Consider the following 72089-nt stretch of genomic DNA (forward strand, 5'->3'; position numbering starts at 1 on the left):
AACACAAAGCAAAAAAGTCAAATTAACTAACAAAATCCAATCTGAAGAAAGTAAACACAAAGTTTTTAATGTAATTTTAAGTGGCATAAGCCAAAAAGCTACAACCAAAAACTAACAAGCAAATACATGCACATGCATGCACTTCGTACACAAAACAAAAACAAAAACCAAAATAAAAAGGAAAAGCATTCATACGTAAATAAGTAAAATTTTAACAACAGACGTAACATACTTAGAAAAATGTAAAGCAAACTGCAGAAAACATTAATTTTGAAAAAATACATTTTGAAAAACAACAACATTGGCAGCGACTAACAGCAACTACTCTACTACTGTTACTACTCAGCGTAGGGCAGAATATATGCATTAACATTAATAAAACATAATATGACAAAAACATACATAAAAACACGAGCAAAATCCAATTGCGTTTGCAACAACAACAACTACGCTAACAACAACAACAACTACACTAATAAGAATAACAATAAGCAACAAACAATATGAACACGATAGCTTTCATATAAACTTGCCGAGATATGCTAACACAAATAATGTATGGCAGGCAAAAAACTAGTGTGGAATTTTGTGCAATAACGTGCAAAAGCAACTAAAAAAGCAGTATTAACTAAACAACAAAAGCAAAAGACTAAAAGCAACAAATAAAATGTTAAAACCGCAGCAACTTAAATTCAAACAATTGTACTTGTTTTGTGTAAGTGAAAAAAATACTAAGTGCAATATAACAACAAAAACAAAATATTAATTTGAAAAAAACTTATAAAGCAAAAACTAAAAAGGTAACACAAAAACAACAACAACAACCACAACCAAAATGAGAAAGAAATGCAAAAACAAAATAAGTGCAAAAAGTAAATGTAAAAACAGCAATGCAAAAAAAAAGAGACAAAGAAAAAAGTTAAAATAGTTAAAAATGAGCAACAGCTTGTTGCGCTAACGCAGCAGTAAGCAACAAAAAGGCACACCAACCAGCAGCCAGTGAAGAAAATAATACGTACAATAATATTTAATACTAGTACAGACAACATAGAACAACAACAATACAAACAACAAAAGCAGTGAAAAGTTTTTTTGTTTTTATGAGTAACAGACTACGTAGTACAACAAACAAATGTATAGTTGTTATTGTTGTATTGTTGTTGCCTCAATTCATGTAAAGCTTATGCTATACAAATGAGGGTGGTGGGTGCTATGAAGTTGGAATTGGTATAAAAATTGCAATAAAAGCGCGCATAAAGTTATAGTGAGCAGCAAACATTGTAGAATGTTGATGACGATGATGATGATAATAACGGCAAAGGCGATGATAACGATGACTATGACGAAGAAAAAGAATGGCAACGATAATGATGATTATGTCGCCTCGTGTCAAGTTGTTGCTTTTTAGCCAGTACTGCGCTGTTGACTAAGTGTATAAATAGTATTTTTGTTGCTGTTAAACTTAAGTACGAATTGCATGAGTTTTGGAGCAGTTGCAATTATTTTGTTTTATTTTTTTCTGTTTCTTTTTACAAAAAAATACCATTGGATGCTCTGTTGATGTGCATGTAATTAACAGAGAGAAACTGTAATGCATAACATGTAACATATTTAATGTTAAATAAAAATACATTCATTATGGTAACAAAAGTTTGTGTGTGTGTACGTGTGTGATGGAAGAGCATTTAAATTTTAATTAATTATTAAATATAGTTATTAATAATTAAATGATTTTAACTAGAACCGTTTAATAAAGCTAAGTAATTTAGAGAAGAGGGATTAAAGTATGATTAAATGAATGTTGCAGTAAATTATATGGATCTACAGCGAGTTAATACTTAAGGCAACCTTATAGTGAATTAATAATATCTAAAGCTATCAAATTGCAGGTGATTTAGGGCTAAAACTAATTGCAAGTAAGACTGAGGCATTATGGTTTATATACACCCAAAGAAACCCACTGAAATGTGATAATAATTTCAGTTATTTTAATTTTTTTTATTTAATGAAAAAATGTTAAGTTTGCTTCTACATTATTTTAAATATTATAAAGTAATAAAAATAAAAAATTTTTTGTTTTATTTTTATTTATTACAAAAATATAAATAAGTTTGCTGTTACAAATATTAAATTTTTAATTAAGTCTTAACTTTATAGGTAGAATTTGAAAAATTAATTGAAATTAAATTCATTGGTGAATTTTTTTCAAGTTTATGAAAAAATTATTTTAATGAAATTCTTTAAAAAAATATTTAACAAAATTATGTTAACAATTTTTGTAACATTTTTTTTAACTTTTTGTTAAATTCTTTTTTGTTAAAATTTTTGCCATAAACTATTTTTAAAATTTTTTCCATAAACTATTTTTCAAAATTTTTTAAAATATTACTAAACGAAATTGTTAAAAATATTTGTAAAAATTCTTTTCAATAGCTAAGTTTATGCAGAAATTATTTTTCAAAATTATATTAACAATTTTTGCAAATTCTTATTTTTCAATAAACAAATTTATTTAACATTTTTCTAATTATCATTTATTTAGATTAAACATTTAAATGGCACTCTTATAGTTTAAGCCAAAATTTATATAAATATCAATTCAAATTTTATTTTCTAAAATATTATAACACGTAAATTTTAGTTCAAATTCATTGGCAACTTCCGCAACACCACAAACTGCATTCATAAATGCAAAATGATGACTGCACTGGGTTTGCTTGTTGCAAACCCAGTTTGTATGTAACTTCTTTACATTTTCATTTTTATGAGCTCACTAGCTCACTGCTTACTCGCTAATCCCAACTCCCTTACAAAAAACAATAACAACAAATCCCAAACAGTAGTGTAAGTAGAGTAGTTAGCCTGTTGAGTGCTGGAGCTGTGCCATGTAAAAAAATCTAAAGCAAAAGTTTGTATGTGCGTTTGGCTACAATTGCATATTGCTGCATGCAAACCCAAGCTGCTGTTATACTCACGCACACAAATACTAAATGTAAAATAATTTCGCTCTTGCACATTTACTATACTATACGTGTGTAAAAGAGAATTTACATTAATAAATGACCGGCCGGTTTGTAAATTTTTGTTTTTGCCTTACATGCCTTCCATGCCTAACATGAAATGAAATTTTTGTTTTGTATAAAATGTTTTACATGGTTTGGTGTTTTGTTGTTGGTGTTGTTGTTGTTGTGACTTTGTGTAGTTGAACTGCCGCACATTGAGAAGTAACAATAAAGCAAACAACAAACAAATTGACACACTGACATACACTCTTGCATGTGTGCAATTGCATTTTATTTTACATTTCCCCTCATTTTATTTTTCTTAACTCATTTTATACTTGTATGCAGCAAGTATGAAAGATTTTGTGGCAAGTTGTGGCAGAATTATGCATGTTTGCATTGATATGGTTATGTTGTACGCTTGCTTGTGCTGTGTTTATTAGTTTGACAATAATGATGTTATATGTCCAGCTGAGCATAATGCATGCACGTATGAGTGGAGTGTATTTTTTGGAGAGCATGAGAGCAAAATCACATGTATGCTATATGTACGTATACGTACGTGACAGTGGCTGCTGTAATATTAAGTATCACACACAATCCTACACACGTACACACAAACACACAACGTATGTATGAAAATATAAAAAAGAGTTTTTCTTTATGCCAGTTAAATGTGTGTTTTGTTTTTGTTGCTGTTGGTTTCATAGCTGTCGTGTTGTCGTAGTCATCGTCGTCGTCGTCGTACAATTCTTGTTGTATATGCGTCGTCGTGGTTGTTGTTGTTGTTGCTGCTGTTATTTTGTGAGTCGTTCACTGTTGCTGTTACGAGTGTGTATGTGTGCGGTGTGCTTGCTTGCTTGCATTGCAAGAACAGTAAAAAATATTTCTATGCGAGTCAATGGAGTCGCAACTAGCAAACTTTATAATCAGTTCGAGTTGAAACGTTAAGCGGTAAACATGTTTTAGAAAAATAGCTCTTGCGTTAAACGTTCAGATACAAGTTAAGTCAAGTCAAGACAAGTAATGTTAATGTTAAAGTAAAAATTTGTGACTTGTATTAAAAAAAAAAAATCTGTTCTAAGACTTATTTGCCGCGTATGAGAATTTAACTTAAAATAAAACAAAAAAAATTATTTAATAAATTAAATAATAAAAATAAGAAATCGCTTAGTCTTGCAACGTAAACGCTTACCAAAAACAAGGATTACGGGTTTTCGGTCTACAACGGCAACAAGCGATTTCCATCATTAACAGTGACTTTTTGTCCAAAGTGTGAAAATGATAACAAGAAAATATTAAGAAATTTTAAAAATCCCAAAAAATAAATATTAAATATCTTAAAATGTGCATTGTAGCATTTGAAAATTGTATAAAATTGTGAAATTAAGAAAAACAAAAAAATTAGAAGCACCTCACAAAACACTTTCAACAGGACGTCTCAGTCCACACACCAAAAATTTTACTAAACACCAATAGTGCAAAAAAAAAATCTTCAAGAATTCTAATCAAAATGCGTGCTTCAACGGTGCAACTTGTGTTAATCGTTTTGTGCTGCTGGCTCAGTAGCGCTTGCGCCCAGTGCTCCTGGGAGTTCTTGCGCACCACCATGGACATAAGGTGTAATTTGCGTGCCATCGAGTCTACCGCGCCGCTCGACTTGCAAGTAGCCGAAACCGCAAATCGCTTAGAGATACAATGCATGAGCGATTTGCTCTACGCGAGTGAGTTGCCCGCGAACTCCTTCGCGCGTCTACAGAAACTCTCTCAACTGCATTTGGACTCGTGCAAAATGCAACGTGTGTCCGCAAACGCTTTCGAGGGTCTAATGTCATTGAAAAGCTTGTCGCTGCAAACGCACAACTCGGTCTGGGGTCCAGGAAAGACGCTAGAAATTTTGCCCACCTCGTTTTACGGTTTGCGTGAGTTGAACGAATTGAACTTGGCCGACAATAATATCCGTCAGTTACCAGAAGGTGTTTGGTGCTCTATGCAGAATTTGCAAGTCTTGAATTTAACATCGAATCGTATACGTGCAGCTGAAAATCTGGGTTTCTCAGAGAAAATGTGTTCACTGAATGGCGCCAGTGGTGGTGCTGAGTTGCAAGTGTTGGATGTATCGTTCAATGAATTGCGTGCGTTGCCCGATGTTTGGGGTGCATCACGTTTACGTCGTCTTCAGCAGCTCAGTTTACAACATAATAATATCAGCACTTTTGCGGCTAATGCGCTGGCCGGTTTGAGCTCATTGCGCGTACTCAACTTGTCATATAATCACCTAGAAACTCTACCTGCAGAAGCATTTGCTGGCAATAAAGAACTACGTGAGATACACTTGCAAGGCAATGAGTTGTACGATCTACCAAAAGGTTTGTTTCATCGTCTAGAACAACTATTAGTGCTGGATTTAAGTGGTAATCAATTAACAAGTCATCATGTGGATAATAATACATTTGCTGGGCTAATACGACTGATTGTGTTGAATTTGGCTAACAATGCTTTGACACGTATTGGTGCCAAAACCTTTAAAGAGTTGTATTTTCTACAAATACTCGATATGCGCAATAATTCTATTGGTCATATTGAAGACGGAGCGTTCCTGCCATTGTACAATTTACACACTCTTAATTTAGCTGAAAATCGTTTACACACATTGGACAACAAAATCTTCAATGGTCTTTTCGTTCTAACCAAACTGACACTAAATAACAATTTAATTAGCAATGTCGAGACGCAAGCGTTCCGTAACTGCTCCGATTTAAAAGAGCTTGATTTGAGCTCGAATCAATTAGCTGATGTACCTGAAGCTGTGCAAGATTTAAGTATGCTGAAAACGCTCGATTTAGGTGAGAATCAAATTTCCGAGTTCAAAAATGGCACATTCAAGAATCTTAGTCAATTAACTGGTCTACGCCTCATTGACAATCGTATTGGCAATATAACAATTGGCATGTTCAGTGATTTACCACGCCTGAGCGTACTCAATTTGGCCAAAAATCGTATACAAGCCATTGAACGTGGCGCCTTCGACAAAAATTCCGAAATAGAAGCCATACGTTTAGATAAAAATTTTCTCACTGACATTAATGGCATTTTTGCTACATTAGCTTCGTTACTCTGGTTAAATCTGTCCGAAAATCATCTCGTTTGGTTCGATTATGCCTTCATACCTTCAAATCTAAAATGGTTAGATATACACGGCAACTATATTGAAGCTTTGGGTAATTACTATAAACTACAGGAGGAGATACGTGTCACCACACTCGACGCCAGTCATAATCGCATTACAGAAGTCGGTGCCATGTCAGTGCCAAACTCCATTGAACTGCTCTTCATCAATAACAATATTATTAACCAAATACAAGCCAACACCTTCGTCGACAAAACGCGTCTGGCGCGCGTCGACTTGTATGCTAATGTACTATCGAAAATTTCCTTGAATTCGCTTCGCGTAGCGCCCGTTGCTGCTGATAAGCAAGTACCTGAGTTTTATCTTGGCGGCAATCCATTCGAATGCGACTGCTCAATGGAATGGTTGCAACGCATTAACAATATGACCACCCGCCAGCATCCAAAAATCATCGACTTAGGCAATATCGAGTGTCTAATGCCGCACAGTCGCAATGCGCCCATACGTCAATTGTCTTCGCTTAGCAGCAGCGACTTTGTCTGCAAATATGAATCGCACTGCCCCGCTACTTGCCACTGCTGTGATTTCGAACAATGCGACTGCGAAATGGTTTGTCCTGACAATTGTACCTGTTTTCACGATGCTACCTGGTCGACAAACATCGTCGACTGTGGGAAACAAAATCGTATTAGTCTGCCAGCACGCATTCCCAACGATGTTACTGATTTGTATTTGGATGGCAATAATCTTCCTGTGCTCGACGCTCATGTCTTGGCTGGGAAACGCAATTTGCGTGCACTCTACCTGAATGCGTCTAATGTTATGTCTCTGCAGAATGGCACCTTCGGAGATCTGAGCATGCTGCGCACCTTACACATGGAAAACAATAAATTGCAATCCTTGGCAGGCATAGAGTTCGCACAATTGACATTATTGAAAGAATTGTACTTGCACAATAATCTACTGAGTCACATATCGAATGCCACATTTACACCTCTGGTCTCGTTGAAAGTCTTGCGACTCGACAATAATCGACTGAGTGCCATGCCCATTGCGCAACTAGCAAATTTGCAGTATCGTAACAATCTACAGGGTTTGACTATTGGACGCAATGCTTGGTCCTGTCGTTGTCAGTTCTTGCAAGAGTTGGCACAATTCGTTTCCGATAATGCTATGGTTGTGCGTGATGCACATGACATCTACTGTGTGGATGCAGGCGTGAAGCGCGAACTAGATTTGACTACTACGAACAGCGTGGACTGCAGCGAATTGTTGGAGGCAGCAAGTAATATGGCATCACAAGATTTGGCAGGTGGTTATGTACCACTCCTGGCAGCTGTGTTGGTGTTGATCTTCCTAATTGTTGTGCTAATCATTGTGTTTGTCTTCCGTGAGTCTGTGCGCATGTGGCTCTTTGCACATTATGGCGTACGCGTCTGTGAACCACGTTTTGAAGATGCAGGCAAACTTTACGATGCTATTATTTTACACTCAGCCAAAGACTATGAATTCGTGTGCCGTAATATAGCAGCTGAACTAGAGCATGGCCGTCCACCTTTCCGTCTATGCATACAGCAACGTGATCTGCCACCAGAAGCTAGTCATTTGCAAATTGTGGAAGCTGCACGCGCTTCACGTAAAATCATACTTGTGCTTACCCGCAATCTGCTAACCACAGAATGGCAACGTACTGAATTCCGCAATGCATTCCATGAATCTCTACGAGGTCTAGCACAAAAGCTCGTCATCATCGAAGAAACAAATGTCTCTAGCGAAGCTGAAGATGTAGCCGAACTAGCGCCATATCTAAAATCTGTGCCATCAAATCGTCTATTGACTTGTGATCGTTACTTCTGGGAAAAACTGCGCTATGCCATACCAATTGAGTTGTCACCACGCGGTAACAACTATACATTGGATCATCATGAACGCTTCAAGCAACCAGTTTCACCAGGTGTCATCTTTCGTCAAGCACCACCGCCACCCGCCTACTATCAAGAAGATATGGAAGCTAACTATTCTTCAGCCACTACCGCCACACCATCGCCACGCCCTAATCGTCATGGTGCACGCGTTGATGCCATACCTATGCGCCCACCCTCCGAACATATCTATCATAGCATCGAATCGGAATATAGCGCCTATGAACAACAGGAGGCGCTTTCGATGATACCAAACGGTGGTAGTGCTGCCAATTTCATGCAACATCCAGCGGCACATCATTCTCATCATCATTTACAACAGCAACAACAACTGTTAGCACCAGTCATGGGCAGTTACCGCAACCACGCACAAAACAACCCTCGTGGTGCGGGGCACCACTCCGCAGCGTTACTGCAACATCAGCAACAACAACAACAGCAGCAGCAGCAACAGCATTGGCGACCAGCGATGTGTGTCACACAACAAACGAATGCGAATTCCTTGCTAAACACCAATCAGCAACAAGCTGGTGCGCCAATACATTTGCGCACGGGCAGCAACCTGAGCCAGGCTAGCACAAGCACACAATCTACTTCAGCGGCAGCCCAAACACCACAACCACAAGCTTCAACATCCGCAGCAGCAGCAGCGGCCGCCGCTGCCGCTATTACAGCAGCTGCCAACAATTCAGGTGCGAACACAAATGAGGGTATAATAGCAACTGGAATCGCAACAACAACACCAACGAACGCATCGAACACAACAACAGCAACAAACAAGAACAATGGCCAAGCATTCTTAGTCTAAATGCTAAGTGCTAAGCTTTAAGTTTGTGTTTGGTGTTGTTGTAGTTGTAGTTGTTGTTATTGTTATTATTGTAATTGTTCCTGGTTCCCCCTTGCTGGCTGGCATGCTTTCGCAGTGCTGTTGTTATTGTCAAGTCTTTGTTATGTTATTGCCGTAAGTACGTAGCAGCCATTTACGACGCCATCTTAACTCTTCAAACAAAATAATATAAAACAAAAGCACAAAAGCATAAGCATAAAAGCAACAACACAACGCAAGAACATAAAAGCAGCAAAAGCAGCAGAAGCAGAAGAAGTAGCAGAAGTTTTATGTGTTAAGCATAACACGCAAGAGTACACACATGCAGCAAGTAATGCCACACTGTTGTTGCTGTCTTTTGTTGTTGTTGTTTTATATTCCATTAATTTGACATTAATATTAAAAATTAAAAATTTAAACAAAATTAACTAAGTATGAAATGCAAAAAAAGACTTTCCATAGGATAGCGACTTCTTCATATATATATGATTTGTATATGTGTGTTTAGATGTCTCTGTGTGCGTGTTACGTGTGTAGTTTCCTACGTATAAACACTTTTCAAATTCAATGTGATATTAAATAATTTTTAATTGTATGTATGTAAACTTTTTGTTGTCACTGTAAATTATATATAAATATATACGAAAACAAAAAAATAAGATAAAACTAATTAATATTAAAAAATTAACGTTAGACTAGTAAATTTATGACTATTTAAAAATATTAAATATTTATAGGTGTTAATTAAAAATAAAACAAAAACAAAAAAAAACAAATGTAATAAAAGCACATATTTCATTGTAAATAAACAAATTAGCGGATTTATGTATTAACTTGTATGAATGTATGTAAATTAGTAAAACGACTAAGCAAAGCAGAATGGCTAATTTATTAACTATTTCTGGCAGAACTACTAAAAATAAAATATATTAACTAAAAAGTAAAAACAAAAACAAAAAAAGCGACAAAAAATTACTTAAATTAAATTTTAAGTGGACTGATAGTTTCTTATAGCGAAATCCTACTGAAGTATATAATTAAATATTCTAGAATTTGCAAATTGTTAATTATTTTCCATTTAAAATTTTAGCGAAAATGTTTACTAATTCAAAAAAAAAAAAAAAGCAGAAAAATATAAACACAAATGATTTTAATAATTATTATATAAAATTATATGAAATTTTTATATTTTTGTAGCGTCTTTACAAAATCTACTAAACTTTTGACTACACTGGAAAAAAACACAATTTAAACTAAAAGTTTTGAGCTCAAAATTGTACATAAAAAAAACCTACTTTTGTGAAGTTTTTTTTTTTATCTGTATAAACTGATTATTTAAAGAATTATGTGTATGTAAATTTCTGTTTTATATTTATACTTTAGCTAATTTAATTAAATTTAAAAAAAACAACAAAAAAAAAAGAACCATTTTTTTTCGAAATTTTAAAAGTTAAAAAAATTGAATTAAAATTTAAAACAAAATTCAAAAATTGTAAAATAGCAAAAAATTTATTCCTAAGCAGATGTAATTAATTAATTAATTAATTATCTATTAATTATATATGTATAGTTAATAAGTGATAATAAATATAGATATATATATATATGAATATAGTATATAAAAAAATTCTTATAATGAATTCGCATAGTTATTAAAAAATTAAATAAATTTATTTAATGCAAATTACTTAGCAAAAGCGATACCAATAAAAAATAAATAAAAAATCTAAAAAAAAATAATAAAAAATTCGAAAATAAAAATAATTTTCATATTAAAAAAAAAAATTACATGTGTTTTTTGTTTTTGTATTAAAATTGTTTTTGCTTCAAAGCCCATTGACAACGGGAAGTTCCCTCTACTCTTTCCAAATTTGCACAACAAAAATTATGGTTGTTGTATTAATTTGCACATTGACATTTGTTGTTGTTGTTGTGGTTAACTGTTCTCTTGTCTAAATTTGGTTGTCTAAACGTTTGATTAAAAAATAAACACAAAAAAACAAACAAAAAAAACGAACGATCTTAAGGCGACTAAACGACAACAAAGACTTTCTACTTAAAAATCATTTCATTCAGGGCATTTATAAGGGAAATTAATTGATTTGGAATTAATGGGGCTAATTTTAGAGTTACCAACTTTTAAATGATTGGAGCACTGGGAACGAAGAGAGTGAAAATGTATTTATTGCGGATTGTGTTAAATGTGTAGCCAATCAACAACGGAAGTTTAAGAAATTTGTTGAAAGCTTAATATAAAATATATAGAAAAAAAAAATATTTTAATTAAATTAATTAAAAATCATTAATAATATAAACAGTTGTCTATATGTTATTAATGTAATTAATAAAAAAATAAACTTTGATTTATTTGAACACTTTGAAAGTAACTATAGAAGAAGTCCAAAAAAGTTCACTTGTCAATGACACGAGGTCTCATTTTCAATGATATAATTAAAATTGAAAATTAATATAAGTTTCGAAATTAAATTAATTAAAAATACATATACATATGTTATCTTCATATTATTAAACATATTTAGATCATTTTAATGACTTTAGTTGCCAAAGAATTTAATTATAAGCAAGTTCAAAGGAGGTTCTGTTGTTGACGAAATGATTGAAACAGAAAATGAATATATCTTTCTTAATGTTAATAGAAAAGCTATGTAATATATTCATAATTATAATTATAATATATATAAATATATATGTTTTCTTGTTTAGACGCTGACCGGCCATGGATACTTTTGCAAGTAACTTTATCATATAAGAAAGGCGGAACTACCTTCCCGTATGTATGGCAATGAAAACTATGGCGATGCCGTGCGGAATGACCCAACAACTCCCAAAAATATAGTTGAAAAGATGAGAGCGAACCCAGAGAAGTAGCTAATGATAGAGTCATATGTGATTAAAGTCCTAAAATCGAAGAAATTAGACCTAGAACGAAGAAGCAAAGGGCTTATAAATAGGGCAGATAAAATATGTGGCAAAAAAGTTGAGATCTTGACGCAGATCGTCGATCAAAGAGCATTGTTTAAAATGCTAATTTAAAATTGACTCCCCGAAACTGCATGCGGGCTCCTGGTTCTTCTACTGAAAATGTGAAAGATCTTTATCGCTTTTCAACTAGCGTTTACCGAATCAATTACTTTCATAGCTGGAGTATAATTGCCCATATTTATGACGTGATTGAACCAGAGAGGTCGCTTAATATTCAGTTCGTCAAGTTTTCCCTTCTGGTTATGTAGATGCTTATTTACTAACTGTTGTCCTTCTCTCCTAGTGAAGCATAGGGCCTCAAGCGCTGCAACTACACTCTTTCATTTTACTATGTGCGCGCCAAATTAAACACTTAAGCTAGATCTATGTGCATGGATCTAAATATGGAGGATCAGCAAAAAAATAGGGAAATAGCGTAGAGTCTTAGTTAGTGTATTGAATGCATGATGTTCTATAATGTGAATATCTTTTCTCTGCGTCTCACAGCATTAAATGGTTATTCGTAGATGTTTCGTAGATTATTTATTATTAATATTAGAGTAGATTATTATTATGTTGAGGCTAGTTGAATCAGTGCACATGAGCACTTTTATTTTCTATTAACAGAGATTTCTTCATAACGCCTCTCTACGCCTTGACTGGTTTATTGTTTATCACTTCATTAGACTAAGCAACAATTGATTTCAGATCTTCATACCTCCCCGAGGAGCCTGTAACCATTCTGAGATTTTCAGTAGATGCTATTATAGTACGATCGAAAATATATGTTCGGCTGAATATATAAATTTTTAAATTCTGAAATTTGGTATTTGGAATATAAAGTTTTTTTCTTTATATTCCTCTAACATACTTATGTATTAATATAAGTTTAAAGCGTATATATTAATGTACTTTATTTTTCAAAAATTCATATCAATTTTTGATGTTATTTAATTACGGGAATATATTTCCTATTTTTTTTTTTTTAAATTCCAATCCAAATGTTCAAACTTTTTAATGAATTACAACATTTCATTGCTGTTCGAAAATTATAAATATCTATTAAAATTATGTTTGTATTTAATAAATCCAACAAAATTCAATAATTAAGACTAATGTCTATATTAGATTTTTGCTAATGAATGCAATATTTCATTTAATCAAAATTATGTCTCAACAAATGGAGCAAAACCGACTTGAAATGTAATTTTAATTAAAACAAATTGAACTGAAATGTGAATTCTCTCTAAAATTTGATAATTCAAGATTTGTTAATTATTGAAAATCTAAAATAAATTACACTGATTTATAAATTACTGAATAATTTTGTTAATACGAGGAGACGAGACCTACTATCAGCAGAGCGAATGTGGATCAGAGTTCAATCTCAAGTCCAATGCAATCAAAATTATCACTTCAATAGAACCAGCTGAGTATTGTGAAATAAGTGGAATTGCACAAAATTAAATTAGGAAAAAAATTAAAATTGTTTTAATTTTATATAATTAAGCTAAGTTACTAATGCATTTACATATATGGTATATGGTATGCAATTTATACGCTTTAAGTAATTATTTTTGAAATGTATTTCGAATGTGGACATACGAGTAAAAAGCGCAAACCGACACCACAATTATTTCAACTAAGTTTTAATCATTATTTATTAGATAAATCTATTCTAGTTGTGTACGATATGTGAATGTATGTATGTATGTAATTAAATTTAGTTTCCAAAGTAGCTCAAGTGCAGTTTCGGTTTGTTTTGGAAACATGAAAGCTTCTAAGTTCACATGAAATACCATCGATTTTCTATTATTTAACTTCGTTTTGCATGTAAATTCGCTGTTGCCGAGCTGACACAGTAAAATACAATGGAATTCTTAAATAATTATTATTTATTATAGTTGATATATGTACTCGTATATTTTTTATTTAAAGTCAACTATATTAAAATACCTACCCATAACAGCAGCAACGAAACTAATTAACCCAAAATGCGACCAAAAGCAATTCAGTGCCATTTCGCTAAGAATTCTGTGGCTCCTGTGGTCTCAGAGGAAATTGCATCAAATAAAAAATTTATAATTTTTCACTTATGAATAGTTGAAGAGACTCACTTGTGGAATTCCAGTTACCAGTAACCAACCAACCAACCAGTTACTGCCAGCCCAAGAATAATAAGCTCTTGATTATTTTTGCATTTCTGCATTACACATTTCAGGACTTAAAATTTTTCTGTAGTTAAGATTTAAAGTCCTTTGTATTATTTTTAGTTGAGTAATGAAATTTCAAAGGCAATGTCATATTCTCTGTTTAATTTCAACCACACTCATTAGCAATTAAAAATAAATTTAGAACTAAGAATGTTAGTTTCGAATAATAAAATTTTACAAGGAGCATTTCATATGAGTAATAATATTTGTAGAGACTTCTAATGACAGCATTATGTGGTATAAATGCAGAAATCTTGAAAGGAATGATTACTAAAAGGATCTATAAAAGGAGCATTTTATATCAGAAATACGATTTTGTAGTTACTCTTATGACAGCATAGGCTCACTGCATAATAAGTATGACTGCTATGAGACTGGGTTTACCACGTAATGACTTTTGTCGTGCTTGTGGCTCTGTGGATGAAGAGGAAATTGTGCTCCATCTCCATTCAATATGTAGCCAGAAAGAGATCAAAAATTTTTGGGTACTTTTTCTTACCGATCTGATTGAGTTACCATCCTGCAAAATTTAGAACTTATCCAACTTTATAGAATTGTTAGGTTGGTTCAGTTTTACCTACGGGTGCAGTCATTGCCTTTCGTCGTTGGGCGTGTGCTGACCTGTATTCTATGTAATATCAAAAGCCAATCCTGTGGTACCACAATGGGCTATTATTTCAGTTCAAGTAGACTTTTTTGTGTACAAACCCGTCACTTCAAACCTTACCTAACCTGTGAATAATAATATGTAAATGTAAACATTTTGTAAGGAAAGATCGCTAAAATTCCTCATAAAAGCAGTATTTTATATGAGAAATACGATTTGTACATACTTCTAATGACAGCATTATGTGGTATAAATGTAGAAATTTTGAAAGGAAAGTTTACTAAAAGTACCTATAAAATATAAGTTTTAGCAGTGAACAATATGCCAGCAATAAACTGAAGGTATGGGCTTAAGCTCACAGAAAAGGTTATGGTCTGATGATGGTTACAGAGTTCTAGTTTGTTGAGTTCAATTAGTGATTGGAGGTCTGGACATAAAATTAAGATTAATAAAATGTAATAGTCCGTAATAGATGCAAATAATTAGGAACGATATTTTGTTAAATCACAAAGCAATTTTTTTTTTCAGTATGTGTGAGAGTTTCATCTACTAAAATCATCTCTTGAGAATGATTTGTTGAAAGATAAACGAAGCTCAGATCGTGAAGATTTACTGTAATTGTTCCGATATAATTCGATGAATCTTATTTGATGTATTATAAAAAACTTTCAGGAAATCTTATTCCGTAAGTCGAAAGCATTAAAATTCACAATGTGAGACTTTAGCCAACTAAGATCTCTCTCTGGGAGTGATATATAGAAAAAGGTACAACACGTAGACCGTGAAGGTGTATTGTACTGTGAGAATCAATCTAATATATTACAAAACGTACTGGTTGAAAAAACGGAGAAGAGGAAAGGGTAGCGGTAAGAAATGTTTTTTAAGCTACTTATAACGTGAGATTTGAATCTTGAAACAGCAGAGTAAAGTAATTGTTTAGATGATTTAGCAATTTGTTTGCTAATTTATTTTTTAAAAAATATTAGTCAGCTAAAAGAGCTTCTAATCTCTTGGAATAAACGCCAACATTTATCCAAATATATGTGATCGATATAGTGTTTACTTAAATCTTATAAAGAAATTTTAAAATCAAAAAGAAAAAAGGACAAAAAAACAATCACGAGGATAGAAACTCACGCAGCCATTAGGCATTCAAATCCATTAAAACCAGTGATGGGGATAGAGAGAATGAGGCGTGTGCAAAAAAACTATGTAGCCTAGCTTAATATTACTATGAGTGATAAAATATATATGGTATTAGGAGAATTTTAACTTATTACCCTTTATATAGCCACTAATAATTATTGTGATCTGTATATTTTATTAAAATATAATCAAGATCAACAATATGCTTTCAAATTCTTACCATCTCTAATACTAAAAATGGTGTCTATCATATTTGGAAAGTTCTTTGAATCATAAAATCTATTAATAACAAAAAAATAATTATATATAGTATAAAATATTTCACACCGACACCATATGTGTTAAGCCAATAAAATATTTTCCCAACAATGACAAATATTATATCTTGCCAAAGAGTAGAATTGTATATACTATCTTCGTTTGTATCCGCAATTATATCTTCAAGATGTGCTTGTTTGTATCTTTTTGTTCATTTTCAGCTTTTTGAGTAATGCATATCAATTTGTTTATGAAGGCTTGGTTAAATTTAAAAATAAAATTTCTTTTCATCTTTGTGCTAATTAATCTGCTTTGAATTATTTTTTTTTTGCAACCGAAAATGATCAGAACATCAAAGAAAATTTCGACAGAAAAGGAATATACATTTTTCGGTGGCGCTTAAATTGCTCAGTTGAGATACTTTTTTCTCTTTAACTCAGATATTTTTATTCTTCATTACAGTTTGTATATTGTTAACAAAAATATGTTTACGTTATTTTAAAAGTATTATATTTGGAGATATATATTTAGCAAAAGTCATTACCATATTTTGAAATGGTGGGTGTTTAAAAATTTAAAATATGGATTTTGTGATTTCGGAGTCTATATGCCTATATTTATTAATAATACGTATTACTTAAGATCTATGTACGTCTCCTGTTTAACAATATATTGGCTTTCATTCTTAGCGTCCTTTAAGCAGGTATAGTGACTGGTATTAATTCTTCTAGCTAGTTCACTTAAGGTATCTACTGATAACTATATAAATTTATTCAAAATAGCTGATGATTTTAAATAGTCTCTTTGTTAAAGGGATAATATGAGTTCCCAATCAACTTTACCCAATAACTTATCAATTCTTTTGATCCTTATGGGATGTATACGGTTTTTGGATTGCTCTTTATTAAATAATTCATAAGCTAATTGCACACTACCAATACTTTTGTATATTTTTAAAATTTTTTAGTAATTTCTATATCGTCCATTAGTACTCTGAGACACATTGAATTAAAACTGTTAAGTTTCATAGTACATCTTAATCTTCTAAGCACTTAATGGAGATTTTCTGTAAAGTTCTACTGTACTGATTAGAAGAGTGGACTCTAACTATTGCATTGATGAATTAACTTGGATCCTGCGAATTATGGTATTACCTACATATGTTAAAGATCAGTTAGAGGAAACTAACTGATCGCAAATTGGGTAGTATATATTTCTTCGTTTATAAGCTGCTTTAAACTTTTGATTTATATGTCTGGAAGTTTAGGTTTAATTATTTAAAGATTGGAATAATTGTTTCCTTTATTTTTCTCTTAACGTTCTGAATTATGTATAGGTTCTATCTAAACTATATATTATATATATTTTTTTAGACTAAATTCTTATGAATTCCATACAATTGTAATTTTTGGATAACGGATGAAGAGAAAAGATTGTGTCCGTAATACTATGTTACTTCTTTCTTTATTCCACGCTATATCGAAGACATGTACGACATGTAAGACATGTAAAACTGTCAAACATATATGTATTTCTGCTTAAGGAATTTGTTGAGGTCAACTGCAATTTTATGGACTTTATACATTACTGAGAAATAAAAATAAAAAAAAGAATTCTTCTGTGCAAATATATATGATAAGTATTTGTTAATGGTTTATAAATTAATTATTAGAAAAGCTTGGAAAGTAGTTTTGAGTAGTTGAATGTATAATATAAGAAATACTTATGGGAACTGCAATAAAGATATTGTCCAAATCTTTTTATGAGCAATACGAATCATTAAGTTTAGGTAGTGAAAGCTGCCCATATATTCTTTATGTATTGTTTAAATATTTGCTTATCCGCCCTTAAGATAATAAAACTGAATCTGTGTCAGTGGTAAGGTAAATAGGAAGATCTGCCAAGACAATGAGTGTGGCGAATCTCAAAGAAAACTTTAGAGTTTGAGATAAAATAATTCAGGCTTTCCGCACATTTGAAAATCTAAGCAATGAATTTCGCAGTAAATAAAAATAAAGAAAAATAAAATAAAAATAAAAATTAATATGCAAAGAGTGAAATTGAAAATAAAATTCAACTAAAAAGTTAAAATAAAAAGTCAAGTCAAGAAGAAAAAAAAAAAATTAAAATAGATGCAAATGTGAAATTAAAGTTTGCAGAGGCAGACATTGAAATGCAAATGTGCTTAAAAATTAAAAGCTGAAGAACGAAAAACAACAAAAAACGTATTTAAGTGTGCAGCACATGCGCGCAAAGATGCAAGTGCAACTGCAACTGCAACTGCAATAACTGCAATGACAGCAGCAAATGCTGCAGCAATGGCTGCACTGACAGTAAATTGAATGCTGAGTGCAGTTTTTCATATTTTGCCATTGAATGCTGGTCGAGCGTTGCTGTGAAAATTGCGTTGAAGCCGTGGGAAATGTTGCAATGTAGAACGACTGCCAGCGATTGCGTATTCAAAGCGTTATGATGAATATGAATAAATAATTATGAGAGATTTGCCGGGATACATGCATTTGCATTGTGAATGTGAAACAAAAAAAAAATGTGATATACGCAGATACTTGACATGCCACCGCACAGATACTCGAACCCGACTCGAACTGCATTTAATTTTTAATATTATCATTTCTTTGTTTTTGTAATTTTGCATTTAATTTTTTTTAATTCTTAATATTTATTCTTATATTAATTTCTTAATCGGCATTAATACTATTGTTGTAGCTGAAAGAGAAAACTAAAGAAAATTCTATACAAAAATTCTAGTTCTATATATGAACTAAAATGTAGTTTTAATATAACAGCAACAACAACAACACCAACAAAATAGTAACAATAACAACTTCTAAAATAAAATATCATTTAAATATTTGCATAGAATTGCTGAGTTGCCACCGTTCAAGCATTTTATGTGCTGAACTAAAAATGCAAATAAGTTTCATTATATTTTGCGCGAACACTTTTAAGTGATATTGCACAGAGGCGTAGGATGAAAGGGGATATTGGAACTATAAAGAAATAAACCATTGATATTCAATGTAATGGTTATTGTTATCGAAGGGAGTGTGTAGCAATTTAGGAACATTGTATGACTCCTACAAGTGCAGTCAAATATAACTCCAATCAAGTTATAAACTTAAATAAATTTTTAATAATAAAATAATTATTATTATCGAAGAGTCACCCCCCTTATACACACTTATAAAATTATTTTATACAACTTTTCATTTAAATTGAATAGAATTATTCAGTCTTGGATTGTCTATCCAACTTCATTATCTAACTAAATTCGTGAACTAAACATTAAGCAGTGGAGTAACCATTAAGCACCTTAGGACAATGTTAAATATCCATATACAGTGGTCTACTCTTATTATAGTTTTAAAGTTTAAATACTTCTAGTAAGTTCTTTTCCTAAGAGAGATTCAATAAATAGATTTGTTTCGCTCAAAAAATCAAAAAGAATCATTGAAAGAATTTTTTTATTAATTTTCCATACATAGTAAGATTTTTGATGTCCACGTAAAGCACATAAGGAAGGAAAAATCATTAAAACCATTCTATAGGAAGGATTTGTAAAAGGTTGTATTAGTAAGGAAATAGAGTCTAGACGTATATAACGAGATTAACACCACCATACTCAAAGCTCACGTATCCATATTATGTGCCAATAATGAATTCTAGTTATCTTTTATGACAAGCATGTCTTATTTTGGGAATATACTAACTAATATTCCGTAGGAGGATAGCTAGGAAATAATCTGTAGTAAATTTAGCATGGTCTGACCTCCCTGAAACGTGCTCAAGAATATGCTTATCATCAGTATCTAAAAGTAGTAAAACATATTCTAACCTATAATGGGTATATCTCTATTTATGTTTCCAACGGGGATAGCTACGAAACAATTAAAAGCATCTTCAGCAGAGGAGCAATACTGATCTCACTAAAAAGTACTTAAAAACTTATTTATCATCAGTTACTAAATTATAACACAAATGGAATACTACAATGATATGTGAAAAATCCAATTAACATCGCCAAGCTAAAATTATTTGAGAACAAATACTATACTGGGCAAAGCCAAGGGAGAAGTGGTAGAACTCTCCTGATGACCAGATTGTTAATAATAAAACGACACCAATGCGTTACGTAGACTGAAAGTTCTGTTGCAACTTAAATCAATTAAAATTAGCCTTTATAAAGGAATTGTACAGCAATCAGATCGTAAGGGACTTTTGTGATGTGAATTCTATTTTATGAAATAGAATTTCATATAGAATTATAAATATATAGTAATATATATATTTATTCACTAAGTTCCTTCATCTTGAAGTTTTGTTATGTGTGATTACTGAATAATGGGGCACGTATATTTTCAGGAAACAATATATAAAAATTGTTATTATTTAAAGGATAATATAATAAAGAAGGATAAATAGGGTGGAAAATATTTGTAAAGTGAAATTAACGATCAAAAACTTACCGATTTAATGGCCATTGCAGAGAACACCAACACTTACTGAAATAAAACAGAAAAAAAGTTGTTTTAAAAATTTCAGTCCTGTTATCAATCTCCAATGTTCAATCAAGTATTAAGTGATATTTATTAATCATTAACAACTATTAATTGATATTAACCAATCATTAACAATTCTTACAAATACAATTACCACAACATTTTGTTATCAATTATTATAATACTCATCAATTATTATTTTTATTATAATCTATTCTATTATAAAATAATCTATTTTTATTATTAAAAATCGAATACACAATAATTTAATCTTCAAACAAAAACAAAATGGAATCAGACTACGACTGCACTTGAACTAATCACAGTTAAATCAAATATGTACTCTGAAACGTTTCAGGTAATAAAAAAAAAAAAAAAAAAAAAAAAAAAATTTTTAAGGTACTATACCTCTAATGGACTGTAGAAATTTCAAATCTTCAGATATGTTTCTGAAAAACATTATTATATTAGGAATTCTCCTGATGAAGGCAAAAGCGAAATTTACCCTAAATACGTTTTCTTCTTATTTGGCACTACAATCTAGTATGAACCTTGGCCTCCCTAGGGTTGCATAGCGGTAAAATTTTTTCGATGTAGGGTTGTTGGCATTGCGATCAACCCCCAACTTGGAGGGCCAGATCTCCTTATGTGCTAACCCGGAGATAGGATTGATGTTAAGTAGTTAGAGAATTTGCGCTGAACCATATTTTCACGTTATACCGCCTGTACTTGGTCGTCAGAGCCTTGTATGCAGAAGATGCGCCACGGATAGGTGAGGTTGACATTTGAGAAGACTAGACTATATATTCGCATCACTTCTCCATTAGGGCACACGCTTTTGCCACTTACATCCCAACCGAAATACGTATAGATCGAAATAAAAGCAACAATTTCTTAAAAAACAAAACCGACTTTAAATTATTATATGTATTGTAGGAAACCAAACAGATGTTTGAAATGTAGATGTGTGGTTTGAATTAGAATTCTATATCTTATATGTTTTTCTTATAGTCATAGAATAAATAATACAAAGCAATCTTTCGGATAACAATTAATAATTGCCTTATCATTTGTCCGATTACCTAAACTTGATAGAAACAATCGCTGCTGATTAACGAGAAGACATTATGTAGAAACGGTAGATAAAGATCTTATCATCTCTAAAAATTGTAGTAGTTTCTTCAGTGTCGAAGGAAGATCACAGTTATATACGACTTGTACTTTGTTCTCCGCAGGACACCTATTTCCCTCAGTCATAACATACCAAAAAAAAAATCTCTTTACTATATATTATTATTTCTATTAAACTATTATATATTCCTCTATTTTATTACATATCTAAGTACTTATCGCAGGGTTAATACCCAAATCCTCCACTTTCTTTCTGCCCGACGCCACTCATCCCACCTTTTTTTCATCATTTTTTATTTATTTAAATTTTTAAACAACTAAACTAGTTTAAGTTCTTCTTTATTATATTCGGCATGGGAGTTTTTTAGTGGAAATTGCATGCGATTTGCATTTATTGCTCCACCGAGCGGACACAAAAGCGGTTGATAGTTTCGTTTAAATTTTTCTATAATTTCATTTTTTTTTTTTGAAATGATTCAATTTTATTAAAAAAATATGTTGCATGTGCTTGTCAAACGAAACTAAAAAAATATTGCATATATCATAAATATTTGCAGTGGAGTGCAGCATTTATGCAGTTTCAGTTGCATTTGTGTCGAAGCCCGAAAAAAAAAGTAAAGACGCCTAAAAGTGTGCTTTATTTGTTAATAACACAACATACCAGACCAGTATTTTGATATGATTTGAATTCTGTAGCTAGGAGTATTTTGGTAATATACATGCCCTATAGGCACTTACACTGGGAGTATAGGTACATATATTGTAAGCTCAAACATCGCTTTCCATTTTAATCAAATCTCTTTCAGCCAGAAAATACGAGTACGTTTCGGTCCATACGAATGCGATTGCATCCAACGTGAATGTGAATGTGATGCTGCAGTACTTTTAATTCAATCACTTTGTTTATTATGGAATATAATTATTTTTGTTTACAATTTCACTTTGTATTATTTCAGTTTATTCAAATATTAACTAAAATGTGTATTTAACGTAGATAACTGCATTCAACCGTGCACACAACGGACAGGACAGACATAATTTTGCGACTGTGTTTACATTAAAATTTAAATTTTCATAAATGTAAATATGCTCTACACCACTGGTCAGATGTAATTAAAAATATTTATTAAATGTTAAATAATTAAACAATTTCATATATGTTTAATATGAAATATTTATAAAAATTATGCATAAAGTAAAGTAAACAGAACTAAAGTACAATTCTAAACCGAAGTTGGAAATTATTATTTTACCCTTAGGTGGTTTTAAAATTTATTATTATATTAGTTATAAATATTAGTAAAGTTTACATATGGCTTATTATAGTATTTATAAACAAATTTTGTTCTGTTATCAATATGTCATTTTAATACCTAAATATAATGGAGTTATTAAAATAACAAAAAATTATAAAAATATCTATATCTGATATTGAATTTAATGATGGACATTCGGCGATTGAATATAATAATAATAGCTGTTCTGGATATGAAGAGAGTGACAAGTTGTTGTTGGAGCCTGGGAGCTCTAAAAAGCAGACAACAAGAAGAAATTATATGACGAGTGCATGGGTTGGGATGTGGATGGGTAATGGTTGAAGAGAGGTGGAAGTTTTGAATGTTGGGTTGGATTGGTTATAAGTGGGACTTGAATTGAAATCAACAAAAATCAAAATAAAGAAATCTGGGACATTCAAAGTGATGGGTCTAAAGATCGATTGAATTTTGATTTGTGTATGCGTTGGGCGGGAGAATAGATGGGCGACGTCATGGAGGTAGGACCTCGGTAACTCTTTAGCACATTTCTATATCTTGATCTCAATTGTTTTAGGACTGGAAACTCGCAATCTTCTGCAATTGGCACGGATGAGTCCGTGTCAGAAAACATATTTCAGAAGGCGAGATCACATACTGTTTCTTGAATACAGTCCCTAGTCATAGTCTTTTTTGTACTTTCTATAGTATGTGTAAGTCCGATTTTGCGATCATTTAAGTAACATCCACTTACTGATCCTTGGGTACAGACCTTAATCATAGTTTTTTTTGCAGTTGCTTCAGTGTATGCAAGTCCACCTTTCTGATATTTGAAAAGCACGCTACCAGAAGATGTTGAAGGCTGCATTGATATCAAGTAAAATAGTAAATTTTTGCCGATTTCCGAGAACTATAAAACAAGTAATTTGAGCATTGAAGAGGATCGTTAGTTTAATAAAGAGTAAAATAATTTTAGTCAGTTGCTAATCTGAAAATTTAGTACATACATTTCTAACTCAATTTAAAACTATTTTTGTTTATATTGTATGTGATTCGGTGAAGAAAAGCTTTCAGCATTTAAACTGACTTCGGGAACACGTTCTGATGAATTGATTGAACTCAAGTTCTATTACATCCTTTATCATTAATTGTACATAATGATATAGTACTCTTCGTCTAAATCGGGAATGTTGAGTATTTCTCTGATGTGATCGTTTGGTATTAGGTTCCATCCAGCAATTCTAACTAAAGTGCTCAGAATAAGTATTTTGAGATAAGAAGCAGTTAGTCTTTCTATTGTTCATTCCTTTTCATTGTCACTAAATACCAAGAAATTACTTACTGCTCATATTTGGATTATTATACAAACAGAAACTCGGTGATCTATGGTGTATGTGCTTGTATTATTTTTATTGTCACTGATGTTGAAGAATTTACTTATTATTCACGATGGAATGATTAGGCAAACATGAAATCTTATATCTATGATGTCTATATGTATTAGTTTCAGTTAGTAGGGCTCTTCTGCAAATTGTAAAGGAAGTTGATTTACATTCTTAAATATAACCAATTTATACCTTAACAGTGGTAGAATCTACACAACTCTGAGTAACTCTGAGTAAATTACTTCTACAATAAATTTATTTTTATTCAATGATATCACTTCTTCCACTTAATTTTGCTTCAGTCATTGACTTGCTTCTGTTAAGTGCTTCAATATCATTAAATATTGTATATAAAAATTTAAAATAAAATAATTTTGTTTATATATATTTGCATAACAATATATCAATATTCGTCAGTGTCTCCATTATAATAAATCCATTAGCAGAATTATGGTGAAGACGTTTCAATTCGGTATCAGAAACGTGTCAAGCGATTACTTAATATGTCTGATACCTGACCATAAAAAGGTAAATTAAGAGTGTAGCGCCTACGCTAGGGCGGACCACTGCTAAAGTCATTTACAATGACAAGATATAACAATAGAAAAATCTAATGTCTGAACAGACAAAAAAGCGATAATCAAACATAACTAATTATGTATGCGACACATGAAATTTTAATGAAATATAGAATAAAAAAAAAAATAAAAAAAATATAAAAAAAAAATAAAAATGAAAAATAAAAAAATATAAATAATTAATAATTTTATTGACAGCATCAAAATCTAAACATGTCCAAAAAATAAAAGAAGAAATTTAATAATTATAAACGCACAAATGAGTAAGTGAATTTATGATAATTAAGAGAAAAAAAATAAAATAAAAGATATTTGTATATATATATAAAAACAATTCTTCCAATAAAAAGTCAATAAATGCTAAAAGAATAGATTAAAAATTATTTTTCGACAAAGAGTAATTTTTTTTTAATAAATTTCAGTTCCACTACTGGCCATTCTTTCACACAACGAATTTTTACTTGCCCCTCTACAGATTCGAGGGATTCAATGCTAATTTTCTGTTTTCAAAGTTGGAACTGATTAAGTCGATGTTGACGCCGATGTCGATGTCGATGTGGATGTCATCGTCAAAGTTATGAGAATTTAATGTCAAATTACGAGTATTTGTGATTTTTTCCAACTTTCATGTATTGAAGTTGTGCTCAAGTAGGCTTTCGCATATATTTCATTTATTATTTTTTGTCATAATCATCAACTTAATTATTAATATTTAAATTTTTCCCGCTACTCTTTCCGTGGTTGATCAGATCTCATTTGTATTGCAGAATGTATGGATGAGATAATGTTTATGGTGTGTTTACTTGGCTGACAGTAGCAATAGATGCTGGAGTGTTTCTCGAGTGCCCTTATGGCTTATTTGCATATAGTGGGCACTTCGGTAATTGAATTTGGTTAGTTGAACATGGAAAAGGGACACATTTGGTTGAGTGAGAAAGAAATGTATGTTGAAGCTCTATTTTAGGGTGCCAAACTGATATTTTACTTACAGTGGGACTTGTTCTACTTTTGTGTAGATAAAAAACTTTAATAAAATATTTGGAAGTGTTGGTTTTAATTTTAATATAAATCTATAATATATATTAATATTTAATTTATGTTATATGTATATTAATATTTAATATTTATTATATATACATTAATATTTAGTGTATTTTATAAACACATTAATACATTAATGTTTAGTATATATTATAAATATATTAATATTTAATATATATCATATATGTATAAATATATAATAAATGTTATTTTTATATTAACGTCATTGTTGGTTTCTAATATTGATTTCTAATAAAAATAAAAAAAAAGTCTGTAAAATATTGTTTATGTTTGTTATTTATTGCAAAAATTACTTTCCAAAAATTGAATTTAAACAGAATAAAAAAAATATATACCAAATTAACATAGAGACATTGTAACTCGTAACATTCCATAGGGTCTTTTAGTATAGTTGTGTTGTTTCAGATTAAACACAATATGTCCTCGCTTAAACTTCGATTATAACAGAGACCCACAAGAATAGATTGTGAAGCAAAGTAGATTTATAAGGTAGCAATTTACATGGATGATTCCAAAATCAATGGTAACATAAAAACGGGATTCCACTTCATTGATCTACATGCACAGAAATCGTATCATATCTGAATATATACAGCAATTATTCAAGTGCAAAAACATGGTTATTTAAAATTAATGCCATGCCATGAATCATTGGATGCACAAATACAATAATCTCAGCGTACGTATTTTAGTATTTCAAAAGAAAATGTTCACTTTTCAATGGAATGAAAGTCTACAGTGTCATACACAATCTAGCCTCTAGTCTAACTTCTGTTTCAGAAATCTGAATAGATCCATATCCTCTAAGTTGATAAAGCAGCTTAAGTGAAATAATAGGAGATAATTATTTTTTTGGTTCTTGTTCATACAGATAAATTGCGAAGCAATCATATTGATGTGTTGACTAGATTCGTGACCTCCTTCATAGAACCTCTCTCTTTTAGTGTTCCTGTTTGATCGTTGAATCTCAATACCTTTTTGTTTTATTGATGACAGCTTCGTCATCACTTCCTGCTGCGATTAGTTATAGACAAGGGTTGATGTACGCTGACTTCTTACGAAACCTTATATGAATTCATTAAGTTTTACCATATTGACCAGGTTAGGAATCAAAAGGGACAACAAACTCCAAATCTAAAACAACAAATTTAATATAAAAAAACAAACTAATAGTGTTTAAAATAATATCAGATCTCACCGGACAATGAACTTTAAAGGAACAAGAAGCTAAACAGGAACTTCGTCATCGGATATTTTGTTTTTTATGTCTCAACAATTTGTACTTCAAGGCCAAAGTCTATTCCAAATATTTTCGGATACAGAAATCATATCATCTCTGCATAGATATTTTAGTGTTCTAAGCGAAAATATTTTCTTTTCTTAATAAGGAGAAGAAGCTTACAAGTAGTTAGGCTCCAATTGAAATTTTTTCCATCGTGTACGTTTCGCCCAAGTTAAGACAGGGCAGTATGCTGTCTATATAATTCATTTTAAAGCAATAAAAGTGACTATCTTTTGGTTTTTGGTTCTGTAGGTAAAGGGGACTCACACAGGTATAGGCCTTGAATATAATCTCGCTTATGAGTTCCTGTTTTATTGATAGAACCTTCTTTAGCAGTTTTTGTTGTATTGACAGAGCCTCTCTCATCAGTTGTTCAAATTTAATAAAACGGAAGAAAGTGAAAGTTTCCAAAATAATTTTAGATCTCACTAGATACCGTGCTTTAAGACGATATGGTGCTTGTCCGGATAATTCTTGTGAAAAGACAATAGAACACAAGCGATACCACTGCTCCGACTCTTAAAACTTCTCATTTCACTCTATAATATCTTCAGTCTAGAAATTTACCAAGTCTTCATGGTTCTTCATTAAATCTGAAATTTCCAATTCTTAACCCTTTTGATGTCAAAAAGGGTTTCAAATAAAATCAAGAGGGTGGGCTTTTCTTTCATCTATCGGTACAGTTTTAGGAAAAGTCTTGGTACAGAAAATGCTTGGATGAATCAAGGTCTCTGCACGGGAAAGTGCTGCCAAATTATTTTGTTTAAAGGAAAATTTGATCATCGATTATGGAGATTTGATTTGCAAAGGTTTAATGGGATAGGTTGTTAAAACCATGGGTTATAAAAAGAAGTAATGTTTTTTGCTAGGCAGATTAGCATGTTCGGAAGTAATTACGTCATTATAGCGACGTGTTAATTTAATCTGTTATTGGAACCTGTTAATTGTTGTCTTAATGCGAATAAGTTATCTATCTGGTTGAAGGTTGATTACGATTGAAGCTTCAACGAAAAGGTTTAAAGCTGATGGATATGGTTTGCAGCTGTGGTGTTGATGTTTCTTGAAATGTTGCTGTTGATGTTTTAAAATGATATCAAAACGGATACTTATCGTATAATACACACTCTAGTATTGAATCGTTGGTACAATACTCAGATCTATAACCGAATTCTGAGTCTGAACATGGAAGAAAGTATGTGTTTTATTCAGCACTTGATGTTACTATGGTGCCATTCAACCATTTTAACTTCGCTTCGACTGTTGTTACGGAGTGATTGGGGACTGAGTAGTTGTAATATATTGAGTATATACAGTGATGTGTTTGTTGTTTCTTTAGCTTATGGGACGATTGCATTAATATACGAAATAGTTAAGTCTATAATTGTATCCATATTGCTGCTTAATGCTGTGATACTGCTTACATAATTGGCAGTTTACAGAAATATATTATCGGATGCACTTAAAGCGTTTAAGGAAAAAAAAGCCTCGATTTGAAGAAAAGCGATATCACACAAGTCAACAGAAGTAAGCCACTGTTTCGGATAAATTATATAACTAAACATGATATAAGGAATATAAGTGTGGCCGGATCAATATTAGATAGTGATTGAAAAACCACTAGCTAGCTGAAAAACAAAAAGAAATTCGTTGGGTATCACATGAATTCGTGCTGGACGTTGATTTCATTAGAAATCCTTCGTTGGGTGCATTCTTAATATTTAAGGAAGCACGAAACCTTGATTTGAGGTTAGGTCGACACACGATAATTGTTCATGACATACGGAATGCTTAGTAGAGGTGACTGCAGATTACTACCAAATGAACGCATGATGTCTATATGGAAGGCTTGATGGAATGCATCAGAAACTTCAGAGCAACACACGAATTTGTCCTGTACGTTGATGTAATTAGATATAGAAATTTCTCATCGGATGCACTCCAGATGTCTTAAGGAGCATGCATTTATAGATGACTAGACGGAATGAATGGGTAACATACAAATATGTCCTGGATGTTGGTTTCATTAAAATATGCAAGGCTATTTTCTAGCTACTTTCTGATGAGGTATGGATCCTGTAAGGGAAGGGTTCTCTCTGATTTACCGAATTCTGTCTCTGATTTTGAATTCTGGCTCCATTTTGTTTGTGAATGTTCCCTCTACAATAAGATCCAAAACTGGAAGAGTTTGCACTTATTATATTCAATTACCGTCATGCATTGGTTGAATTTTTGGCCCATTACTGTTTGCGGTATTCGAAGGGCTTCGTTACTCTCCAAGATGGATTGATATGTTTGTTGGTATTCATATTCAAAAATCCTACAGGAGCTTTTAGTTAAAATTTGATTAGAGGTAATTGATTATAATTTGATTACCTTAGAAAATTCATAACTTTGCTCCACTGTCACTCAACCAATTAGAGTTCCTGAAGATGAAAAATATTACTGTTGCTGTGCAGCGCTTAAAATTATCTTATAAAAAAAAACAAATAAAATTTCAAAATAAATATGTAAATAAAAAAATGAATTCTAATTAAATAGAATAGTGCTTGAATATTAAAAGGAAAAATAATAAATTTGAGTGCAGCACTGGCTCATGCGGTTATGCAGCACAAATGTCAATGAGGTTTGTGGCAAACGATTTTTCACTACCAACAACTTCACCCAGAATAAATTACGACTATTTATTGAACAAAAAAAAAAAATTGTTTTAAATATTATCTATAAAATTTTATATATTTTTTCTGGTTTTGTAGAAATTCTAATTGTTGGGCTTAACAGCCAATTGGGAGGTCAGAAGTTGAAAATTAAAAAAAAAAATAGAAAAAGTGAAAAACGTGACTTCCCAAGAGCGCAACAGTAACTAACAAGTGCTTTTAACTGTTAACGCATAATTATTAACAATTTTTTTATTAACTATTATTTTTTTTTTAATAATTTTTAAAAAAAAAATTTTTTTTTTAACATTTTATTTTTAATAATTTTTTGTTAACATTTTTCTGTTGTTCAATTTTATATTGATGAAATATGTTTATATTAAAACCTAAAATAATTTAAATTAGGCAATGTCTGTCTGTCTGTCAAGAAGGCAGCATTGCCTTAGCACCTTTGTGTGCAGCGCTTGGAGTGCTTCTTCTTGTATTTGTGCTTGTTAAGATTTTATTGCAGATAATTTAATAAGAAAAAAAAAAGCAGAACATGGCACCTGCCTGCATTTTTGAAACAAAACTCATTGTAATTTCAGAAACGTACATAAACAGAAATTATTTGTAATTTATGATTAATAATTCAAAACAACTTAAAAATGTGGCAACCATGTTTGGTTTCATACGAGTGCATATCAGCAAAGATTGTATTTGTAGTATCTTTAATTTTACTCTTTTAATTTTCGTAGTACTTGAGGCATATCTGCCATCAGAACATGTTTCAATTAAACTTTTTACTGTGCACTGCAAGCGACATGAAGGAGGGGGGAAATATTAAATATACTTACGCGTAGTTGCACGCGTCGTACGCACTCAACGCGGCACCACATATGCAAGCGTTACGGGCGACACTGGTTATACGCACCCCTGAGAATGGAGCTAAGCCACTCGTATATGTTGAAAGATGAAAACCTTTGGAATATTTATATTAATTTTATTATAAATAGTTTTAGAGAGGGAGCGAGGGGACAAATATATACGCGGTTTAAGTAAATAATGAAAACCTACTTTGATTTGTATAACTAGAATCCTTCACTTACTGACAATGCAATCCCTTAATTAAGAACAATGAATATGAATTGTGTGACACCCTCTTTAGTGACATCTCTCTGAATTACTTTATTTTATTTTGGCATATTCAGTTCACTTTTAAAAAATTTTATATATTAAAATATAACTCGAACTGACGTTTTTGAATATGAACTTTTTAGAAACCATAGCACCATTTATTCCATTGCTCTACTATTTTCTCTGAGGGATTAAAGTCCCTTCAACATTCGTAGATATTTGTTGGATTTGCAATACTACTAAATATGCATTTCAAAATAAAAAACAGGAGTAGAAGGTTCCATTTTTTTGAATTACCATGTCAGCAGTGACATTAATTAGACACTAATTAGTTCAAATGCTTTGATTAAAATATTGTCGAGAAGGATTTCCATAGAAGTTGTCAGTAACTTTCACTTAACTGAAAATTAATATTTTCCAAGTAAAATGTTAGACATTTCGTACTATACCAATGGATTTGTTTTCTAATAACGGTTAAACTAAAAAGAAAAATTGGTTTATTATAAGCACTTAATAATATACTTCTTGAAGTTACATAAAAAATAAAATCTATAGTAGACCAATAATAAAAATAGAAAAGCAGATAGAATTAAAAATAGAATTACAAAAAATAGAATTACAAAAAATAGAATTATAAAAATTAAAAATATAAAAAAAAAAATGAAAAAAAATTTGATTATTTTTTAGTTATTTGCGAAATCTGACAGACTTACTAACACCGCGTTATTAAATCTCAGAATAGTTACAAGCTCCTCGGGGAGATATGCAGATCTGAGGTCAATTATTGCTTAGTCTAATGAAATGATAAACAATAATCCGCAAAGAGGGGTTTTGTAGAAACCTCGCAGTTAATAGAGAGTAAAAGTTCTCAGGTGCACTGACTCAACTCAACTAGCCTCAACATATATATAGTTAAAAAATTATACATATTATAAAAATAGAATAGAATTGAAAACATACTATCAATGGATCTAGAAGGTGAAATTCTTGATTCAACAACAACTTTCGAAAGGTTAACACTTTAAAAGGACTAGGAATTAATTGACTGATCCACAAATTTCAAAAGGAGTATGAAGTATTCGAAACGAATACTTCAAAAACGAATGTTGACTCTAAGATTCTTCTAGTCTAATATAGAATGACTGTAGGAGTGAAGATGGCTTTTAAATTAAAAAATATAATAAATAATTTAAATAATTTTATATAAATATTTTCTACCATATAAGACATATCTTAATATAAATGATTAAAAATAATTTCGGTTAGCTTGTCTTTATGAATTCCATATCGAGATTTCATAGGCCGTTCCTTTAATGGTTTAGCTCACATAACATATATATGGCTGCCCTGAAATTTTTATGGCAATATTTTTACATTCAGATTGCATTTAGTTATTGTTTGTTATTTTCCTTTATAGGAAATGTGGTGTAGGAACCGTCTTGAGTTCTGATTGCTATCGTATTTATTTTTTAAGCATAGACTGATGTTATTTATTGTACCATATATATACAACATTAAGCTCCAGAACCGTCTTACAGTCAAATTTGAGTATATTTCTATGGAAGAGTATAAAATATAGAGTATGGAAACATTGAAAAATTATATGGTTCTGGTACAAGTATTACGCTAACTTTGAGTGACTTGAGTAGAGTGTCTGTAATGTCCAACGTTTGAAGTGTACCAGTTCAGTCGAAACAATAGTTTATTGAATAATATCAGCATTAATGAGAATATATTTATTGTTTTTTTGTATTGAATTATTATTTTAAGGATTTTCGTATAGACAGCCACTTTTATGTATTTTAGTATCTTCTAAAGTGAGGAAGGCCAAGGCTCACACTGGACTGTAGTGCCAAATATGAAGAAAAGAAGAGAAGAAGAAGTACCTCCTAAATAAGTCCATAAAATTTTAATCTATATTTTGCAGAGATATTAGTACCAATTTTTCTTCGAACAATAAATTGAAAGGATTTATTTTTATTCGTTTCTGACTTAATTTCATTGTCCTTATGCTGAGTGCCCCTACCACAGATAAGTGCAGGATAAGGATATAGACTTGAATTGAGTGTACTAACGCTGATAGAGGTTTGTTTACATAACCTCTTCGATGTGATCACATCATTTGCACAATTTTAATAATTGCATTTCATTGATTTTCCTCAATATAATTTCTTTTAATGATTCATTTTTCAATATTTTTTCTTTCAATATTCTGTTTTTCTTGCAATACGAGTACTCGAATGCCTTCTGGGTTGTTCTTGTAATTTCACTTTGAAGTGACACTTTGGCCGGCTTCGATACCAAATGCGAGTTTGTAGGAATAGAGTGTCTTGCACTCTTCGAAGGTACAATGCGACCGGGCAAGTAGGTATGCTATATGGTCTACTCGCATGGCATATTTAGCAGTACAAGTACATGAGTCCAATGCAAGAGTGGCGATATGCCATAACACTTATCTAAATTGCTCTTGTACTGTTCAAATATTTATACTTACATGGAATTACATACATGATAAATAGGTTGGGCTTTACTTTGATTTGTGTACTTTTGTTTGTTCTCCACTTGGTGAGCTGGTAAGTGTGAGCTTTGGGAAAATTTTACTATAATTCCGATCACAATAGATATGACATCTGCAGAGTCTTAACTGCACTGCACTAACGAAACATGCAAGCGGGGGAAAGCACAATAAAATATTGTATCTAAAAATGCATGTGTTTCTCTTTGTGACATTATAGAAATACAATTCACTTGAAAATTAGCAGTGTTGTTGGTCTTTGTTATGACTATTCTGTGCAATTACACTGGTAACACTTATGTTCTCCAATTGCGTATGTATCTAGCTGGATATGTACAAGTATGTCAGTGTAATATTTTATTCAATATCAAAGTATATATCCCTACAGTGTTAGAAAGTTGTTTGTATTTCTTTTTTTTTTTTTTTTTTTTGATTTGATTTGATTTGAATAAGAGAAGTGATTTAAGTAATTTTATTAGCATTTACTATAAATTATAAAAATATTTACATAAAGTCAGATAGAATATCTTATACAATTTTAAATAAAGGCAATCGCATATTCTGTGTTCTATGTTCTATTTAACTGCCATTCATTCTAATGGGTCTGTGTAATTAATAACATTTTGATAAATATGCAAAGGTGGCCGCTGGTCATAATCGCTTGGTTTTATTCTTAACAAATATTTAGTATATAATTTTTATTCTTTTTTCGAATTATTTAAGATATATTTTTGAGTTGGAAATTTTTTTGGGGTTTGTTTAGATCAAACTTGTTAGTATATCACGAAGGGCCCCTGGCATTTATAGGCTCAAAGTTTGACTGCTTGTGTTACACAAAGTGTTTGTGACTGTCTCGTGCTTTGGCTGGCAAGTGTAATTATTTTCTATGTAAATTTAAGGTTTTTTGTTAAGCCTTCGAGCCAATAAAAATTTCAAATTTACTTGAAAATCACAAACTAGTTGATGCCGTCAAATAAATTTACGATAAACTCAGCCTGACATTAACTTGGGTTTGGATGAGAAGCATTTATTGCTGCCATTGTATGGGCAAATCATTAATTTGAAAATACCTCGAAGGCAGTTTATTAATCAACTCAAATATTTAAAAAGGCTTTAAAGTCTTCGCCATAATATTTTTAAATATTCATAAAAATCATAAGTTGGTAAAATTAGTTGGTGTTGCTTTATTAATTAGTTCTTAATAATCCAATCTACAAATGTATATTTTATCAATTAAGCGAATTTGCTGTTGTAGCTGTTGTATACAACATTGTATGAATATTATTAATTAAGTGTGACTTTAAAGTATCTGCGGATTAGTGTGTTGTTTTGGATTAGTGCTGAAATTTATGGGTTTAATGTACACAAACTTTGGATATAAATAGAAGGTTAGCAGGAAGTAGGAGGAGTAGGTGGCCAATTAGTTTGTGAAATTATAAAGCAATTTTTCAAAACTTCTAATATTACATATTATTAAGATTTTATAGAAAATCTTTCTAATCGATTCTTATTCTTACTTATATCGCCTGAATAATGCAGATTTAGATAATGGGTTTAAACTACATATTTTAACCACGAATGGACTAGAATATGTGGGCACGAATGGGCTGAAAGATATAGTCTATCCATGAAATAAGTCTGGAAGATCTAGTCGAAGACTAGAAGTTGTGGTCATGAACGGACTGTTAGATGTGGATATAGATATAGATATAGATGTTGAAGGACTTGTTTGATACAGTAAGTAAGAATATTATTGTTAAATTTATCGACATAAATATATATTTCTTTATATTTCTTTATATATTTCTTTGAACCATTTAATCATAAAAAAGATTTTTCTTTTATTGTATTTATACAACTTTCAAAATATTATTCAATTCCAATATTCTTTTAATAATTTTTATAAAATTAACATTAAAATATATATTCTTACTGTACATTTTTAGTATTCACAGAGATACAAGTTGTTAAAGAAAACTATATCGAAAAAAGTACTATCAAATCTTCAATGCCTTAGGAAAAGTTTTACAAAATACATTAAGAGATATAATTATAATATAGTAATTATAAAAATAGATAGTGATTCTTAGTCCACTAAGAATTATGATAATTCAAACCTAATTTATTCGTAAAACTTTTTGATAACAGGCTATTTCAAGTGAAAGGTGCATCAAAGATCATAGGATTCTGCGTTTCTCGGAGGATGACACCCCAAGAAAATCACTTCAAGAACGAGGAGTGCAATTCGAGAAAGGTAGTTCCCAGAAGACAGTTCATGGAAAGAACTTTGAAAGAAGTCCTTTGATAAAAGTATTCGAGAAATCTAACCAGAAAGACACTTTGAGGAAGACACTTTGAGGAAGACACTTTGAGGAAGACACTTTGAGGAAGACACTTTGGGGAAGAAACTTTATAAAAGGCACTTAAAGGAGGACACTTAGGGGACACTTAAATGAGGGCACTTCAAGAATGGAACTTAGAGAATGGTACTTTAAGAAAATCACTACGAGAGAGGCACAAGGAAATCACTTTAAGGATGCCACAAGTTTAATTCCTGATACTTGCAATCTCAAAAAAATTATTAACGAATAATTAAAAACAAGAATTATTTCCAAGACTACTGATGATGGATGTTTGGCAATACTCGAAACAGTTGGTATGGTCAGACAAAAATTCAATTAATTAAATAATATAAAAATAATTTTTGCTGTTGTCGTTTATTACTATTTGAAACTTCTCTATTAAATTTTATTATATAAAATTATATGTTATACATATATTTTATTATTTAATTGTTATGAGAAAATAAAATTGTAGTGTTTTTCTCATAGTAGTTACATTGTAGTTGTTGATATCATCTATCATTATATTATACATATATGTATTTACATAATTTCTTGATATAATTTACTTATATTTATGTGAAGATATGACACCATAGTGACTTTCTGTATTCTCATATGGATGTTATATGGATGTTATGCAATCTATAATCGATTATATCGCACATTAATTATTTCTTTCTCATTTTTTGTATCGTCAAGTCTTGCGTCAATTTCCTCACAACTGCCTTAATTGCTAATTTGCCAGTAAAACTGAAAATACTTGTCGGAATGCTGATTTCTGTTTGCACAACTGAACCCAAATTGGTTGTCTTGGCGAGTAGATTGCATAGATTTCCTCTAATTAACCCATAAATTGCAAAAATGTGTTATGCGAATTATGAAATGGGAATTTTCATATTTTAATTGAACGTTTTTGTTTTTAATTGAAATAATTTTCAGTTAACATGTTTGTAATTGCACATAACTTTCACGTTTCACATTCACATTCACATACAGACTCAGACACAGCAGACTCATATTCAGATTCAGATTCAGATTCAGATTCAGAGTCAGCAGACTCAGATTCAAAGTCAGATTTAAATTCAGATTCAGATTCAAAATCAAATTTAGTTGTGGATTCATATTTCACATACTATTTGGTATAATGGCAAAATTGCAACTATTAAGCCAACCTCATCAATTTAATTAGAAAATGTTGCACATGAGAAAATTAAAACCTTATTCTATATTCATTCACCAGCAAAAATAAACACTTCCAGTTTGTTTGCACAGCATTTCAATTTAATTTCGGTTTATAAATTAAACTCAACTTACGAGTGTTAGATACTTTTCCAGTCTGGCTGTGTGCGTACTCATAAGTGTGTGGAAGATAGCATTTGCCTGCGCTACCGTAATCATGTATTTGCGTTAATTGAAACATCAAGTTGCATTAGTTGCACCTCGAGCGCGTTGTGTGTGTGCTTAGGAGCTGAGCTCTCATCTGCACTCTAATTTTTCTTGGATATGCAAATTGGTTTTTAACAGCTTTTCAGGCGTTGCCAGTTGTACCTGGCATTGCATCTTCCACACTTTGCTCAGCCCGCATGCCGCTGGCTCCGCTGGTGTATCTCCTCTGCGAAGCATTTAAATAAATTACAAAAACGTTAAGCAGCTCAAGTGTGGTAGTTGGTTGGTTACAAATCATTGACCATTTAATTAACGCGTTCATGATATAGAAAAAAATTGGTTTTGTTTGAGTTTCTAATTGGAAAAGTATGGAAAGTGGTGAGCAAGGGTATCCATGCAACTGGATATCCATATGAACTGGAGTTTGCAAGGAAATCAAGAATATTTTCATGTTTTTGTAAAATTATTTTTCCAGATACTTTAATTCAGTTGGTTTGCTTTGATTCCTGGACATTGGGAATAGGAAAGTGCAACACTGAAATTAAATTTTTATTATACTTCATCTATCCCAATGATAAATTCTATTTTTGTTTCACTTTTGTGGTGGCATGTCAAACATTTTCTGAGCCATTTGTACACATGGGTCGTCTCCTCTACGTCTGTCTATGTTTTCTTTTGGAATGTTTGTTATTTTTTCTGTTCGCTGCCCTGCATAAATGTCAACCCATAACGCAAATATTTGTTCAATATGTTTCAATTGCTTATCCAATTGCTCGAAAATATGCTGGCTATTTAAGGCAGCTACAGTGGTGGCTATATGTTTCTATTAATTTTATAATGACTCCTGTAATATAATGACCTAATCCGGTAATTACAGGTATAACTATAACATTAATAATTATAACACTAAAAGGCATTAAGCCGATTTAATGAAGAATATAATATATAGGTATTATACTGGGTTCACACGAGAGTCTTGATTTTAATTTTAAAGTTCATTTCAAATTATTTTTGATTTGGATAGCAAAATAAGTTCAAATCAAAAAGATTTGTATGGGAATTTTAGTAGCGAAAAATAGAACATCTGATAAATCTGACAATTAAATCACAATGAATATCGGTGTATCGTTGTTTTAGCTTTTTAATTTCAGACATCAGTTTAACATTTTTAACAGTTGAAATTACAATCTAAATTCTCGTATATATCCAGTTTAAGGCATGCGTTCCGAAAATAATATATATTAATATCCCAAAAAATACACCGCAACGAATCCACAGGACTCCATTGCGAATGAATATCCGTAGTTACATCAAGAAAAACATTCCTAAAAAAATTGCAATAATCATGACAGCAACTCAGAACACCAGCTGGCGATCGAGTTAAATGAAGGGAGCTTGTGGTGGCTAAATGACGATTTAAAGGATTAAACAAACAAATAAAAAATAGATAATGTCAATGGATTCGGCTTACGCTTCGAGAAGATATAACTCATTCTTGAAAATGGCGCTGGAAAGTCATCTACAGAACTCTAGCTAACGAGTAAGACCTGCAATTATATAGGAAAGAACCAAGATGAACTACTCATAACGATCACTTAGAACATTCATGGACTATGGAAATAAATGGAGAAAGTTTGTGAAGACTAATCGATTTTTATAATAAAAAAAATAAATGAAAGATAGAATTTTATTACTCTCTCAAAACACTCACAAACACTAGTCTAATAGACATTTGGTCCTGCCCCGTAGAAGGGGCTACGTTTCTCTGTCTGATTGACTTTAATTAAAATAACACTCATTCTTTATCCACTCCCACTTCTTAATAATCTCTTCCGTTCTCACACAACCTTTACCCATCCACTTCCTAATCCATGCATACGTTATGTAATTCCTTTCATTTTAACTGCTTTATAGATCCCCGGGCGATCTGAACGATTGTTTGAAAATAAGGTTAAATTAATAACAAATAGAGAGATTGACATTTAATTGGAAATATACTCCGAAATTACAGAATTGTGTAAATTGATTCTGCTACAATGGTATCCACAAAACTCTAGAAGATGAAGAAGAAGAAGAAAGATTACGATATATTGCTAATACAGTGTCACACTAATTTTCAATATGAAGTATCTTTCATCAGCTTCATCAAACATCATCTTGTGGTCTAGTTTGTTTGAAACATTAAATCACAATTGTTTTACCATAAACTAACGATGAAATCTACGATATTGTCCAGACTGAGACCTTGACTAAAACACATGACACAGAGATTGCAATATATTGCAATATATTACAAATAAGAAGGAAAGGAAAAAAAATAGCTTTAAGATGCGTTTAGGGTTCCTTAACTGTGGGTTATCAGATCTTGAATAAAACATATGACACAGAGATTGTAATAGATGCGTATAGGGTTCTTTGACTGTGGGTCGTGCTGTTGTCAACTAATCGAGGCCTAAAAAGTTTTTGGGGTGATTCAAATATATTCATAGATTCAATTGTTAGACCAAATACAACGGGGTGTGAGAATACTGTATTAAGTAATAAAAACCAGTTAATAAAAACTAATGTTTTCATAAAAAATTTTTAAGCATCCCTTATAAGTATTCTAAGGTAAATATAAGTTCAGTCGTGGTTGGTACTTTACTGCTCTTAATAACGTCTTTTTGAATGTTACGATCTATTAATCTATTTTTCTGCCTAATTATGGAAACCTGATAACACACCCTTTTGAAATTATCTTGTTTATTAATTACAAAAATAATAGATAAATTTGTAATTAGAAGTTTTGATTTGTCCTAATATTTTCTGCCTTCACTGTTTTAATGCCGAAGTGTCTGTTTCAGTCATGTTTTTGTTTACTTAGCGCTTTGAAAATAAATTCAACCAAAAGTCAAACATATCGCAACGATGATTGCAACAAACGGCAAACAAACAATAAACAATCTATCGAAAAAAATATCAACAAACAAATATGAAAAAACAATTTTACAATAAGAAAAATTAAATTAAAAAAAAAATAACACAGAAAACAGAATAATTTTGTTGATATTAAAAATGCATCCATCCACATATCAAAGCAGAATGCTATCTTAGCTGAATGCATTTTAGTGCCATTGCATTGCTTGTTTCACTTATTCTGATATTATCAGCTCCATGCAATGACACCGTTTTAGTGCTCGAATGTAGCACTCTAATTTGGGGTAATGAGTTATGTACGCCAGCCATTACACTTCGCGATCTTATCCGTTGGGTGCGATGAGCTAGCGACAAATACAGCGTGCATGGAACGTGTAAGTGCGCACATTGTCAACACATTGCAATTAATAATCAAAATCGGTAACCGATATAGAAACACAGATACATGTCCGTATTGGAGCAGATACGGATACAGATTCAGATACTTTTGCTTCATTGAGATATTGGATGTAAGTACGTGGTGTGTAGGATTTATTTCACTTTTATAAAGCAATTAATGTGTGCGTGTACCATGAATCTCAATTGGTTAAGTGTTTATTTGCTTTTTTATCGCTTCTTTGGTGAATGTATCCATCCATACCTTCGTCTATCTGTCGCGCACTCTATCTGCATGTCTGTCTGTCTGTTTGTCCGTCCGTCCAAATGTCTGTTTGCTTATAGGTTTATTTGTATTTATATTTGCCGTTTAACGGAAATGCGTTAAAACAATCTTTTTTCTTCTGTGGTTTTCGATATCTTTTTTTCTGTTTGCTGTCATAATTGACACACTTGCGAAACATCGTCAATGTTTCTTGTATCGATGCGTTGTTAAAGTAAATACGATATGGGAAATTAAATCTCTTGTTAACTCTTTTGTATGTTTCAGTGCATTTGGTAAATATTGCGAAACTTTTAAGAAAAAGAAACAAATTTTATTATTTGTAAATAATAAACAAATTGAAGTTCATAAATGAACATAAAATGAAGAAAAGTGCACTTCGTAGAATGTTAATCTTAATTACAGTTATTACTACATTGTAGTGATATTGGATATCAGGATATTAAGGTAATATAGTATTTAAAATGAACTTTTTGTATTTAACAAAAAATGGAATACTGAACTTTAGATGCAAATGAAATTAACCAATAGTTGGTACAATGTATTATAGTAATTACTTAATTAAAAGCAGGGCTAAGCATATTGGGAACCTGAGTTTCCAATGGTTTTAAGAACCATTGGGAACTTTTGGGTTTTAGAACCCCAAAAGCTTTCTATGCTCCTTATGCTCTTTAGATACCATTAGCCTTTCTGGTGCCTACTTAGCTTTTAGAGAGAATTCAAAGAAATTTAGTCCTTAATGTGCAAAATAACAATTACATTTTATTAATCCTAATTTTATGTCCAGATCTCCACTTACTCATTGAACTCAACAGATTGGAGCTCCAATACTGGAGCTCTGTCACTGACATGCACCTATAAGCTTTTCTGTGGGTACAAGTCCTGAAACTTATATTCGAAAAGCAATGTTTCCAGCAAGCTCACCGAACGCACACATCAACTTCCTAAGTATGGTAACAACTTCATTACAGGTATTCCATCCGCCCGCACTCATAGAAACACAATGGATCTGCCGCTGCTCCACGCATAGGGCCGCTGCTTCATACAATAAATCCAAACAACAATTTTCTGAATGAATCAAGTGTGTGTACCTTCTTGGGTTAGGTTAGGTTAGATTGATAAATTTGCACACCGAAGTCTACTTGAGTTTCAATAATGATCATTACTGCGACGTAGACATATATTGTGTCCCCTTTTATGAAATTACAGTATGTCTCCACGTCCAACTTCTTCTATAATATTTCTCCATAATTGCCATCTTAGTTGAACTTAAAAATATTGTACAGGAGTTTACTGATGAATAATTGAATTAGTCCTTGACTTCCTAAGTTAATTCTATAAGCCATAAGTGGATCATAATTACTTGAAAAATAGTCGTTTCAAGTTTTAATTAACAGGCTCATATGGACTTTAAAACTCAGATCGTTAACCGTTACCCAAACATATGTCCAATCCCTTCTCAGATAATGTAAGTTTCATTGTAAGCTCAATACTTTAAATGTTCTATTGAAATTTTTCATGATCGGTCAATAAGCCCCTAATTGGTGAACCGAATATTAATAATAGACGAGATTGACAAAGCAGTAAGGAAACACTTAACCGGTAATCTTGTTGAATAGATCAAAAACATTTCAAAAATCCTATAGAAATGTTTCGTGATTAGAGAAAACCAAAGTACGAGAAATTCTGAAACTAAAATGACTGAACCAGGTTGAATAAGCAATAAGAAACCACTTATCGAGACCATGTTGAATAGGCATGGAATACTAAAGCAGACAAACACCTATATTTGGTTGTCACAATAATAACAAAGATGAGAATTGACATTTTTTTAACTGGATCGTGGCAAACAGTAAGTATAAACATGGTGGGATATGGGAAGGGTGCTAGTATCAGAGAGGCCAGTACAATAAGATCTCTAGATTTGGGACACTTTCATAAACTATAATCTTCATTGGATCGGAAAAGAGCTTTGTCGGTAGTGATATGTATAAGTGTCTATAACAATATTGACGTCACATATTTGCATATATATTAGTATAAGGTGTTTTTCAAAGTAAACTGAGCTTTTTAAGAATAGATATTTATAATGACCTAATATATTGGCAAATTCATACAACGAAAGGATAAATCCTTAACTGATATTCTGTCAAAACTTGACGACACTTATGCTAATGGAACCGGCCTACAAACATATATTTTTGAAATGTTCTGTTTTCTTTGCGTTCTACCTTGTATATAATATACACTCGAATGCAAATTTGAATAGATATATTATTAACAAAATATGTATAATTCAAAAAACTTACATGATAGCCCTTCAAATGAATAACAAGTTTTATGTATTCGAGAGGATTTAAAAAGAGCCCATTTTTAAAATATGTGGAACACTCCAGAGAAACCAGTTTAGTCTATTTGTAGCGATAATATATGTTAGTTCTATCAATACTTAGAAATGTTTGACCAATATAATTAAATGCATATTTACGTCTCATCGCTGCATGTTGAATTGTATGTGTTTGTGTCTTCCTTTTTAGAGGAAAACCAGGACTATTTTTCTAGTTTTCATCTTCATCTTTGGTTTCAATTTTTACATTTGGTTTCTTAGGAGCTCTATCTTCACATATGGAACAACGTTTACGAGGTCCAGGCGTAAAAGGAGCATTCATATTGGCTGAATATTTTACGGATATACTCCTTCGTCTGGAACCTCTATACTTAGTAGTGGATTGTGGTTTAGAATAATTCGGCATTTTGTTTGAAGAGTAATTACTATCTGTTGACTCATGCTTTAAACGTTCGGCTTCGGTGTACTCTGCAACTGTTTGACCAGCTGTTTTCTTTGACACATTTATATTCTGAAAGTACACATCATCGAGACGTTGTGCTTCTGCTTGGGTGGTTTGTGCAGCCTCGTTTTTATTTCTTAAAGCATTAAGTTTCGTAATCGACATTTGAGATTTTGCTTCCTGCGATTGAGTTTCTGTTGCTTTTCCCTTATTAGCTGGTGATACTGCTTTTTTCACAAATGCTCCAATAACCGTTTTCCAGATTTTACTACTCGCCATTGTCAGTGTTAAATACTATAACTATTAAAATGGTATAATTTTTTTCAAATTTTTTAATAATTTGGCGAATCGTATCGAAAAAAAGTTCGAAAAGTTTTTAACGGAATACAATTTTGAATTTTGATTTTAGAATTTTTGATATAATGAAAAAAATTTCTTTTAATAATACTATTAGATTTCATATTAATTTAATTAAACACAATGGTAACTTTGGTTTTTTGTATTGTTTTTTGTATAACATATTAATATATTTATTTACACATAAACATATATTGTGTTATTTTAACATTAACATTTACTTCGGAATCGCTATGTTACATATTAAAATTATGGGATCATTATGAACATGCTCTTACAGTCTAATTGCATGTTCCCATTGCCCTTATTAAACAAGTTTAATTGATTTAGAATTTGATTAACTGTACAATAAGTTTTCAAATTCCCAGCTAAGGTTAAAATAAATTTAGGACATTACATCATAAATGTCCAATTCAACTTTGCAAAATATACTTCCCGAAAGGGAAATGATCGAAATTTGATATATTTGTCATATATGACATATCAAACAAAGTATAAATAAGCAAAAAATAAACAAGTCTAAGCAACCAGAGGTAATTTTAAAAATTTGTTTGTTTTTTATATATTTATGTTATGGTTAAGTCAATGCACTTGAGCACTTTTACTCTCTATTAACTGCGAAGTTTCTTCATAACCCCTCTCTACGCCATGACTGGATTATTGTTTATCACTTCATCAGACTAAGCGATAGCTGACCTCAGATCGGCATACCTTCACGAGGAACCTGTAACCAATCTGAGATTTGATAACGCTGTGTTGGTAAGTCTGTCAGTTTTCGTTTTTTATAAATAAAATATATACTTGATTTATAAAAATATATAAATAAGTTTATATATCAAATATATATTTTATATCATTATACAATATCATATATTATTTAACAATAAATATTGATTTCAATTGGATGTTAACTGAAATGTAAATAAACAAAAGCTCTTCTAAAACTTTTACAAAACTTTCTGGCACTTAGAAGCTCTTTCACATGCTTAAATCGACTTCTATCATTTCTATGGAAACGACCTAATCTTAATTTGATTAATTTAAGTTGATTTAGTTGCAGTGGGAACAAGGTATAAGCGAGTCGTGCATTTTGGACACGGGTTGCTATACTTACAAAGATAATCTAGTTGATTTAACCAGTTTCGAACTGAAGCTCAGATCAAAATATTCCTACTCGATTCATTATGTTGGAACAACCATACCACATGTTGGTTTATATATCTTCTTTACCACATGAGCTAAAATTTGTCTAACAAAATGATCAGTTTAATATAACTAGTATGTGGTTAAAATATATTTTTTTGAGTGTGTTTACTTCTAATGTCTATCTTCTATGAACGCTTATTAATAATTTATATTCAAAACAATAGACTAAGTAAATTATTATTATTATAAATTACTTTTTAATTAAAATTACTAAGCTGCTTAATACATCATTATATTTTGCGTGATGAATTTATGAATTTATATATGAATTTATAAATATATAAATATAATTATACATATATATATATATATTGCTTCTAAAATTATATTTATCAGCTACATTTAACAAATTGAATTATTTTTTTTTATATATTATCTATTTCTGTACATGCAAAGACGCCAATGTGTCTATGAGTTTCAATTATAAATCGAGGAAAATTATTTGTATTGCCACTCCATTAAAATCTAAATAAATAAATGCCGGTCTTGATACGACAAATCAACAAATATTTTGTGTTTATTTATATCCAAAGTAAAATACAGTTTGCATTAATTATAAAATAAATAAAATATTTACATTAAAATAAATTTGAATTATTTCCATGGAATATAGTGTATTGAAGTATATTTTATAATTAAGTCTTTATTATACTTCAAAACTCTGTGTGCCAGCATTTATTTTTGGGAAAATTTTAAAAGCTTCTTGACTTGATTATATTAAAATTTGTTTCGGTTCTTAAGTGGAAGAAATAAATTTGAAGAAAATTTTAAAATATTCATATATCATTTTTCATAATTATAGGAAACCAATGCACTTTTCCGAACACATAAAGTTATGTATATGCCCGCATCTACATATCATACGTATACAAAACTTGGGCTTACTGGCATTTCCTTGCCTTGTTGTGCTAATCCAATAAATCTCGAATAATTGCCTCGAACCGGAAGTTGACTGCAAACTTGCAATCCCAATTGTGGTTTTTCTTTGTATAACAAAGATTCGTAATTTAAGCGGAAGACGTAAGATATTGTGTAATAATTCCAACATACCACACAAATAAACACTCATATATATCCATAACTATTTCAAATATATTATAAATAATTTTGAATAATTTCGAAAATATTAACAAATATTTTAAATCAATATTTACCACAGAACTTCGACTGCAAGAAAGTTTGAACCGAAAAGCACGTAATTTTGTGTTTTCCGTTTAAATAACAATGACTAAAAATTCGGGAAATAAATAAACAAGTGGAGAGTAACTTACGGAAAACGTAAAAATTGTCAATTACTGGTACGCTACGATCGGTATGCGTTAGAGAGATATAGGAGGGAGAGGTTTCTCCTTTTCGACACAAAAGGAAAAACCTCTTTTTCCATTCGGGTAAAGAAAATAAAAAGGATCTATAAGTATAGAACGAATTATAATCCATTGAAATCCAAAAATCATCCGTATAGGTATGTTTAATCCAGAAACTGACTTTGGAGATTAAAGAGTTTGAAGTTGTTAGCTATAATAAATTTAAACTTAACATAAATGTATTTAAAATAAAGTATTGTCTATATATTTAAAATAATAAATAGACTAGAGAGTCTGATTGAGGAGTTTATTTGCAATAAAAACATATCTGACAAAATGAGACTGGGAGATGAACTTACTTTGAGGTACAGTGGCGTTTATTGCTCTTAAATTAAAATGAGTATGTTTATGTCTCACTCAAAAGAAACGATGTTCGAAATAATATGACATAATACAGCAATACTGTTTTCGTAACATCGACTTCGGATTATGAGTAAACCCAACTTAAAATATTTTTTGGAAGTTTACTTTGTGGGTTTCTATTAGAAGACTCAATTATGCCAACTAACAGATGTATTTAAGTTGTCTAAGCTTTCCAGAAATTAAAATTGGTACGAAAACATTAAATATTTAATATCTATAGTTTATACGATCGGAACTAGAACAGGAAGGATCGGGACTATATATTATATATAAAAACACTTTATTCGCTGATTTACCAGGTTCTGCAATTAACCACATCTACCTGCTGTTGCTAGGAATCTTATGTGTTATGCCTACAACATAATGGCATATTAAAAACGAAGACATGCATAAGGACTTGAGAATTGAGAGTACATTAAAGACAGAGTGCTGAAATTGTTTGATTCCGTCAAGAAGATATCTTGGGCTTCCAGTTATATTTCTATAATATCAATAATGGAACAATGTATTATCGAAATGAAAACAGATATTAATTAAAAGTGCTTTAGACATTAACTTATATTCCTTCAAATAAAGAAGAAGACTAATGCCGTTTTCGATTGTTAAATCTGGGGTAATGTTTTTTAATCGAGATGCATTTTTGTTATCGATTGGTATGTTTGTGGCAAAATGTGTGACACGTGAAAATAATTTAACACACTCCAGATACTTTGTCCGAATTGCAAGATTAAAAAAAAAACAGCTGTTTTCCATTATCTGACAGATAAGTGTCATGATGAAAAATAATGAAAAATATAAATATCTACTAACACTACTACTAAAATTGAAGTTAAACTACTTTGAAAATGTTCAATTGAATCCAGACTCACCAATCGAAAACGCCATTAAAAATATATCATATCCATATAATCCATTGTCAAATATATGTGTGATTATAGATGGGTTGGTTAAATAGCTTTTGGGTATGTAATGTCCTTAATTCATAGTTGTATTTAAAAGTATGGACAGCTTATAATATCAGTATGTGAGACATATTTGTAAATTGTTATATATTCAGTTTAATCGTTAATATCCCAAGCGTTTAAATGTTTTATTTAGGAATTCTAAGAAAATCTATCTAATATCTATTATTTAGATTTCCATTTATAATACAAATATTATGGAAAAGCCCCTCAGTGACGTTTTGGCGTCAATGTAGCTCATCAATAATTCTCTAACACTTCACCATTCCAAAATTGGCTATAATTTTTCATTTTCCGCTCCTTAATAGTCCATTAAATAATTTCTGTCACATTTCACACACAAGTAGACAACAACGATTTGGCTTTATTGTTTATTTCCGTTGAGGCCGCCGCTTACCTGTTGCGCTCTTGCTGAGCTTATGACGGCAACCTTTGGTTATAATTCCACTACCAAAAAGTAAGTCATTTGCTTTTCAGACGAAACAATTTTCTTAAGTAATTAGCTTGATTATTCATAATTTGGTTAGCGTACAAATGCTAGTTTGTATGTCAATATGGGAATAACTATGTATGTAGAAAATAGTGTACCTAGTGGGTAAGAATGCCTTTCCACGTACAAGTATGCACATTTATTTTGTCAGCTTTTCAGCGTTCCTCAATATGGAATATGTTGGCATTCGGAAAGGGCTCATTATTTTCACAGCTGTCAACTTGACAAACCCATTTACTATTTACTTGTCAAATAACTTAACCGGCTTCATTTTTGATAACATAATTGGAACTTCTCAACGAAGTGCTTAGCAATTATATTATGTGCTTTTGACTTTTACTCCAGCGTGGATTTTCTTGAGTTGAACTTCAAAAATGAAATTTAAAATTTAATTTATGATATGTATTAATAAAGAAAATGCTTAGAAGTGAGATTAGCAGGAAATATTCTTAATTGATAGGTGCTTTTAGACATGAAACTCATATGCCAACATATGAAGTTTCGATATTTTGTATATTTAAATCACAACATGTATGCAAGTTATATCTATGCCATCTCGTTTTTCAAAAGAAGTAGTTGCTCAAACAGAAATCTGATCTACAGCCAAATAATTAGACCAGTACTATTTTATGGGAGTGTCGCGTATAGTAAAGCTGCCGACTCTACTATCCAGAAGCTACAAGTTGCTCAAAGTCAGGTTCACCGAAGACTCTTCAAAGTGTCATGGTACATCCGCACGAATGACATGCTAAGAGACCTTAGATTAGATTCGGTCAAAAAATACATAAGAGATAGAGCCCTGAAGCTATATGCGAAAACCGACAGGGTACTCTACTTAGCACTAACTAATCTAAGGGTAATCACTTACCGCACGGGACTGTAAGCAGAAGATATGAAAAATACAAAAATTGTCAGTGAGATGGGTGGGAATCTGCAGAAACCCTGCAGCTATTAAAGAGTAAAAGTGCCCAGATGCACTAACTCGGAAAAGGGTTAACATTAGACAACCTCATTTTAAGTCATTGCTATCAACTTTATAACCAGTGTCTCGTCTTTGCTTTCTTCAATCTTCTCATTGATTACAACTATCAATCGTTGTCCTCCCTTCGTGATAGGGGTTAGAATATTCCCAAGGTAAGGCATACCTGTTGTAAGAGGCGGCTAAAATTCTTTAGGTACTATAACTTTTATTAACATTTACAACACCGATGTTTGCTTTCTTCATCGATTGCAACTATCAATTGATCTCCTTCCTTCAGGATAGGGGTTGGAATATTCCAGAGTTAAGACATGACTGTTGTAAGAGATGGCTAAAATTCATTAGGTACTATAATCTTTATTAACATTTACAGCACCGATGTTTGCTTTCTTCATCGATTGCAACTATCAATTGATCTCCTTCCTTCAGGATAGGGGTTGGAATATTCCCAAGGTAAGGCATACCTATTGTAGGAGGCGACTAAAATTCTGTAGATACTATAATCTTTATTAACATTTTCAACACCGATGTTTGCTTTTTTCATCGATTGGAACTATCAATATTCCCGAGTTAAGGCATGACTGTTATAAGAGGTGACTAAGATTGACTAGGTACTAGAACCTGTGCCCGGCTATCTTCAATCTCTTCATTAATTACAATTATCAATCGATGTCCTTCCTTCGTGATAGAGGTTAGAATATTTCAGAGTTAAGGCATAACTGTTATAAGAGGTAGCTCAAATTGAGTAGGTACTAGAACCAGTGCCCAGCTATCTTTAATCTCTTCATTGATTACAACTATCAATCGATGTCCTTCCTTCGTGATAGGGGTTAGAATATTCCAGAGGTAAGGCATGACTGTTGTAAGAAGCGGGTAAAATTCAGTAGGCACTAGATACTGCTTGGAGTATAATTAGTAGTAGGTGAGTTTTACTTGTGACACCCCATGGAAGATGTGAAGTTCATATATATATATATATGTATGTATATGATTATTTATTTTAAACAGTACCTAATGTTTTTAATGAAACCTGATAAGACTAGACCAATTAAAGTTGACACCGCAGACGCGTTTCCCTCTAGCAAACCACTTAAAACAGTTAATTAAATGCGTCAGCGAGCTATTGTTTCTCACAGTGTACTTTGTGCAGTGTATTTTCTTTGGGTATAAAATTATGTGCATCCTCCAATTACAATTTATGTAACTTTTTTATCTGATTTAAACTTTTTCTTTACTAATTTCATAATTTACGTTATCATTTACCTTATTTCGCTTCTTTGTTTATTTGATGTTTTAATTTTCGTGTTGTTTGTTTTCTTTTTATTTTATTTCTTTTTTTTTGTTTTTTGTTTTTGTTCTAAAATCGTAAAGTTTTTCTAAAAGGCTTTGTTTATTCGAGTGTTTGCTTAGTAAATTGGTAACAAACTCATTTAGCTGCCAAGTGCGGATACAGATACGCGTACGAATGCAGATACAAATTCAGCTTCAGATACAAGTACGGGTACGGGTACGGGTACTGGTACTGGTACTGGTAAGGGAATGGGTACGGGAACGGGTGCGGGCACGGGTATGGGTTTGTACTGTTTGGCGTGCAGCATGTGCGTTTATGAGCTTTTCTGTTTATTTTCTGTTTTTCAGTGTGACTCATGTAGCATTTTTGTCTTATAGATAAATAAGTTAAATAAATAAATCGTTCGTTCTCAGGCGCATTGTTGGCCATTGACACATATTTCGCGTTTATTTGATTTTATATCATATCATATTCCTTGCTTCAATTTGTTTTACTTTCTTTGATTGTACAACTTTTATTATTAAAAAAACTTTTTGTTTTGAAATTTTTATGATCGCACATTTTCTCACACTAGTTGGAGAGCCACTCACATGGGAAAATTATTTTATATGCAAATCCAGAAAGAATTACAATTGTTTATTGTTTAAAGTAAATATTTTGAAATATTTTTTTCCCTCTATAACAAATCAGATTTTGCTTCTGTTTTGCATTAATGTTATAAATTTTATTTGATTTTTATCGCTTAGAAAATGTAAGACAAAAGTCATAATTCATATATTTTTTTTAAAGTTATTGTATTAATATACAATACTGTATATGACGATATAGATTTTACTTTTCAAATTGCAGTTTCCTAACTGAAAATGCAAATATTTAATTTATCCGTTTCTAACTGAAAATTACATTATAAATAGTTTTATTGGTGTTCGAAAATGGGTTAAGTGCATTTCCATAAATTATTTTTCCGAAATAATAAAGAAAATTTAATAAAAAATTCACAAAATAAAATATACAGTTAAAGTCAAAAAGTTTCTAGAACTATTAATATAAGTATATAATAATATAAGTATAATTAAACAAACAATACGCTATCAAAATAGGTCCCCAACTGTTAGATTAACACGTACTTTCACATATTTCTCATTTGCTATTTGAAATGTGATTAAAAAATCTAGAATCTAGAAAAGAAACACTACACTCATTTTAAATCGGTATTTATTTCAAAGACGGATTTGTGATAAATCCACGCGAGGCGTATCCAATACCTCTGCGGATCTTTGGGTCACAGCAGCCGGTGTGAATAAGTAATTTCACGCCGTGAATGAAAGTAAAATACTATTATTCTTCCCGCGAAATTTTAGACTTTAACCACAGCCACCACGACACTGCCAACCTCAGTTGTTCAGAACAGCTGAAGCTGCGTGCACCTGACCACCATGATACCAGACTTACAACTCCGGTCGGGTGTCGCTAGTGGGGATACTCACTTATTACTATTCACAGTCCAAACAGTATCGGAATAGTGATGGTATTTTAGTCGCCTCTTACGACAACTTACTCGCCATGTCAGGTGAGTAGGATGTCTGTCCTTTCACATTCGTAGAAATGTTCCGCGAAGTGTTATGTTTTAGCTTCTAGAACAGAAAAATATCGCACGAGCTCATGTCAGTTGAAAGACTTCTACTTCGTCTTATCGCTGAACACTTAAAAGTATAATAACCAACTGGTGTTACCTCATTGGCTAACAGATCGCGCTTAAAATATGTGTTAATAAGACTCCAAAATTTTACCAAAAGTCTGTTTTAAGTTTACAGATATCATTTATATCATTGAAAGCACCAATTTATGCTATTTTAGAACTCCGTTTATCTATTGAGAAGAGTTTCTTTGAATGTCAGTCTTATCAATCTTTTAAAACATTATCAAACTTTTAAAGATACACTTATCTTATTAATAGATCGTGCTCAACATTTGCGAAAATTCTACCAAATGGATTTCGATAGGATAGTTTACAAATATTTTTTATATCGATAAGTGCACAACAACAATCTATGCTTTTCTAGGTCTGGGTTTTCTAAATTGTTGAGATGAGTTTCTATCAACATCAGTCTTATTGGACTTTTAAAATATATGTATATCATAGTAATGGTACAAAAAGATAACGTATTTGTATGTCCGAATAACTTAAGGTTATTTTTCTGGTTAGCTTGGTTATGTTTTCCAAGTGAACTAGGGATTTAGTATATGAACTAAGTTTAGTATATAGCATTATTTTCTTCAAATCTAAAGTAGATCGAAAAATGTTTCCATCTCTCTCATCTACTGGTTTTTGAAAATTAAAAGACACTTTGTTAATAATAGCATTTTTTATTCCTATTTAAGTATTCATCAACATTAATGAAAATAAATTCGAAGAAATCATTCATTCCTCAAGAAAAAGTTGTAAGACGATCGATTTTGGATTAGATAGACCACGTAAAGTTATACCAGTCAGTCATGTCCGAAAAATCAAGTTTTTGCTGAGTATTTCTATTTGCTGGTATTGATGACTCGATAGCTTCAAAAGAGTTGGAGGATGACTTATAATCCATATTTGATTTATATCCTTTTACAGTTTCACCCTTCTTAGTTTCCTTTTGAAGCGTTGTTGGCAAGCTCTCGTTTGTAATGTCAGTAGTTGTAGTGGAACGTCTGACATCTTTGTAATTCACAAAGTCAGATATTTGACTTTTGATTTCTCCATAACACGTTGGTGACTTAAATTTCAAGTATTGGTCTGAGTTTTCCATATTCACCACCCATTTCAGACCATTTTCCTCAACAACGTCATGTAAGCTCTTTATATACTCTTTTTTCGGTATTAGAATTTCATTATGTACGTCATCTAGACGTGATACCTCAGAACTTCTTTTCACATGTGTCGATGTGAACTTTAAAGTCGGTGTATTTGTAAAGTAAGTATCTTTTTTTCGGTGGGAAGACTGTATTTTATTATTATAGTTATCCGAGTAACTAGCAATTGATGCCGATAATGAGTTTTTATTTTGTTTCGTTTTGCGATCAGTTGGTATTAAGGCATTTTTCTTTTGACGAATGATTTCATAATAACTATTCACAATATTTGATGTGGGTTGCTTTAATTCATGTTTTCTTGTGGGTTTATCATTCACTTTATTCTTATATACTGCATACGGGCTAAGGTAATTGTTTTTCAAATTCACTTCTGATGAGTATTCCTCATCCATTCTAGTGTTATGCTCATATGGGATATACCAGTTGTAAGTCTTAAAACCATTAAGTGTACTAAAATTACATATACCTGCTTCACCCGGTTTATTGTACGATTTCACAATGTCTTCATTATCAACAATTTTTCGTTTTTCCACAATTTCAACCTTTGGAATATTTGAGTGATTCTTTGAAAACGATCGCATAAGTTTTTGCAAACAATTTAAAATTTTACGAGACATTTTGCTTTGAGACCTAAACATTTGATGAATTTTGATATACGAATAGGTCATAAAGAGTCAAATATAGTATTTTTAACTGAGATCTTAATAAAAAATAATGAAAACACAACAGAAAAATTAATTTTTACATACCTCTATAAGACGAAAAATTTTTATACACCCGTCTATTCCAAAAAGTTGTTTTAAAATTGGGATAACTGTGTTCCAATTTTTAGAAATATACAAGGAACATTATAGTTTGAAAAATGGAATGTGAGTTCGTAAGAGTCACTGTGGGATAAGAATTGCTAGTAGTAATTTCAAGGTCTTGACTTTTGAGCACATTCAGTTCATGATGCTTCGATGTAGTTAATAGTAAATATACCTAGAAAATTGGGAACTAATTATTTAAGATCTAAGAGCTAATAATTTTTTAAGTTTTAAAACTCATATACACAGATTTATTAAATTTTTTATTAAGAGAATTATGATCAGTACAATAAATAAATGCATACCCGTATGTGATTCTCAACCGGAGGTAATTTTGCTCAAGTACTTTTAGGTGTAAGTACCCTTAAAATAAAGAAAATTAAATCACATTTATAGATCTTTATAAATACATTGAAAGATATGTTTATCAATTTAGATTCCAAAATTTTTAGGAACCGACATGAATATCACTAATATCAAAGAAAATTATACGTTGCAATTTTTGGTGTTGGGTTTGGAAAATTATTTATATTAAAAATTTATTATCTTAATATTCTCCTAAATTCATTAAATTTTAGGAGAATTTAAAGTCAAGTTTTAGCATTTATAACAATTTTTTATTGCAAAAAAAAACCACCGTATAAATTTTTATTTACACTAACCTGGTTCACAGATTTATTTATCTAGGAGCTCGTGGCTATGGGACCCTCGGCGAGGAATATTAACAAGGAATTGTATGAGGCAAGGAATGCTATAATATTGAATCTTTAAACATATAGTATATACTCTATGTAAACATTTACAACTTACACTTACGCCAGTTATAGTTGATTAGGAATCTCCACTATAAATTTACAATAAATTTTGCTATTTTTATATATTTTCAAATTTTTTTTTAGTATATTTTGAAACTAACTTAAAACAAAATAACATTATAATATTTAACTCAAAATTTGTCAAAAGTTGTAATTTTAATTTTAAAACTTTATAGGTGAACTATGGTTTCTTTGTTCCATTAAGGCAACAGAATATTTGTATCAACTTTGAACTCCGTATAACATGAGATTTATAACTCCATGTTATAAATGACTCCGATGGCATCGATTCTGATTAAGGTAGCTACGATTTTATGGATCAAAAGAGTACTTAGTGAGAGGACTTAAGTATAACACAATCTTTAAATATAATATAATATAATATACTATATATACAATATCAAATTTACAACCCCAACTTGATATCATATTCAAAACAATTATTTCACTGATTCCGTAAAGATGAAAATCATAAGAGGTGACACTGGTCATTATAACTGTTGTATGTTTTAAACTTAATATCTTTGCATGTTTGGCAGATTTTCATTAAATATTGTCATTAAGCCCAATTGTCTACTCCGCGACCAATACTGCAGTCCACTAAAGGCATCATAAGTAAGGTCTACATGTAAGTCGAAATTAATGAGACTGCACCTACCTTATCTTGAAATGTTTGGAGTCCACAGCAGTATTCGTACCTCTTCTAGATATACAGTAGAAACAAAGTTTATTTAAGACTCGAGACTCAATGATTTTTTAACGCACAAACTAAATAGGTTGAATAGTCAATAAAAGATACAAGTGAGGAGAGTAAACAAGAGTACACCTAGCTGGTCTTGAAGCCTTTGAAACTACTCTGCAACAAGCAGAATGACAGAGTTTCTTTAAAAAATTGCATTTAAGAGTTAGAATTCAATTATTTTTTAACACTAAAGTTTAATATTTAGTTGGGTATTTCAACATTCACCATATTCGAATCTGCCACTAGTTGTCAATTCTGACCTTACCAACTTTTGACTTATAAATTAAAAAGTGTTAAGAGAACCATAAATACGACTCCTCTATTGGGACTATTGGGACGTTTGTCAAGAAGGGGTTAATGAAAGTGTTTTGGAATATTAAAGAAATTTTGTTGGTAGAATACTTCCAATCTAAAGAAAAGAAAATACAAATTATTGGACAACAATATGGAGTTTTGTTCTATAGTTTCCTCTTTCTGACATTTATCAAAAAAAAGCTTAATTTACTTTATTATACTTATAAATATATGGACATGCCACCAGATATAGTCTATTTACTAGATTTAGGTTATTCTGTGATTATATAAATTATTATACTTCTAATTGCAACAATAACCATTCTATTTACCAGATTTAGTTCTCTTTGATTTCAATAGATTATAGCGGAATTTTTACTACAAATCAATTCATCAGTTTTAGTTCTTTTTGATTTCTGGTTCTTTATACACCTTATAATAAATAAAATAATCATTTAATTAAAATTTGATAAAGAGATCTCGAACAGTAGTGATGTGTAACAACAAAATTTTTGGAATAACTTAGAACTTGAGCATTGAATACTTGTGCAGCCTTGGCTACTTGTGGAAAAACATGATAGGTCATCGCTTCTAATTAGACAGGCATGAGTTCTAAGCCTATATACGAATTATAAACTAATTAAAAAATTTGAATATTTCCTAAGACAAATAATGCTGTGTACTGTGTAATACTGGAAACAGCGTTATATGACCCGCCAAATTTCAATAAATTAACTTAAAATTTTGTTCTTGTCTTTTCATTTCTATTCAAACTCTTCGAACTTTTAAATAATTTCTTTTTGTCATAAGACAATATTTTTTTTTAATTTTTAAACAAATCAATTTTTGACTGGCCATGCAGCTGCTTCAAGTAGTACCAAACACCCATCACCAGTGGTCTTTGATCACTATTTCTCTTTATTAAGTACAATAGTTTCAATTAAGTAAAATAGCGATTGCTTTCATAACTGCCATTAAAATTAAATTTAATGTTATCATTCATTTATTTAAAATTTTTAATTAATTAAATATCAATTATTTAATAGAAAATGATTCCGCAGGGGGTTTCTTAAAGACCTACTGGAAAACCTATACATGGTTTTCCGGTTCCATAAACCGAAGTATCGTTGGCATAAGTACATATTTTAAAATTGTTGGAATTTATTTGAGATTATATAGCCATTTTTATTACTAAGAATCTGTTTCTTCATTTCTATTTCGTAAACTTCTATACCAAATAGAATTCTATACCAAATATTTTTAATGCCTGTTTAATACCTTTAGAATTTATAACATCTCCCATTTTAAATGAATTTCATTTTCATGATTTTACTGTTTATTTTCGGAAAAATAATAAAAATTTCACCTGTAAAAATAAAATTCTAATAATAGAAATGTCTCCCGCTTTTCCTCGGATCCGTGCAAGGCAAAAAGAATAGAGTCGAAATCTACAAAAACAAAAGCTTTAAATAAAATTGCACACTTCATGTGAAATATTTGCCTCCTCGTAGTTTATGTATCTAATAATGCACAACCTGTGCAACAAGTCAACACCAGATCCGATGAAAAATGCAAGTCAACACCAGTGCCAAGAAACGCAACGCCGCTTTCGTTGCTGCTTTCTTTCAATTTCAAATTATTTTCATTTGAAATATGTTTTTTTTGTGTTCACACTCGACATGTGTTGGAAAAGTCTGCTTAATACCGCGCAGCCCAAAAGCCTCGCTGAAGCAAATTAAAGATACAAAAATACAAATAACTCATGCAACACTTATGCATCCATCTAGGAACAACAAATCCAAATCCACTGCACAGCTATTTATTGTATATGAGTAAACACAGCGGAAAGACCCCGGCACAAGGCAAGCGAATCGGCAAAATCTTTAGAAATTTCAAATATTTTCGGGCTTTTAGCAATTTTCCACAAAATTGTCAAAATGTTGATTAACGATAAATTTTCTTTCCGAATATGTGCAGTGCGGCCTTTGAAATGTTAGCGCTTAATCCGTAACCCAAATACTAAACAAATCATGGCAAGTACCTGTAGATAATGGAATCGATCACTCGGGCGTTGTTCCACGGTTTCGCCAAGGAATGCTTGCGTTGCCCTCGATTCATTGCAATTTTGTTGCTCACTTAAAGTACAAAATTTTTGAATGTTATCGATAAAATATATATTTTCTATAAAATATCGTTAAATATATTTTTATTTTTACGATATTTTTTCTTTTTTGTGTATATTTTATTCAAACTTAAACAAGTCAAGATTTATGGAGTTTAATAGCACATACAAGATCAGCAAACGGCAATATCGTTGCCGGCCTGATCGCTGTTGTCGATGACGTTGCTGTTGTTGTCGTCACCATCATCAAACGCATTCACTCGCATTGATGAATGGATTTGCTGATAAACATCGGTAAATTCTATGTACGAACACAAATTCTAATATAGAAAAATATGTTGGGATACAATGAATTGTACATTGTTTCCAATAATAGAAAATGTGGACATATGTTTAACTTCACAGTTAGTTCAGAGAAGATAAAAAAGGGGATAAGATATATATTGAATTACAGAAAAAATACTAATAAATATTTTATCAAACTAAACTATAAAAAAATTTATGATATATAGTATAGTAAATACTAGGATAAGTATTGTCAAAAGGATATCATTAGAACAAAAATTAGAGCACTGTAATAAATATACTAAAAGATATTGTATACAAAGATATACAATATGGTGATATGGTAATCAACTGGGAGGAGAGCGTTAAATGTCTCGGCATCACGTTCGACAAACGATTCACATGGCATAAACATGTTCATCTGTAAAGAATTAGCAAATTGCACAAAGCCAGGCTCTGAGAAGACATTAGGACGAATGATGTCCTCAGGGACCTTAAGATAGATCGAATCCAAAAATACATAAAGGATAGAGCCTTGAAATTATTTGCGAATACTGACAGTCTTATCAACACCTCGCTATCAAATCTCAGAATGGTTAAGGGTTCCTCGGGGAGGTATGCAGATGTGAGGTCAATTATTGCTTAGTCTGAAGAAGTGATAAACAATAATCCAGTCAAGGCGTAAAGAGGGGTTTTGAAAATACTTCGAGTTAAGAAAGAGTAAAAATGCCCAAATAGCTTCAACATAAAAACAAAAATATTTACATGATATTGTTTTCTTCATACGTATTGCATATACTTAACATATTATATGCTTATTGCACATATGTGCAAAGTAAGTAGATGCTTATTATCATACCCTGGTGGTACTAGATTTTCACCTTTGATTGGTTTCCACAAGTGAACTTTCTTATTACCAATTATAATTCAAAGAGTGCAAGGTGCCGCCTTGTGGATTTTAGCCAGCTCTCTCCACAGGGACACCTTATCTCGGCATCATCTAATCTTCTTTCTGCAGGGCAGCTTTACAGAGAGAACTCCTGAGTTATTAAACGTGATTAACTGCCGTGAAGGCTCAATATCACGATGCTCTTAACATACGTATTGATATGTTACGCCGATAACCGCCTGATTGGAACTCCAAGGAATTCCGCTGGTATAGTTTCTTACTACTAGCCTTTGGATCACAGCACCTAGTTGAAAAATGATACTCCACATCGAATGAAAGTAAATGAATATAGTCAATCTACTCACATATATTTGGGTTTCAACCAGATAACCACGACACTCACTTTAAAGAGCCATAGTCAGCTGAAGCTGTGGGTCCTGACCATAGAAAAGAAAAGGATTACCGAAGAATATAAAATCGGTAGTTCCGTTTTGTAAATCAAGTGTAACTAACTTCAGAATGAATGACCGAATAAAATGCTACATAAATGTTATACTAGTTTGAATAATTTAGTGATAATTATTTATTTTGTATATTTTAGATTATTTTTTACAAGTAACCGTTTTCAAGTCATAAAAATCAAGAACCTAATCCCTCTTGCGTGTGAAAACAGACTCCACCACTGCATGCCAGTTGGTTCGACAAACTCGTACGTGTGAAATCTATGCTGTTTCAATAGCAATTTTGACTAAGATTAAGTGCCGTTTCACATGTGACTAAATGTGCGAATGCAATTGTGTCTAGCAAACATCCATTGCCATTGGAGATACCTACGAGAACACATACTTTGTCACATATTCATGCGGGAAAATGTATCTCATAGCGAAGCTAAAAAAGAACCTCATGGCAAAGCTAAAGTGCAGCAAAAAAATGTTTTATGTTCTTTCTTGATAAACATTAAACGATTTGTTTGAGTTTCAATTGCTATAAATTAAGCGAGTTTCTTCACAGATTTGTTTACATATTCAATACTCGATTTGGAGCGAGAATTGGTTTGGATATGTCAAGGTCTGCCCGAACTAAAAATTACATTAATTTGAAACTCATTTACACAGGTAACGCGCATTTGCATTAATTTTTTCTAGTGTTAATACTAAATCACTACACAATGTTTATTAATTGAGTTTTAAGAAAATGAAAGGCTATTAACACCGCAGAAAACTGCAATTAAACCTTATAGATACAAAAAAACAAAAAAAAAATTATTAAATATTTTAATAGAGCACGTTTTGCAGATCTATGTAATTAAAAAATATAAATTAAAACGAGTTTAGCTAGCAAAAGTGCTGTAAGTCTGCATATTCGTGGCTACACAAAAATGCAACCTGGCTTGGGTTGATATTACTTTTTCGAATTTAAAGTATTTTTATGACATGCACTACACTTGTCATATGTATAATTGCAGTTGTCTGCTCATGGGTTGGGCGAATTTCGACACCTTCAAGTGTTATGCCGTTAGTACCACATAAGACAGAGGCAATTTTCGTAGCAATTTTCTGTCTATTTCTTTTTTTTATATAGTAAGGTTTGAGTCATATCTTTTTTAAGAAATAATTAAGCAATAAATTAAAGTTAATAACAAAGAATTGTAGCCTGAAACAATTTGGAACAATTGTGACATTTCGGCTACTGTAAATGTATTAGAAACTCTTAATTATTATAAGTAGGAGTTAAGTACTCTGCACATTATAATGAAGTAAGAAAATTAGTTAGGAAAAAACACCTAAATCTAACCGGATAATTGAGTTTAAGATTGAGTAATGGATTATGGGTTAGCCTTAGGCCTTTATGCATAGCGACTAGCTTCATCTATTGACTAGGTTCACAATAGATCTTTCACAATAGAGTTTAAATAAGTCAAAACAACATGTAAGATCCAACGAATCAAAATTATCACATAAATATTTTGGGTTTGGCTTTTAGAAATTGAAGACGTACATTAGGTCTTCTGTCCTTTCAAAAATCTGATGACAAAGTCTGTCTAAAATAAAATACGAAGGGTTTATAATTCTGATTGAAATTTTTGTTGTTTAAAAGCTGCTCCTTCCAAGAGAACATAGTGGTGGAAGCTTTTAATAATATTCGAAAATATATTAAATATATTTTTCAATTTAATTATGGCAAAATATCGCTTCTTCATAGCACCAGTTAATGAAATGTTATAGCAATAGAACCTTTCTTTAGTGCTTAGAGAGTCAATGGTCCACCGGGAGCATTAATTTTCATGTGATATCCATAACGTGAATCCGTAAGTTTTTAATGTAATTGCCTGCCAATTACGATGAAAGAAACCTATTTCACTCGAAGAAGGGTTTTTGGAATAATAGTGAATCATAACAGCAAACTATTTATTTTAAATTAATTTAATTTTTTAGTTGACCATACAGCTGTTTTAAGTTAATCGTTGTCATTATCATAATCATTGCTAATCGTTATCATTAGTGATCCACATGTCATTAGTGGTCTTTGTAAATACTCATTGATGTTAAATGTTTGTATATAATTTTGGGACTATAATTGCCAAGCTAAGAACTTTGAACCTTTTACATTGTTAATACTTCAGTGCTATTCCAAAACAATTTTTTTTTACTTATCAGCTTTAATATGTCGGTTGATGACGTATTAATCATCTTTCTGGATGAGCAAAATAATATCGAAACTCCATTTCAGTTTGGGTACACACCAAAAGTAACACGGTGTTCTAAAAACAAACTAAAAACAATGGATAATCGTACGAATGTTGCCGGTTTGGGTAAAAAGTTGAAGTACCATAATAACTTTTCCCGATGGTGGATCAGCGTGCAATACAAAACAACTAACAATCATTTGATATTCCAGTTGAACTCGTCAATTTTCGGCATATTTTCGTTCTAGCCCAACTTAGATTTATAACTGAGAATTTTTGCAAATACCAATATGAAATTCCAGATGAATTTAATTAGTCTGGCTGTTTTGTTAGATCAGTTTATGTTGAAGTAAAGAGATTAACGAGCATTAACTATATATTATTCAGTTTCTCTAACGTCAGACAAATGTCCGATGATTGGGTTATGAAGAGGCATTATTCAATTGAAAGAAATTGTGCTTTTATAAATACAAATGTCTTGATAAATGCCTTATGCTTTCTTAATTTCGCAATTTTTTGTCGTAATTTCAATTTAAATATTTCTCGTTATTTTCAATTTTCATTCCAAACCCTTTGATGCTTGAAAGTGATATTTATAGCACCTATTTCAAAATTGAAATCCGTCGAGTATTTTGACACAAGTACATTTTATATTCATTGTGGTTAAGACCACTTAAGACGCTCTCCCTCGCTAAATTTCAATTTTAGGCAGCAACAGCTCTCGTTAGCTGTCTTTCCTTTGACATCGAAGATGTCACCAAAGCAAACAAATGGAACAAGTGACATTCGCTTGATGTTTACACTTATGTTACTTACCCGTTACTGGAAAGGTGGAACAAGATGAAACACAATTTCTCAAATATTTATTTTACTGTTTGCTACAATCAGCAATTGCTTAAACTATTTACTGCGGAACTTATGCTCGAGCACATTTGAAACTTATGTCAAACATATGTTTCTGAATAGATTATTTGGACAAGTGGAGACATATTCTATGAAAAATGGTACCGTGGGTTTAGTGCGAAGATGTGATGATTCCAAATGTATTTCTGATGACAAATTCATTTATTGAACTATATGGAGAGTCAGATAAACATGTTAGTAACAGGAATGTAACATACAATATTTACAATTCAATTAATGGAGGTTATTGCCACAAATGAACTATAAAAACTACTTAAATAGGTCACCGAATATTGGATATTGAACTCTTATGAATTTTATAAGATATTAAAATAAAAATTGTTACTTAGAACAGTTAAGCAAAATAATAATATATTGAAGTTTAGGAGTATAGTATTCTGCGATAGATAAGGAGTATTAATATACACATTTATATCGGAAATTAATTAAATGTAAAATATTCTTTTTCAGTTGACCATACACGTGATTTTATTTAAAATTTGCATGTATAAATTTTATTACTTTTTTTATATATGAGTTAGTGGAAGAGCAGTTCTGCAATTCAGTTAAAAAAATAAGGTTTCATTAACCATTATCTGTCCCCACATTTTGCGCATCTAGTCCCTGTAGAGAATATCCCATATTGATCTCTGGGATTGTATAATTCTCATTAGTGGTACTAATGAAATACAGGAACGCGGGTGGGAAATAATGTAAACTTTTGGAAGACAAAACAAGAAGACTCCTCGATTGGCATTGGAAACCACATTGCATTTTATTGAACTGGTTATGACTCATAGGGAAACAATGGAAAGATGAATAAGAGATATTATTAATGAAACTATGACATCATTGCGCACTTCTTAAATCAAGTATGGTTTAAATTAATTATAGAGGTTTTATCTTCCAACTAGATTAATAGTACAGATTGAAAAATAGATTAAAGGAATGAAAGAATCTCTAAAGAATATGGAAACTATGTTCTCAACTAAATAGTGAGCAGCCATGGCCGCTGTTTGTCTGGGATGGCAAGGTCGTATTTTTCGTTCGGTGGATAAGATTATGTCGTTTTACGTTATTATAAATAAGGTAACTATCATAACTACCATAAAACGTTCCCATTTGTAAGAAAATATTGTTTAAACTGTCATAACAACCATAAAACGTTCCCATTTGTAAGAAAATATTGTTTAATTTCACTAAGACAGGGTACCCGCTTACTCGCACGACGGTCGCTACGACTAAATATTACGAATTGAGTTGAGAAAGGATTGACTATCCGACCCATTATGATTGGTTTCTGAACACAAAAGTCAAAATATTTTTTCAAATGAAAAGATGTAAATATCCACAATAAATAAATATTTTGAAGACCCCAACGAAATGCATTTCTTAATGGATTAAAGTTGAATAATCTTTATAAAAAATTTATAGAATTAAGATCCTCTCCTAAATTCCTCTATGTCTAGAAATAAACAACAGAAATTAATAGTTGTTCTTATTTTGGGTTTGAAGTATTTCATGTACGTCAAATAATATTATTAAATATTACTAGTAGGCAACAAATATATCTGATCTATTTTTCATCAATAAAATAGTATTTGTCAATATAATGTTATTATATACCATACCTATATGCTATATTCAGATATGCCTTTAAGATTGCGTATGGGAATGGGATTGAACTGAAAGACCTCAGTATTCTTCATCTTCTTTATTTAATAAATTCTTACTAAACTATTTTGCTAATCATTCATTATCTATAGAATCAAACTTAGTCAAATTGGCAGTAACTCTACACAGTATATTTCCAGTTATTACTGATATTAAAAACAAAAATTTAATATCTAAAAAATGTGAAATAGCTAGTCAACGTATTTTCTAGAAGTCCTTTCGGAGTGTAAAATCATGTTGACTTAAGTGATGTAAAGTCTTTTCAGTTTTTAGGTCACTTTTCTCTACAAAAACAATTTTATTTAAAAATTAATACTATTAGTGACTAAAAGTGTTTTTACACTCTATTTGCTTTAGATTTTTATATATCTTTTTTTTTGTGGTGCGTTTGGATTTTACAATATTTTGCTTTTAAATGAACTTTAGTGTCAAAAGTGACGTTAAGCTTTTCCGTTTTCTATATTTTCTGTCTTATCAAATTTTTTCGTTCTAATTCTTTCAATAATATGTGTTGTTGTTTTTAAGTTGACTCGTGTGACTTAGTGCATCACATTCAGTTCCTGTGACAGCACATCTTGTCAAAGCTAAAACAACACATATGTATGCAATGTACATATTTCCTCGTTTATGTACTACACATTTGACCAGCATGCTCTGTTTATCAGAAGGCTATTGAAATGAAGGCTGAATAAAGTAGAATATATATAGTATCGACAGATTTATATGAGTTTTGATGAGTTTTTTATATGTTTAGAGAGATATGAGACTCTTACATCGAAACCAAATCTAATAAGCCCAGTGAAACGGGGGAACAATCAAATAATAAAGAGGCCTTGTATGGTTTTAATGGTCACACTGTGACTATTAATATTTTCTATCCACCGCAAAAAAGGAATTAAATATTGATATCAAAACAGTTGCAGATCAGAAACAGATCAGATAACCAGACTAACCGAGGTCATCAGTGAACTATATTTTTAATCAAGTAATATGATTAATAATTTTTTTGTTTAAATTTTTATGATAAATAATTATTATTTAGTTTTTGGCAATAAAAATTACACTTTTAATCATTTATCAAATATTTAAAATCCATAAGCATACCGAATTTATAAGAGATGTTCAAATTTGCATGCAATTTCAATACAGACGACGTCCATTCTAATAGTGAAGTCTTTTAAAAGTTCTAAGCGACTATTGACTAGTGATAAGTGACTCGACTATATATACATGGATAGTTCTGAAACCAATGTAGTCCATTAGTTTACTATTTTTCAAGTAATTACTAACACGATCAATTATGTCAATATTTTATTATCACGTCATATATATTTTATTAGAAAAACTTTAAAGGTACTACTCGTAAATAAATGTAGAGTGTACAACACGCAATCATTGTAGTCAATATAACCACTTAAACAGCTTTCGCTCTGAAAAATCTGTTGATAGACATGCATTGAACGTGTGTGTACAGTATGTGTAGGGTGACTAGAATGGCTACGAAAACTGCCCGTGTAAACACAAAACCACATTGTATTTGACAAAATATGTGCTGTGCGTGGAGTTCTTGTAAAAGTTGACGTTCGTAATGCACTCATATTAATTAGGTCAGAACCTAAGAAATGAAATTGCATGCTCCGAAGTACTTCAGCTTGCATCGAAGGTAAACAAAGGCTGACGGAAAACATTTGTTCGCTCTGTTTTGACATTTTACAGCTGATGACTTTGTTTGAAGTTGCGGAAATTTCAACAAACTGTAGTCTAACAAATTTTATCTGAACTGTCGCAGGTGCTTTGCTTGAGCTTCACAAAAATAAACAAAAAAAAAAAATGCACTAAAATTTAACTAAAGGAAACGTCTCTTAAATAATAATAATAATATGCCCTAAAAGCCACGCTTATAAATTTTTCTTTTCAATATGTACAATGTTTTTAACTTATAAATCAACACTTAATCCTTCGCAAATGGAAATTCAATCCATCAGGAAGAAGAATTAAAATGCAATATAAAAATCTCAATTTAATTACTTTTTTACTTGCATTAAATATTTTTGCAATTTTATCTCAATTCATTTTTAAATGTCAGGCAGAATACTTTTTTTTATGCCATGAATTTTTTCATACTGAAATTAATCATTGCCTTACTTGAGAAAACTGATTTTAAATCCACGCAGGAGTATAAATATTGATAAGCAGCTCAGATTAATGACTTGGGCATTATCGCGTTCGTCATCAGTAAAAGTTTTCACCTGTGCCGATTGCGAAATGCAATGTAAGTAATTTCAACTTCATCTTTCTCTCTCTCTCTCTCTCTCTCACTCACTCTTTCTGTTTCACTCGTCTTTTTGGCTTATTATTCAACAGCATGTTAAATCGTGAAGTGTTGGAAGCTTATTTTCAACAAGAATAGCAACAATGGAGCTTTTTCAATTGCAATAACATAAACAATATTTATACAAACATATAAACTTCAATGAAAACTTCAGTATTACTGACACAAAATTACAATGATTCCTTAGACCTATTTCCATTTTTCATTCCAGTAAAATTTGTAAGATATTCAAGCCCTTTTGTTTGCAGTAGCGTATCTAAGTTCTAATGGCCTATGCTTCTTATATATCATAAAAGTGAGTTATTCATTACGCGATTCTCAGTTAGCAAAAAAAAATCAGGCACCCAAGATGTCACATATTATATTGAATGGTTGCCATTTTGAATCGTTTAACAACTGTTAAAAGTGTTAAAATTATGTGAGAAGGTTTCGTAGTAGGTTCCGTAGTAGGTTCCTTTGGTGTAATACAAGAAGATTACGGTCGACACAATTAAATATCAAAAGGATTTATTGAAATAATATTTTGATGGATAGCTCCATAAAATCACAGAACCACAAAATGTATAACACGGTGAAATATTATTTTTAAACTAATCTTTGAAAAGATAAGTTTTTATTATACAAAATTTTTAAACTCCTTTTAACGTCAAACTTTTTATTTTGATCCATGCCATACATATATATGACTTGTCATACATATGTGTGACTTGTCATACACATAGATGACTTGTCATACACATATAAGACTCACAATATACATATAATTTTTACCATACACATGTATTTGTCATATAAATTTAAGCTTATACTTATTTTCATTGAAAAATAAGATTATGGGTTTGTTTTTTTAACACAGATAGTTCAAACCGATATGTTTTTAGGTATTCGGGCCTTCCTTAACCTAAACCTATCTTAAATACGTCAAAGGAATCCAGATCAGTAAAATATATAGTTCAGTTATCATACAGACTTAAACGTCATAAACGCGATTATTAATTTATTAAAGGATATAATATAAATATGAAAATCCAACGATTTGTCTAGTTATCAATAAATAAGTCTAATGGCTTTTAAACGTATTGTCTAAAACATCCAAAGGCTAAAAACCCTGCTAGTCTAAGAAATCCCACTCAGAATTATCGTCAGTTATATGAGTTCGCTTGAAGTGCTAATTATGCTAATTGATTATATAGCAGTTAGCTGATAGTTATAGCATTTTTTGAATATTCTTGATCAAAGAATTCAGATCTTTCATTGACCCTTTGAGGATTCCAAAAAAATATCAACTGCATATAAATCGCTAATGCATTTATTGCATTAACTGTATTAATACTTTTGAGTCCTGTCTCCTAGATTTTGTAGATTCTATATTCAAATTGCTGATTAGTTTTTTTAAATCACATAATTATTTTGAATAGTCATTCGAAGTTCCAAATATTTTTAATATTCGTCTTGTCGAAGTGGGTGCTTTTTCAGTTATCTAATTTTCCTCTGTTTGCTTCGAGTGACCCTTGAAGTATCATATTGAGAGCATTTCTCAACAATTGTGTATTACGAGCATTGTTTTAGGATCGAATTCGAATAGATCTATGAGATATATGATTCAGACTTATATGACACATGATTAAGAGATATTTATCATAAAATAACCACATCTAATCTATAGGTGGTTTTAGAATATTGGAAAAAGTTGAATCAATAGCTGAAAATAATTTAAAATCATTTTCATTTCGATTCTATAATTATAAGTCAGTCTTTTCGAAGTCCGCTCCTGTGAATATTGCCGCACTTAAAGTGCACACGCAGAAAAGAATCTTGGTAATTATAAAGCAATTTCTTTTCATAGTGAATGAATGCGTTTAAGTCTTACTGACTACCGCTGCCAATTGTGAATTACTTACTGAAAAGCGAAATTCATTCTGGAATTATTTAAAATCAATGCACTTGCCTTTGTACTGAATTTTCAGAATAAAATGTGCAGTGCAGTTGGATGCTTTTATCGGCTTAAAGGGTTTATAATGGAGCAAGTGAAGTAAGAAAAAAATATGTCTACGAGTATTTAAAAGAAAAAACTATAGGCAATTAAAGAAATTCACTTTTATATCGAACTTGAGTTTCTTTGATTTATAATTTGATTTATTAATTAAAAATTGTTAGCTTCACTTTTAATCGATTTAATAAATCTATTCAGTCAATTTTTGGTATGATCTACTTCTACTAGAAATATGTTCTCAAGTTTTATATTTAATATTGTCTGATTGTCTGCACTTATACCGGTATGTAGATTATGGAAGGTATCTTTAGCAAATAAAGGTTAGTATTCGGATGTAAATCGATTATGTCAAAAAGTCGCCTTGTCCTGTAAATAATTAGTTAAAGTTTCTATACGAAGATCTCTATGTACGATATCCATCAACTTGATGTACGAGAGTTCTTTTACAATCTCTTTGAGCGTTTAGAAGTGACTTGACTAAAGGCGTTTCATTGATGTCTTCCGGACCCCGATAATACATCCATAGAATGATATATCCATGCTTGAATTTTTTTTAAGGGATGTTTGCACTTTCTGGGTATACTCTAAGTCCAATGGAAAGCTAAAATAGTTTAGGGTGTCTCTCTTTCTGTATGATCATTATTGATATGTATCTTAGTGTTGAAGCCCGCTATTGTATTCTCCTAATTTGTGTGAATCTTCTATTTTTAGAAAAAAATTTAGCTGTGTTTCTTTAATCAACAAACGATTGAGATACTTAATACAAGTAATAATGTCAGAAGAAGTGGGTCCGAAGGGTCTTAGTATGTTATTTAATCGAACTGGCAGCCACATTAACCTTACACAATGTAACCCAATGTCGCAATGTGATCATGAATGGTGTTTGTTATGTTTAGTTACGATTAGCAGTTGCGCTCTCAAGGCAAAGGAGTACTTTGAGACTCTTAAGCAAAAGGAATCGAAGAACTATTTTTTTGTTTATAAAGACTGGTAATGAGTATACGATGGCTGTGAGATCTACTTTGTTTAGTTAATGTAAAAAAACTAGTCAGAAAGTATGAAACCTTGCGGAAGGCCTTCCATTGCTTTGAAGGAAAATTTATCCTTCATTCTGAACAGAAATGTATCGTTTTTCTAGAAGCAGTCAATGATGTGTGTAATAGATTATAATAGATTACATTCTATTTTATTAAATTATAAATTAATTACTCTACGTTAAACTTACTATTCTTAATAGAGTATGCAATTATGTGAATTTTTTTAATTAATCTACAATTACAATCGATCATTAAATTTACTTATCATTTTTTACGTTTATTATTACCTTAGAACCAAAACTATAATTAATGTTCAACTGAGTCTGCAAAAACCTAATTGAATAGTGTAAAAATTGCGAAAACTCTGACTCCGATGTTGTCAAGGTGTGTGATTAATTTGAACTTTAAGTCATTTGGCAACCAGAAACAAGTGCACCATGTGCTGTGAACTACTGGAAATGCATAGTAAGAAAAATTCTTGCTTTAAAGCCATTGGTCACTACTACCTTTTAGTATACAATTTCCCATCCTTTAAAGGTAAAACGAAACACGTAGAAGAATGCTGACAGCTGCAGGAGAAGAAAAGTGCATGCAACTATGTTTGGATGCAACACGCAGTGTGATTTCCCTGCTGTCGTGCTGCATCTTTAATGCCTTTAATGCTGCTGTCCTTAAGTTGTTCTCGTAAAATTATGTAAAGATTCTGTTTAGTGATTTTACAGTTCTCCTATTTTGCTACGGTGTCAAGTTAATCTCACTTGACACAGTTAATTTAATTTAGTCAATATAAATGACGTTTAGATTCGTTTACACAATTTAAATGTCATTTAATTGGTATTCTCAGTAAATTAAAAAATTTGTAAAAATTAATTTTTTTCAGTTATTTAAGAATTGAACTTAAGGAAGTTCATTGCAGCTCATTCATTTAAATTCAAAAGAATTTGTATAAGCAGGTAATAACTTTCTAACTAAGAAAGGTTCAATAAACATAAACTCAGTAATATTATTGATTTATATTGATTCAAACTAAGAAAACCTGGAACTTGAGCGTTGGCAGTTTGTGCAGCTTTAGCTACTTGTGAAAAGCCACGATTAGTCATTGCTTCCAATTTGACAGGCACGAGTTCTAAGCCTGGCACTTGCAGTCCAAACAAATTATATACGGACTATAACTTAATTAAAAAGAAATTCAAATATTTCCTAAGACCACTGATAATGAGTAGTTGGCGTTACTCGAAATATCGTTGTATGTTTCGCCGAATTTCAATAAATTAACTAAATTTTTGTTTTTGTCTTTGCTTTGCTATTCAAATTCATCTAACTTTTAAATAGTTTCTTTATAAATAGTTTCTCGGTAAGAAAATATTAACATTAAAAAAATATTTTTGTTGGTCGCAGAATTGTTCTGATAGCAAAAAACAAAAAAAAACAATGCAAATATGTGCGACGTGGAGATATGACACAAGGAGAGCAATGCTAGAAAATAAAAGGGTTTAAAAAATGAAGAAAAGAAAAGGATACCATATTATTGATTATTAATTTCATGGTGTTGATTTGGGAGTTCTATTGTAATAACATATGTCTAGTCAATCTATATTTTATAGCATCCTGAAAAAACTAGGAATCCAATCCTACGCAGACTGCATATACTGTAGAGAAAAGAAAGAAACCGCATATCATGTGCTAGGGGAATGCCCGACTCTGATGCAAAAACAGAAGAAACTAGGAATCCAATCAAACTCAGATTGCACATACTGTAGAGAAGAAGAGGGGAATGCCCAGCACTGATGCAAAAGCAGAAGAAACTAGGAAATCAATCCAAATCAAACTACAGATACTGTACAGAAGAGGGAGAAATTATATATAGTGTGCTAAGGCAGTGCCCGGCACTGATGCAAAAGCAGAAAAAACTAGGAATTTAATCTAACATAAACCGCAGATACTGTAGAGAAGAGAAAAAAACCGCATAT

The 72089-nt window shown here is 31.2% G+C and overlaps 2 protein-coding genes and 1 long non-coding RNA gene across 3 annotated transcripts; 1 reads left to right on the forward strand and 2 right to left on the reverse strand.

The window, feature by feature from the left end:
• Positions 1-3939: 3939 nt before the first annotated feature.
• LOC119678492 (toll-like receptor 7) lies at positions 3940-9981 on the forward strand. The gene has a single exon (XM_038090349.1). It carries the CDS (start codon positions 4516-4518, stop codon positions 8860-8862), a length of 4347 nt encoding a protein of 1448 aa, XP_037946277.1. The 5' UTR covers positions 3940-4515; the 3' UTR covers positions 8863-9981.
• Positions 9982-28203: 18222 nt separating this feature from the next.
• LOC119683315 lies at positions 28204-44074 on the reverse strand. The gene is made up of 4 exons (XR_005252643.1): positions 43376-44074; positions 43197-43298; positions 29671-29720; positions 28204-29614 (listed from the first exon to the last, which is right to left on the reverse strand). It is a non-coding gene; the product is annotated as an uncharacterized LOC119683315 (long non-coding RNA).
• An 8961-nt stretch (positions 44075-53035) lies between these two features.
• LOC119685964 lies at positions 53036-55261 on the reverse strand. The gene is made up of 5 exons (XM_038100390.1): positions 55158-55261; positions 55010-55098; positions 54653-54710; positions 54291-54522; positions 53036-54171 (listed from the first exon to the last, which is right to left on the reverse strand). Exon 5 carries the CDS (start codon positions 54156-54158, stop codon positions 53151-53153), a length of 1008 nt encoding a protein of 335 aa, XP_037956318.1. The 5' UTR covers positions 54159-54171; positions 54291-54522; positions 54653-54710; positions 55010-55098; positions 55158-55261; the 3' UTR covers positions 53036-53150.
• Between the last annotated feature and the right edge of the window lie 16828 nt (positions 55262-72089).

Source organism: Teleopsis dalmanni, chromosome 2, assembly GCF_002237135.1.
Source record: "Teleopsis dalmanni isolate 2A chromosome 2, ASM223713v2, whole genome shotgun sequence".
In the NCBI taxonomy this organism is placed as follows: domain Eukaryota; kingdom Metazoa; phylum Arthropoda; class Insecta; order Diptera; family Diopsidae; genus Teleopsis; species Teleopsis dalmanni.

Excerpts from the sequence above, each read along its gene's own strand:
- LOC119678492 (XM_038090349.1), top strand. The coding sequence starts at position 4,516 with ATGCGTGCTTCAACGGTGCAACTTGTGTTAATCGTTTTGTGCTGCTGG.
- LOC119685964 (XM_038100390.1), bottom strand. The coding sequence starts at position 54,158 with ATGTCTCGTAAAATTTTAAATTGTTTGCAAAAACTTATGCGATCGTTT.